General features: G+C 40.3%; 1 protein-coding gene across 1 annotated transcript; it reads right to left on the reverse strand.

Annotated features, from left to right (window-relative positions):
* Positions 1-9,763: 9,763 nt before the first annotated feature.
* On the reverse strand, positions 9,764-51,690 carry ROR1 (receptor tyrosine kinase-like orphan receptor 1). The gene is made up of 6 exons (XM_008590687.1): positions 51,653-51,690; positions 51,000-51,127; positions 48,989-49,306; positions 47,131-47,376; positions 29,856-30,067; positions 9,764-12,746 (listed from the first exon to the last, which is right to left on the reverse strand). Exons 1-6 carry the CDS (start codon positions 51,688-51,690, stop codon positions 11,319-11,321), a joined length of 2,370 nt encoding a protein of 789 aa, XP_008588909.1. The 3' UTR covers positions 9,764-11,318.
* Between the last annotated feature and the right edge of the window lie 20,208 nt (positions 51,691-71,898).

Here is a 71,898-nt window from a genome sequence, read left to right on the forward strand (position 1 = left end):
TGTACATTGTGGAATGGCTAAATTGAGCTAGTTAACACATGCAATACCTCACATACTTATTATTTTTTGTGGTGAGAACACAAAATCTACTCTCAGCAATTTTCAGGAATACAATACATTGTTATTAACTCTAGTTGCCATGTTGTACAATAAGAATCCCTTGGTTTTTGTTTAGAATTTTGTCCTAGGTGAAATTATGTTAAAGTAAAAGAAATATAAAAGGAATAAAGTAAAAGAAAATTAAGATAGAGTAAAAGAAAAATGTAAATTTTTAGAAGGTAGTATTTACACGGTTCTTTAGTGCAGTGAAAATCAAGTTGGTAGAGTCTCATGAAAAAACTAGATATAAGCAGAGGAAGGGGTTTGCAGAGATGTGAAGAGGTGGGTGATCTAGAGAAGCTCAGCCAGCTCCGCAGTACGTAGGAAGTTAAAGTCTGGAGGACAGTGACAGAGTGGACAAGGGAGCAAAAGGACAGTTGAGAGCAAGAGCCACAAGAATGGAAGGTCTGCAGAGCTATAGTCTGGGCCCAGATTATAAGCAAAATCCCCACGAAACCAAAAAGGAAGGTAAAAGTACTTAGAAAGGTTCTGCAACTAGTGGGACTGAGGGGACAATCAGGTTAGGACTCCTGGAAATATTTGGGGGATGAAATTGTTGGAGAAGTCAAAGCTTCCTGCTATTCAGCCCGTGGGGGTTGGTACTGTTGTGTTTGGAGGTGCTAACTAGACGAGATCACAGTTGTACTCACTGGCTGGCCAACATCCTGTGTTTTATAATTAGCTTGGCTTAGCCTGTGTGTGTGCATGTGTGTGTGTATCTAGCGTCTAGCACATATGCAGCAACTGGCTAGGTTTGCCTCCTACAATTAATAGCAGCAGGAACTGGAGACTAAAAGCATCAACTGTTCAGATATCTGAGTCACTTGAAATTGGAAATTTATGAGTAGAGGCCTATCTGAAAATATTTTTCTCTTCATGGAATTACCTTCCACTTATTACAGCTAATGTCACTTTTAATAAACTTTTCACATACATGATATCATTGATGTCATGATCTTGCCCCTTCTCACTGCTAAGCCATGTCCTTCTCTGCCTTACCAGTTTTGTTGTGGTGGTTGGTTGTTTTTTTGATAAACCAACTCAATCGGGAAAATAAATCTCCATCTGTAGCCCTTCCGCTACCTAAATGTACTAGTAAGTCTAGCGGTAAGTAGCATGTGCTCTAAGACAGACCTGGATTGTATCCCAGCATACCTGTATAGCCTTGAAGAAGTTAGTTTCCCTATACCTACGTTTTCTAATCTGTAATATGCAGCCAATAACAATACAGGATAATTGTGAGGATTAAAAGAAATAACCTCCTCCATGGACTCAGTCACTGCCTGGCGTGGAGTAAGTGATAGCTAACACCCTCACTTTCCATGTGCTGGGCACACTGTTTTAAGTGCTTCATGGGAATTAATTTCAAAAACAACTCTGAGGTAGGTACTCTTATGATTCTAATTTTCAGATGAAGGAAATGGAGGCACAGAGACAGGTAATTTGCCCAAGGTTACACAGCTCAAATGCAGCAGAGCCAGGGTGTAAACCCGGGATATTTAGCTCCAGAGTCCATACTTTTAACCGCTATGCACCCTGCCTGGCAAATGTCTCACGTTCCACCAAGTGAACTCTCTGGCCTGCTTTAAGAAGTTATTGCTACTTTCAATAGTTGATGGGAATACCTTCGTGCATCTGTTATTTTTGTTTCTGTTTTTGTTAGCTGTCTTGGTTGCATTTCTACCTGTTAGCTGAGTCTTCCTCCACTAAAATATAAATCCAAGAAAGCTAGACCACTTCTGTATAAAATAGTGCCCATATATGTATCTGTTAACTAAATGTGTGTCCTGTCTTCTTTTAGATTGTAAATTCATGAAGAACTGAATCTGACTTCTGCAACATATCAAAATATTTGTAGTACTCTGTATGTAGCTCAAAAATAACAGCCAACTATTGAATAATTATTTTTATATTGACTTTTAGTACTTTCATAACTTCAAGTGGAGAGTACATTTAATTGAGTCCTACTATGTGCTTTTTTGGTTTTTTTCTCACAGCCCTTTCCCCTAAAAATAGGCCTACTGGTTTGAAAAGAGAAATGTTAAGTTGTACTTTTATGGTAGGCAGAATTCTAAAGCCACCTCCAGGATTCCTACTCCCTGCATAACCTTCAGGACTGTGAATATGATGAATTTTACTCCTGTGATTCAGTCATATGGCACATTTGACTTCAAGAAAGGGAGGTTATCCTTGATGAGCCTGACCTAATCAGGGGACCCCTCGTGTGGAACTGGGCTCTTCCTGAAGTCAGTGATTCAAAGCATGGGGGCGATTCTGTGTGAGGTTCTCTGTTGCTAGCATTGAAGATGGTAAGATCCACCTAGCAAGGAACGTGGGCAGCATCTAGGAGCCAAGTGTCGTCACTGACTGATAGCCAGCAAGAGAATCAGGGCCTCTGTCCTATAATTACAAGGAACTGAATTCTGCCACAACCATGTGAGCTTGGAAGAGGACTTGGATTTCAAATGAGAGCAGAACCTGGCCAACACCTTGTGAGATCCGAAGCAGACAATCCAGTCAAGCCATGCCCAAATCAGATTAATGGAACTGTGGGCTAATAAATGAATATTGTTTTAAGATACTGAGTTTGTGGCACTTTGTTAGGCAGCAATAAATAATTGATATACCTTCTTGTCCAGAGTGTGTAGCTACTGACCAAGACAAGTTATGTAGCAAAAGTTCGGTTGCTTACTGAGCTAGGTTTACCCTGATTTAATGTAAAAAGAACTTGAATACGATTAATAGATATTAACATACGATTTTAGGCAGGGTAAGGGGATAAGCGTGGATATAGAATCCTGAAAAATGAAGCCCAAACTAAAGCTTATGTACAAATGTTCATTATTCTAGGTAGCAAGGCAACTGGTGGGGTAATTATTAAACATTTACAATGTTACTGAGGCAGTCTCCGGCTTTAACAACCAGGCATCCCCTCCCCCTCTTTTTAAAAATAATTCTTTCCCCAGGATTTGAACAGATGTTTTCATTTTACTTAACCTAAAGACTGTTTTCCTCATCCACCAGGAATATGTACCAGTACAAAGTGTTAACCTCTTTTGGATTTGAACCCCCATCCTCAAGAGCAAAGGAAGGATGAGGACCCCCAAATGTCAACTCAGCTGTGAGAAGTGTTTTAAATCATATTTTGACGTATGTTATGCTGTTAACTAGAAAATGAAGTGCAGCACACATGCTTCTACTAACTCTGGTTTCAAATCATATGATCTCTTCTTTGTCTTGAAGACCTTTTGATGTACGTTCCCAATACTGAGTTTCTCTGCTTTTAATAATCTTATATTCTTTCTTCAATATAAATGTCATGAAAAATACTGAATGCTAATCTTCAAAGATCAAACAGGAAGAAAGAGGTGGGCAGCATAGTTCAGTGACTTAAATTCCTGAAATTTCTCATTTAAAATTTTTGTTTTTGCTTATGAAAGCTTCAGCTCAATCCCTCTTTTTAAAGATAAAGTTATATGCTCCACCAAATTTTAGGATTGTGTTAATTAGAAAATAATTAGGTCTTTCCCCGTAAGGCATCTGAGATGCAGGGGTCACTTAATCACAATTTATGTCTATATTTGCATCTACCTAACAGAGAGGAACTTAGAATTAATACATACTGGCTTTTATTCCACCATCCGTGCTTTAGCTAGGATGACAACATTCCAGTTTGACTGGAACAAAGGACTTTTCAGTGCTAAAATTGGGACAGTCTCTGGCAAACTGGCACTGTTTGTCACCCTAGCTTGGGCATCACAGACCATTTTAGGGTGAGAATTGTGTAAACAATGTGGTAAAAGTTGTTTACTTGTTTTTGGAGGTTGGTGTTTAAATGCACCCAATTTGTTTTCTGAGGTCGGCTGGTGTCTCCACCCCCATAATTTAAGTTACAAAAGTCATGCTCAGAATTATGTTAGAAGAGGATTCTAGAGTGTCTCAATGAAGGAATGCATGCCCACCTGGGTGCTTTACATGCAATGAAGTTTTAGGAGAACCAGATCTCTTTTCATGTCCCCACATGAGAACAATTGTTGAGAGATACTGCATTTAATAATACCTAAATACAGTTGTGACTGTTGAGTGTGTGTGTATGACTGTTTAAAAGATGTAATTATTCTAGGCTTCCTTCACATATATCAGTTTAATATACCTTTTCATAGTGCTCTCAGTTGCTCTCAGGGGTAGTTCCAGAATTTCCACGTGGGAGAGGCTTTGAGGTGGCAATCGGCTTGGAAGGAATGTAAGGGATAACATATGGTTTAGGGATGTGCCTTGAAGCTGTTTTTACTTAGCGTCTGTTTGTTAGGGGTGGTTTGAGGGGAGATGATGGAAATTATTGAGGGCTAAGCCCGCCTCCCATGCCCTTGGCACCAGTACTGGGAATTCTACATTATGGCATACTCACGAATAATTAAATAGAATATTTTGTGCTCCATTTTACCACATTAGAAAATAATGCATCCTTTATAAAAATAGTTTAAAACAATTGACTAATAGCAATGTTAACACCTTTTGACAAATACTATGTGCCAGATACCTATTTATGAGGGAACTTCAAAAAGTTCATGGAAAGATTCATCTTTTAATTCTACTTTTCCACAAACCTTTTGAAGTACCCATGTATATATTCTTCTTAAATGCTCATACCAATTCTGAAAGATACGTATTATAGAAAACTTAAATTGTACAGATTGCATTTTTTGAGAACTGTGTCAGGTGTTCTCCACAGCTTACATGAATTAGCTCATTTAAATCTGATAACATTTCTATAAAATCGATGTGTTCAGGTGAAGAATCAACAGTTCAGTAATTTGTCTAATTTCACATCATTGCCAAGGGGTGAAGGGAGATTTAAGGCCCAACAATCTGACATAAGAACCCTTACTTTTAATGGCTATTCTATGTTTACGCCATTTGATGCATAAGGAAATAGAGATTGCCTTACTCAAAGTCTGCCAGCTCATGTGCTGGTGCAGTCAGAAAATACATGGTTGTATGCTCCCATTCTCTTCATGCAGAACTCAGGAAGGAAGGGGACCTAACAATACAGGGTTGTACACTATGTCTGAGGCATTCATATTCAGGTACCTTTTCTGGTACACTCGAGGGTGGTCCTTAGAAATTAAAAATTTTTAGAATCTTCCCCAGACAGTTATGATAATAACCTGGTTTGACTATTGCTATAGCACAGGTTTCATTTCTAGAGCTATTTCTTTTTTAAAAAAGAGAAAACATTCCCCTTATTTATTAGTAAGTCAATTTCCACTGTTTACAAGTACCCAGTCCACAAAGCTCATAATTATTCCCATTCTAGAATTATACCAGTTCTAGAGCTATTTCTGACTGTGAGTAGTAGGTTGTCCCGACAAGTATGTTGAAAATGTTAAGGCTACATCTGAGCTCAGCTGGAAAGAGCATCAATTAGCGACGCCTGCCACGAATTCAAGAGGAGAGAAGAACACAGGGACCATGAGTTTGCTATATGGACTCTATCCACTCAGGGCTTCAGCTGGGTAGGGGATTGCCTTATTTTCCCTATTGACCACCCCCTTCCCAGCAAGAGGACTGCGTTTCAGTTTTGCCTCTTGCTCTCTTCCCTCTGCCATGAGAACATCTTGTTTTTCCGAGACCCTGGGAGCAGGGCCACGACAGCAGACCCATCTCTGCTGAAAGACATGAGTGAGAAATAAACATTTGCTTTTACAAGGCAAGCCACCAAGATTTTATTATTGCAGCCAAGCTGGCCAATATGATCAATATTGGTCAATTTGGAATCCATTAATTTGGAATCAATCAGTTGGAATCAGTGAACTCTGGAAAAAAGAAAAAAAAGTCCCAAACTGTCATTTTGCCTGAATATTAGTTTTAATCTTACTAAATTGACTGTTAGTAAACTACCTAGATTATGCCACTGGGGAGTTTTAGTGCCTTTCAGGTGATTTTAATGAGCTTTAATGTGTATAGACTCAGAAGCAGCTTTTCAGGGTGTTCTATTAGAGCAGGTCCAAATGTAACTGGAGTCATTATTCCAATGCCCAAGGACTGCAGTATGTAAGGAGCACTCGCCCTAGGATGTGGCTTGACCTGGACCTGTTTCTGATGCAAGGTCCATGTGCCTTTAAGGCTGGGGACAGCCTGTACATTAGTCTATGGCTGTATGTAGCCAGTTCTGTTGTTTTGTGTGTGTTTGAATTTACAGTCAAGGGCACAAGTTCATGAAGATTGACATTTAGAACTTTCCTTCAAATTGAATATTCCCTGAATTATCTTTATTTCAGCTGGTGAAGATTTTGTCCTTTTTCAAAGTATGAGTAATGTCCTATGTAATTTTTAAAAAGGTGCTTTTCTCTTAACTTAAATCATTCTTGTATAAAAATATTTACTAACATAGTCCCTTCAGTAAGGATACCCATCTTGCCAGGTCTGGTGAACAAATGTTATGGTACGCGTTTGCGAATAAGCAATTCGTGGGTGCTTAGGATTCAGCTAGTCATAAACATGTCAGTAGACCTTCTCCCTGTATGTCTCTATGTTTTTAAGCCTTTCCAGCCTTTCCAACCTTGAGTGCTTTGAAGGTTTGAAAGGCTCTCCCTCCCCTGAGTTAACAGTGTCCTAATACTCTTGGCATTTATGGTAACAAACTTCAGGTGCAGTCCTATTTTTGCTGCAAAAAAACTTTATGTCTGTGCTCCCTTGCTCCTTATGCTCCTCTAATCTAGCACTTCCTCTTTAGCATTTGAGCTATTGGCTGAAAAAAAATGCCCTATAAATTAAGGAGTATGAGCTTCACCTCTAGCACCTCCCTTAGATCCCTTTTGTTGTCCTCCCTGAGAGCTTTCAGTCCTCTAAAGGCAGCAGGGAGCAAAGCCAGCAGAGGAGTGCTCGCAGCCAGCCAATGACTAATGACTGCAGCTGGCAAAGGAAAACAGCAGAACAAGGCACAGGTGACTTCGGCCAGCCAGCTGGGTTAGGGCAGCACAGGAAGCGCAGGGGAGGGAGGGAGCCTCTGCAGCAGCTTCCTGCTTGATGCTTACTAGGGGCTGGGCCTTTCCCTCCTCTGAGAAAGACCAGCTTATCCTTGACCTTAACTTTGTTAAGAAACAACGCAGAGGGGAGTTCTTTTAGTTTTGTTAATCAACAGTCCGAGTCAGAAAAGGTGTATTAAGAGACCACATTTTTTGAGCTTGTCCATATGAAGGAAAAAGCTTTTGGTCACTATCCAAAAATGTGGGTCTCGGGTGAACTAGATGAGGACGTTGACAAAGGCTAGGTGCTGTCAGTTTTCTATTCAAGCGAACAACTACAAAAAATATGACTGATTGATAAATGGGTAACAAAAAGTTTTTAGTGTCGAATTTTTGATAAAGTAAAACAAATTTCTTTAAGGGGAAGGAAGTGGCTAAAATGTTTTTAAACGCTTATCTATACATTGCTAAGAATGTAGTGACCATTCCCATGCCTTCCCCCATCCCATGCCTTTAAATTATGTTGGTTTTGTGGTTCTCGATCTTTGTAGTATATCAGAATCTCATGGAAGGCTTGTTAAAACATACATTGCTGGGTCTCACTGCCAAATTTCTTATTTCGTACTTTGAACTGCAGCCTGATAATTTGCATTTCCAACAATTTTCTGGGTGCTGCTGGTGCTTTGCTCTGGGAACCACACTTTGAGAACTACTGGAATAGATAGTCCTCTTTGAAAGTGTGTAGCTCCTCTCCGTTCAGTTTTTAGTGGGTCACAGTAGGCATTATGGGAGGGTGATGCTGGGAGCTTGCAGATGTTGGTGATTAGGGAATTAAGGGAATCTCAGAGCTGAAGGGATTTGGGGTGGCAGGAGGGGCAAGAGCGTGGAGAGACGTAAGAAGGAAACAGAAGTGAAGGGGAGATTGAGGAATTCAAGTGAGAGGGAGAAACCCAACCTGACACAGATCTCACTGCCATTTGAAGTGATTGCTTTGTTGAGTTTCATCACTGAGGTGGTGACAGGAGCTGTACCTAAAACAGATGGATAAGGCCCTGAAGGTTTTATTGTATTCTCTTCTGTATTAAATAGCAGAAATGGACAAGTTCTTTGAACTTTCATAATGATACTCATTTTTCTTGACAGTGTATATTAATTGCCAGATGGGGAACTCTTTCTTTTGGGCAAATAAGGTCATAAAGATAAGCTGTGACAATTGAATGGCCACATTTCTTTTATCAATATGGTTGGAATCTAAGTTGGACATGATAAAGGTGTACACAGCTTTCTCATTTTCTTCTTTAGAGTCCTATGCTGTGATTTTTGATGTCTAAGTTCATATGGAAATATCAAGGCAGAAAAATATGCAGCTCTGTTCTTCGAACCAATTTTTTACATTCTATTGATTGTAAAGTAATTATTATACTTTTTAATTAAAAAATTAAAATCTTGCCATTTATAGGTGAATAGTATTCAGTTATGAAATCACTGGGATTCTCCCCTCCACCTATGGTTGCTAACAAAAGAATGCTCAAGTCTATTTTAAAAGTCTACTTTAAAAAATCATTTTAGTGATAACAGTAATAGGAACTGTGATTCCTCTTTCTATGAAATGTCAATCATTAGGAGACATACTAAAATTCCCAAATACCTCTATGATAGCAATATTAAGGAAATAATATTTTATAGTAAACATTTTTAATAAACAGCAGCATAAAATAATCAGTGTTTAATATCATCTCTGGTGTGTGAAATACAAATGCATATATCCTCAATATAAAATCACCTTTTTGTCATTACAATTCCATGCTTGTCTATTTGAAATGCCCATAATAACAAATCAAACATTAAGTAATACAGTGATTAAATGCATGCAGTGAAAATAAGGAAAGATATGGTAGGGTCAGATATCCCAATATTGCCACTATATATTTGAACAAAATCTATATCGAGTTAAAAACAAACAAAGGAAACAAGGAAACAGACCAGATATAAAAATGCAGAGATATATTTTCACTTCTGTGATACAAACCATAAACATAGTTTTGTGCAAAAAAAAAAAAAAAATCTGAAAATAAAATCTTACAAAAACATTGTCAATAAAGAGAAAGGTATTTTTCAGTTTGTGAAAAAAATACTATTTTCATACAAAAGGGACTGTGTTATGTAGTATCACAGTGAGATTATAAAATACATTATTACAAGTGGTTTTCAAATTTAGTTTGTTCACCTTAATGATTTCAGTTATTATAAAATGTTTAAAATAAATGTTATAGTTCTTCATAAAAAACTAACTTGAATTTATTTTTTAACTGTAACAATGTTTTTCCAGAGTAGGTATTTTACTGGCTCATGGAATGCTAATTTCCCTTTAAGGGACTTCTAGAAAAACTAAGATTCACTGAAATTGTGTTTACTTAAAATAATAAATATTCTTGGAAAACAATTGATTGTCATATGATATACAAAATTGTGGTTTGAAGCTTCATCATTAAACCGTTGCATAGCAACAAAAGGATACAAATATTCTCCTCTACCTAAAGTTAAGAAATGTAACCTCTGAATCAGCTTATTCATGCCACAAAAATATGTCTTAATTTACCTCCCAGTAAATCTGGATGTAGCCAATTCTTTGAGTTCACAGTACCTATAAGTTCATGTTTGTTGTTTGAAGACTCAGGTTTGGGAAAATTGCAACACATTTTGGTAAACATTTCCTTTATTCCTCATTGCTAATTGTATTTTAAAAAATGGAAACATCAATGTGTTTCTAATTCTCATACATTCTCCTCATCAACTATCATTTCCAGGCATTACTTTACATCCTTAAGTCTCTTTGTAAGTCTCTTAAAGTTTTAAAATAAAAATGAGACTTTGAGACATTAGAATAAAGGAGCTTTTTATTTAAACAAGAGAAAAACCAGATATAAAATTCCTTTTTATAGAACTTAAACCTATAAGAATTCTAAACTTGCCAAAAAGTGGTTGGCAGGTAAATGTCATCAGATGCATATTTGATACCTCTGTCTAAGGCAAGAATGATCATGCTGCTTCTATATACCAGCTTACAAAATTCAGTTCTTTGAAGTGAGAGCTCAGTACTTATTTTTTAAAGAAATACTGTAAAATTTCGCAAAATAGAATTCATTGTCTTTGGATTCCAACTATATGAATAAATTGGTATAATTCTTAGGGCTGGACTGAAATCTGTGAACGTTTCCAGCACAGAAAAAAAAAAGTGGAAGAAACTTTAAGTTTACTAGATGACATCATCATAGGGTTTTCTGCTTTTCTAGAGTACACTGATGGTAAGCATCCCTACACCTTGGACAACTTGTAACAGGAGGTTGCAAAGCTGGGTGTGCCTGTCTGCAGCCACGCTTCTGTTTCTGTCTCTATGGAAACCCTCACTCCTCTTCCATGGATGCTGACTAGGCTGAGGGGCCATTTTCCTGCCTATGCTTTGTTTGGTACCTCATTCCTAAAGCAGTGAAGTGAGCTATCAACCAACAATCAACTCCAGCATCCACATCTAGCCTTCTTATGGTATGATGCCCTGTGTTATTTCAAGGGCTGTGTAAACACACTGTGAAAAAGAGAAATGTGGAAAAGGCCTTCATGATCAGAAGAGGAGGTTCACAAAGAGAAACACTCTGCACCTTCCCAATGAAGCTCCTCTATGTAGAAAGCTTCAGGAAATACTATACTTGTCTTATGGCTCATTTCTGTTCGGGATTTCAAATTTGGCCTAAAGTTTCCTCATTGATTCATTCTGAATATCACTTCCATACAAACATTACAGAGTCTAAACTTAATCAATACAATTCCTGAACATCTGTCCTGAAGAAAAGACAGCAGGTAGACAAATGCTATGGTATATACATTTTGGGGAGAGACCAGTCATGGCGACCAAAGGCAAATACACAAAGCACCGTTTGACTTTACTTTTTGGTATGATATTTAATCATAAGGTTCTTTTCCTCTTCACTGGTTTACAGTTCTCAGTACTTGGAATTATATATTCCAATCCCAATGCCATGTCATGCACTCCAATGGAGTGTAAATCCCACAATGTTTTTTTTTTCTAGCTAGGGTCTGTCCTGGTTGGTAAGACACAGTTAAACTTCACAGAAGATACTTGTTGCAATGTCTGCTAAGTGAGAACCTTACTTCAATAAAAAAACATTTGGATATAAATCTTTTCTACGGATTTCTAGTTTGTCCTGTATACCACATTTACAAAAGTCAGGCATTCTACAGTTCTGCAGAAATCATAGATTCGGTGTGTCCATGAATATTGGAGTCTCCTAGCAAAGATGGTTGCTTTGAGTCTATTTTGTAGGGTTTTTGAGATTTGTTACCAAAGACGGTGATACCCATTCCACTGGGATGATTTGGAATCGACATGTGTGGTAGTAAAGGAATATTTGCTTCCTGATTGGATCCTGATGAGGGCAAACTGGTCACATGACCAGTACTAGTCGACCCACTGGCACTGCTTGGGGACCGGCTCTTGGGAGGTGGGCAGTGCTGAATCACTCTGGGAGGACCTGTTGGCTGGTAGTGGGCAGCTGGAAATGCTGCATATCCAGGAGGTATTGGGTATCCATTGATGGGGATGAAACGCTGGTTTTGAGGTATTGGTGGGCCAATGAAACCAGCAATCTGGCCCTGTGGTGTAATACCCTGGCTTGGGAACATGTAATTAGGATATCTGGGATTACTGAGATTACTCACTGGGCTGGCACTGAGGGAGGTTGTCTGCGTGGTGGCATTTCCTCCTGAAGGAGTAGTGGAGCTAGTGTGACTTGAGAGTCCCTCCCAGGACCGAAGCCGGATGTGAATATCTTTAAATCTTGGTCTCCTAGAAGGAATCTCATTCCAGCACTCTGTCATGAGGCTGTACATTCTGGGCGGGCAGTCTTCAGAGCATGGTAAGAGCTGTCGTTTTCTCACCATCTCGATCACTTCCTGGTTACTAAATCCATAATATGGCTGGAGTCCAAAACTAAAAATCTCCCACAAGACAACCCCAAAGGACCAGATATCTGAATCAGAAGAGAATTTGCCATACATGATGGCTTCAGGGGGCATCCAGCGAATGGGCAGCAAAGACTTACTCTGCACCCTGTAGTAATCAGCTGAGTAGATTTCTCTGGAAAGCCCAAGGTCTGAAATCTTTATATGAAGTTGCTCTCCGATTAAAATGTTGCGAGCTGCAAGGTCCTTGTGGACAAAGAAGTGACTAGACAGGTATTCCATGCCAGCTGCAACCTGAATTGCAATGTGCAGGAAATCTCCATGATCCAGGCTGGATTTTACAGTCCCATCTTCATCACTGCTACAGCCAACATCGGAATGCGGCGATCTCATTATGAGGAACTCATGGAGATCCCCCTGATTCATATACTCAAAAAGCATACACACCGGTTGTTCCTGAGTGACAGCACCTAAAAGGCAGACAATATTGGGGTGGTGCAGTTCGGCCATCAGGGAGGCTTCTTGTTGAAATTCTGTCCATTGCTGTGGGTTGTTATAGTCTTTCAAGGTCTTGATAGCAACCAGCTGAGCATGATCCATGCCTGGGAGATAGAGATGGCCCTTATAGATTTTTCCAAAGGCACATTCACCCAATTCTTCCATAAAACGCACAGCAGAAAGAGGCAGTTCTTTAGCCTTGCTCTGTATAAAAGAAAGGAAAAGTGTGGGTTAAAACATTTCTTAACCCAGGACATCTTGGCATCTGAAAGGAGGGGTGGGGCATACAGAAAAAAGTTTTGTAAATAGATTGAATAAAATATTGTAGGTCTATATGTCTTTAAAATTGTGGGATGCAATTTAGGGGAGGTGCCTTAGGCAATATTCTATCATTCCCCTATCCCTTACCCCCAACTCCAATCCCACAGTGGTTTCCTGCTGTTGCCAGTAGTCTCTCTACTCAAAGTGTGGTCTGGGACCGGCAACATCAGCATCACCCAAAGCTTACTACAAATGCAGACTTTTGGGCCCACCTCCGACCTCCTGAATTGGTATGTGCATTTAACAAGACTCCAGGTGATTTCTGTGAATGTTAGGGTATGAGAAACACTACTGCAGAGGACACAGCCTGAATTCTTAGGCTGGTACTTAGCACAGTTCTGATTTGGTTCTAACCTGTCCTCCCCGACATGATCCCTGGCTACTCCTCTATGGGATAGCGTCACTTTAGTTAAATAGGTCTCCTCAGTGTCCACCCCCAAACCAGGCACATTCTTGCCCAATACTTTTGTTCCTCCAAGGCTCTCCCATTCTTAGGATATTTACTGTGCTAAAAGAGAAAGCAAAATGAAATATTGTCCTTCTAAGGTGCTCACAGGAAAGGTGGGAAGGTTTGGAATGTGCTCCTCTCTCTCTACTTATCAAATCCTTTCTTTCCTAAAAAGCCTGTTTTAGGCACCACTTCCCCTGAAACTTTTCCCCACTCTGGAGTCCTTTGGCTTTCCCGTTTGAATGCCACCACATACAAGAAGCAGTGTATGGCCTCTAGAGCCAGACAATCTGAGTTGGAATCCTGCCTTCTCCACTTACCAGCTTGTGACTGACGCTGGGTGCAATATTTAACCTGTGTCTCAATACCCCAATCTATGAAATGGGATGATAATAATTGTATTTATAGCATTATTGTGAACTTTGAATACATTAACATTTGTAAAGTACTCAGAACCAAGTCTGGCACATGGTAAGTACTATTTAACTTTTAGCTTGATGTTGCTGTTCTTTTCCTCTCAATCAGATTTCAGCTTCTTGAAGAGAAACATCGCCTTTCATATCAGTTTATATCTCTAGGGCCTAGCAAGCAGGTCATTTATTGATTGACCTTAAAATAGACAAGAGAAGGCATCTAGCTCACAATGAAAATAAGTACTAAATTGTGATATTTGATCTTGGCAGTAAATGTCTATAATGTCATGTGTTTTACTCTTTTTAAAATTCACCTCAGATCTAGCCTGATGTTTAGTCTAGTTTGTTAGAAAAAAGTCATAATAGCAATGCATTTGTACATAAAACTCTTGATTTCTAAAATAATCTCTGCACTCCAAATCCTTTATCTTTTTAGAAAAGAATACTACTTTGAGTATCCCGATTGAAAATGACAATGTTACAAATACATATAAAAATTGGTCTCATTTGTTCATCAAAGCAGATTTTATGAGATTTATATTTGGGAACACCTTACAGGAAAGTTACTTATGCTGAAAGTAGTGGTAATGCATTGCTTTAAACCTTCAGTAAATTAACACTTATTGATCTAGTCCTATTCATTATATAGTATTATTTGTAATAGCAAGATTAGAAATAACCTAAATGTCCCTCTAGAGAAGACTTGATTAAATAAATTATGGTGGAGCTACTAAATAGACTATATTATAGTTGTGAAAAAGAATGAGGAAGCTTTGTATGTACCAATATGGAAAGTTCTCCAAAATCCTATCACTCAGTTAAAAATAAAAAGCAAAAGAACAATTAACATTGTATGCCGATTTTGAGTAAAAGAAGAGAAAAAAATGAATATATTCATATTTCTTTGCATATGCATAAAGAAAATATGAAAGGATACCTGGGAAACAGATAGCAGTGGTTACTGGGGGGTGGGGGAAATGGAAGAGGGAATGAGAAGCAGGGGGTAGAGGTGAGAGATTTTTCACTTTATGCTTTTTTGTACTTAAAAATTTTTGAACCAGGTGCATATATTACCAATTCAAAAAAAAAGTAAATTATTGAAAACATAAGTCCAATCTTTTCAACAGATTGAATCAGGAAATTTCTTCTGCAATTACACGTCCATCCACCATTCTTCCTTTTGCTTGTACGGTCTGGATTTTTGTGGGAGCTAAATGGAGTTCCTTTGGGAGAGCAAGGTGTGGGTGCTGAGAAAGATAATCAGTTAAACCAACCCTCCTTTTTTTCTCTTTCAGCCCTCAGATGATTTTATTTTTGCTGGCAAGAGTAACTCGAGGTGATTTTTTTTTAATTGCTGTAGAATTTATTTTTACTTAAATGAAAACAAATAGGTTATTTACCTAATTAACTACTTGAAAAACTGACAATTGGAAGAACTGTTTTTTGGTGCATTATTTTCAGCAAATTTTAATTTCCATGAAATTGACCTGGAGCACTGCCCAAGGTGAATTTTTCCTGCTTGATGTTAAGATTGGGGATTTCCATCAGAACTTTTCCTAATGATGTAAATGAATCAAATTTACATGAAGGTCCCTTGAACCTTGGTGATAGAAAAGGATAAGGGATTGTGTACTAAAACTTCTTTTGGGAAAATGGGAATTAGGAAATAAACCCATGAAATATTAGACTGATATGATGAAGAGTTATAAACCCAACACCCCTTCCTTCCCTACAGCTTGAAACTTACCCATACGCAGTATAGTGTAATTCAAACCAAGTGAGCTTTGGACTCATACAAATCTGGGTTTGCATCTTTGGACCTGCTGCTATTAATAATAGTTAAGACTTACATAGTACTTACTAAGTGCCAGATAACATTCTAAACATTTAACAAATATTAAATCATTTAATACAACAACCCTGTGGGGTAGGTCCTATATATTAGCTGCTGACCTTGGCTGAGTTTCTTAACTTTTCTGAACCTCTGTTTCCATATCTATGAAATAATGTAAATCTAGCTTGCACAGTTGCAGTAGGGATTAAATACAATGATATATGAAAGTAATTTCCATCTAATAAGTGCTCTTTAAATCATTCTTATTATCCTTATTAGGGAAGTTATCCAGGAAGTGGAGTAAATGCAAATAATTTAGATCCATTTACAGCCTTAAGTAGTTCTAGAAAGTCTTCTATAATTCCCTCTATGTTTTTAAAAAACGTGTTTAAGTTCTCCTGCTAATCTTTCTCTGTTCTCCTGCAGTTGTTAGTTTTTAAAAAACTTCTTTAAAAAATGACAGAGAATTTGTTTTGGAGCCTAAGGGTGGGTGAGAAGTTGAGTCGCCTGAGGCCTGATCCTCTGAGAATACAGTTGGAGGTGGAGGCAGCAAGAGCCCATGTGGAAAAGTGGATGGTAGCCGAAGGGAAAAGGAAGCAAGCAGGCCAAACTTGTGGGGACCAGAAGAGAAGAAGGGGTAGACAGGACCTTGGCATGAGCCTGATACATGGCCCTGGGGCTTTGCAGCTAAGGCCAGCTGCACTCCCCTGCACTGAGGTAAGCAAATTAGTTCTCTTGTGTTCCCCTTTGGAAGAATTCTTACTCTTGCATTTTTACAGATGGAGAAAGAGGCTTAAAGAAAGTACTGGGGCTTAGAGAAAGTACTGAGACTTTTCCGGACAGCCAAAAGAGCTGCACTTGGATCTACAAGGCCTTCTGCTTTGAGCACATGCTTTTTGAAACCAGAGAAACCTGCTAGCCAGCAATCACAGTTTGACACAGAATGTCACTGGAGCCTCAGCCTAGGGCCTGACACCTTGCAGGGATATGAGGTTGGCCTCCAGTGTGTGGTCACTCTGTGGAATTATAATTATAATTATTCTTTCTCCCTATTCAGACACATGAAAGAGAGTACATTTTACCCAAAGTGTGCCGTACCATATCTCACCAATACCCAGGGGGCCATATAACATATAGTCCCAATTCTTCTCCAATCTATAGAAGGAAGGAGTAGTTTAATAGAGCCACTCAAAGCCAAATTTGGGCGTTTGCTTTGGAAAGAAGCACAGAAAACATCTACAATGGTAAATTTCACAAAACCTTTCCTTCGAACACCTGTGCAGCAGCCGGCACAGAAGTGCCCAGAAAAAACGGCTCAGAGCTTGGTTTCAGGGGAACAATTTATACAGTGATTTGCATTTTTAAAATGCTCAAGTTACTTGGTACAAATGAGTCTTAACTATAGACTCATTTTCGAATTTTACATAAATCCTGAACTAGTTAAAAAATCATAAACGCCCTTAAAGAAGCAGTCAGTAGACTGTACGGTGATGGCAGGAAATTAGCTGTATTGTTGAGGAACAGATGGTTTACATTATACAAACCCTTTAGGCTAAACTTGTTTAGGTCTGGCATATTGTAAATTATATTTTAGTAATGAAAGTGAAATGACCTCCGCTTGACCTCAAGTGGGGTTTGTCTGCTTGAACCAATGTAGTGGAAAACTATGAAAGAAAATGAAGTCATAAAGTTTTGGCAGTTCAATTTTGGCTCATTTCAAGTTAAGGGGTTATAAATCTGTTTAGTTTTTGTTTGACAAGTATTTGTCATACAGGGATGTACAAAATGTAAAGAAGTGTAAAATACACATGAGGCACAGTGCCAAAGTAAACCAAGTACAAAGGAAAACTGGAATGAATAGGGTCCCGGCTCCTATCTCTTTATCACTCCCTCCATTAGCTGGATGACAAGATGGGCTTGGTTTATTATATGCTGTAAGGCAATTAAGTACCTTAAAACCGAAACAGGCTTTCCCTTTTAAACGTTAACATTTTTACTTCTCAAAGTAAACACACATTTGCCTCAGTGTGGTTTTAAAAATTACATAATTTTTGATGGGGGGAGAAATAAAAGTTGATGTAGAAGTTGATACGTTGTTCGAAGATCTGATTGTGCTTCTTTCCCAGGACATTTCTGAAGAGTGACCGGATGAGAAGTAGAGTTTAGATGAGCTCTTCACAGAAGCAAAATGAAGGAAGAACATTCTAGATGAATCAGATGCGAGTCCTGTAGTCCTTTCTAACCTGCCACAGAGACCAGGCTGATGTTGGTGGCTTCTTTCACCTGAGGGATGAGGACTAAGTGGGGATGGGGGACCCTTTTAAACTTTAGATATGAAAGCAATGATCCATGGGAAGAGTTTTTAAATTTGCAATTATGTAGGTGGCTATAGATGGCTTAAGGAAGGCAGCCAAGGTAAATTTATCTCTTTCCATCTTAGGGAAGTTACACCTTAGATGATAATACGATTAAAATGACTCGTGGAGAAGCAGCTTACTACTAACCTGCTATTTCCTGCTCACTTTGCATAAGTGATTACCACGGGAAATGAGGCCAGGATCTTGACGGCCACCACCATCTGTGTGCAGCATGAAGCCTGCTCTGTGACTTTTTGCCTCTAACCTGAATGGGGTATGATTGCTCTACTTTTGAAACCAGCTGGAAGGAGACACACAGATAAAAAGCAGAGCTACATTAGAGTGAAGGGAATTGAGCACAGGATGGACAGGAAGGGGGCTCTAACAGCAGGTGCTAGAAAAAAACAACTGAAGATCATATTCATAGTCAGCCCCAAACCTCCCCCTGCAGTACCTGTACCCCTGACACTTGAGGCTGGTTCATTTCCTATGTTCTAATGCCCCCAAACTGGCTGCTGCCCTTTAAGAAATCTCCTATGCTGTTTTTTGAAGCACATTGTAGCTGGATACATGTGTCTACAAGAGAAGACAAGGTTCCACATTGTGGCATCTATCCTCGCCCCATCAGAGGAACGATGAGACAGACCCTGGCCAAACTGAAACTAGAGGGGTGTTTTTGGTAACAGGAGGGCATCATCAGTTCCTTTTTTTCTTTGGAAGTGGTTTTTGCTGAGGTCTGTATTCCCTGGAGACTGACTTGTTCTCTGAATCTCAAGTACTGACGATTAACAACAGACCATGCTCGGCTTGTCCTCTAGCACTAAACAAATGACTTGAAAGTCCAAAAGTTGGTGGAAGGATTGGAAGGTTTATTCAGATTACCAGTACTCAACTAAATGTCTAACCAAGCAAAGAAAAAGAAAAGAGGAGCAGTAGGGTCCAGTTTATCTTAGTCCCAATCAACGGGGCCAACTTATTCCACTGACACAGTAATTAATAAAAGCAGTTCTCCCCACTGTTGTCAATACAAAGAAGAAAAGTACCAACTAGATTTAAATCAGAGAAACAAAGCATGGCCAGGAGCCCTCCAGGGTGCACCTATACAAAACAGCAGAAGAGGGCTTGGAAAATCAGGAACAAAGCATAGCTGGGAGCTGGCCAGGGTGCACCTACATAGTCCAACCAAAGAGCAGAAGAGGGCTTATGTTGGGAAAATAGAATAGTTTGGTCAGGGCCCTCGCCTCCGCCTCCGGTATGGTTGGGTGTGGTTTGTGTACAGCCTTTGTAAGCAAATTGTGTGTGTGTGTGTGTGTGTGTGTGTGTAGTTAGTGCACATGTACGCTAATGTATCTTTTTAGTTTTGTTGCTATTCTTGTGTGTGTGTGTGTGTGTGTGTGTGTGTGTGTGTGAGAGAGAGAGAGAGAGAGAGGAGTTTTAGTGAAGCAGGTGGGCGGGCATCAGCCTCTGGTGTCTGCCTGGCACAGCCATGCTTTCCAACCTGTGGCTTCCAAGGACCTTTTGGCTGGTTACCTAGCTCATAGACCTGCGTGTAAGGGGTCTGGTGACCCAGGCTGGTGTGCGAGGGGTCTGGGGACCCAGCCTGGCATGTGAAGGGTTTGTGACCCAGTCTGTGAACAGACTTGAGGGGTCTGTGGGCTCCAGACCCAGCCCTAGCTCGGCAATTGGTCCAGTCGGGGTAGGATTACCGGCAGGTAAAAGAGCCCAACAACTGGCGTGGTCACCTAGCTTTACAATTGGCGTCATGAACAGAATTAAGAGTGCTACAATTGGTGATTTCGACAGGATTCCAACATTAGCCTTGCAGTAGCATGGCAGCTTAGAAAATCAGAGAAAGGTAAAGAGAATTTTAGTGGCTTCTGGACTTCCAGTCACTGCGCAGTGTGGGAATGAATCCCCTGTCAGGAAGCCTGATCAAGCAAGATCTGCACGGAGTAGGATTGGCCTTCCCACCTCTGCTAGTTACCCACCAGGGCAAGCTGTCACCAGCCAGAGGGAGCATGCTTCTCACAGGTTGAGAGGAGTTTAAGCTGGAGTTGTCTGGAAGTCACTTTAAAGAAGAAGAAAAGGGGGAAAACAGGAGAGTAAAAGAGAATAAAGCAATGCCTTGTCAGAATTTAGGCTAGGGACTCCAGGAGAGACTTACCAGCAGCAGAGATATGGGAGCAAAATAGTCCCTGTGGCCACTTGCCTCTTGCCCCTAGAGTCTTCTCTAGTGCCCAAAGCTTTCCAATTTTCACCAGTGACTGAATTAGGCTCTTGGGTTCCAAAGTCATAGAAATGAACAATGTACCCAGCAGTAAAGCAAGCAACGCTTTATTAAAAGAGGAGATAGACTTACGCATAAGGGAGGTAGCTACTGTAAAGCTAGCCTCCCAAAGGGAGCTCTTCAGGGTCTTTTATAGGGAAAGGAGTTAAGGGGTACAGGCCAGCATCAGTGGAGGTCTTCCATTCTGTTCTTCCTGGTTGCGTCATGGGTGCATGCTCAGTTAGGGCTTTGGTCCTTGAGCCTGCTCAGTATGTCCAAGATGGCGGTGGTGTCCATTATCATCACCCCAAGAGGGTCATTGTAGTGGTTACCTTGAAGCTTTGTGCACATGTGGGAATTCCTGAAGGGGTCTTAAGGTTAATCTGTAACTTAATTTTTACAATTACGGTAAACAAGCCCTGTGGAGGGGTTTTGCCACTTAGTGAAAATCTGTTTCCTCTCTTATCTCAGTCTATTTACCAGGGCAGGTCATGGGGTAATCATTTGCCCTGCAGATCTCATGACTGAGGAGTGGAAAAGTAACAAAATGTCCTCTGCAGGGAAAATGGAGTCAGTTTTGTTCACAGGCCTAGCCTTACTCTGTTTCACTGACCAGCATGGTCTACATCAGAGCAGGCATCAGAACCACCTGGAGGACTAGTTACAGCACAGATTGCTAGACCCCACCCCTAGAGTTTCGGATTTTTAGGTCTGAGATTCTCCATTTCTGATAGTTCCCGTGTGATGAGGATGTTTTGGCCTGGAGGCCTCACTTTGACAGCCACTGGAATAAATGGATATGGCTTTCTGGATTAGACAATTACTTAGTGTTGGGAAAATAGACTAGTTTGGTCAGGGCCCTCCCCTCGGGTACAGTTGGGTGTGGTTCAGCATCCTTTGTAAGCAAATTGTGTGTGTGTGTGTGTGTGTGTGTGTAGTTAGTGCGCATGTGTGCCAATGTATCTTTTTAGTTTTGTTGCTATTCTTGTGTTCCTTAGAGAGACAGAGAGAGAGTTTGGAAAGCAGGCAGGTGGGCGTTGGCCTTGGGCATCCACCTGGTACAGCCATGCTTTCCAACCTACAGCTCCGGGGACCTTTCGGCCAGTTACCTAGGTCATAGACCTGCGTGTAAAGGGTCTGGTGACCCAGCCTGGCATGTGCGGGGTCTGGTGACCCAGCCTGGTGTGTGGAGGGTTTGTGACCCAGTCTGTGAATGGGCTTGAGGGGTCTAGAGCTCCAGACCCAGCCCTAGCTCAACAATCGGCCCAGTCCATGCAGGATTACCAGCAGGTAAAAGAGCCCAACAACTAGCATGGTCACCTAGCTTTACAATTGGCGTCACGAAAAGGACAAGTAGCTCTGCAATTGGCTATGTCTTCAGGATTCCAGACATTAGCCTTAGCCAGACACTTAGTGATCTGGGTCCCTGCTCCCTGTGTGACGAATGACCACAGTGTGACTGAAGAAGCTGGTCAAACAATTCTGACTTACCACAGGCAGAGAAAATAACACTCTGCTTGAAAAGATGCTTCAGAAATGCCAGATACAGAAAGATGCAAGAGCCATTGACTGACATTTATTAGGTTTGATGGAATTTGGATGTGTTGTCTCCTCCAAAAGTCATGTGGAAATTTGATCCCCAATGTGGCAGTGTTGGAAACTGATTGAGTCATGCGGGTGGATCCCTCATGAATGGATTAATGCTCTCCCTGGGGGAGGGGGGATTAATGAGTGAGTTCTCGCTCTATTAGTTCCTGCGAGAGCTCGTTGCTTAAAAAGACCCTGGCACTTTCTCCCTCTCTCTTGCTTCCTCTCCCTAGCATCCTCTCACCATGTGATCTGCTTGTACCCGCTGGCTCCCTGCCACTTTCCGCCAGGAGTAGAAGCAGCCTGAGGCCTGTGCCAGATGCCGCTGTCCCAGAATCGTAAGCCAAATAAACCTCTTTTCCTTATACATTACCCAGTCTTAGGTATTTCTGTTATAGCAACACAAAACGGACTAAAACAAGGTTTATATTCTGTGTGGCTATTATTTCAGTGAGATTCAAGGTTTTGAAATATAAATGTCTCTATAACTTGGGCCATGTCATCAGTTTGCTCTGTTTTCATGTAGAGCATATCATTAAGGATATATTTTAATAGCTGGTTGCACCTCAGTCAACTGAGACTGTACATGCTATATACCAGAGTATATGTACAGACTAGGATAAGAGGAACCATGAAAGAGCCATAAAGAGAGAAGACAAAACTCCTATCCTAGATGTCTGTAATCTGAGCTTAATAGCTGCCATGTACTGAATTCTTACCATGTGTCAGACACTGAGATCATAGTAATGCCTACAATATTTTTTTTAGGTGCTTACATGTTAGACTTTAAATACTTTATGTATATTAACTCTTTCCATCCTCACAATACCCCGAGATTGGTTAACTATGACTAATCCCCATTTTACAGACGGAGAACCTGAGGAAAAGAACAGGTAAGTGGCCCCACGGCTGGTGGGTGGTCAATCCAGACACCAGAGCCTGCCTTGCTAATGACTATGCTGCACTCCCTGGTCTGCTGTCTGAGTTAAGTGCTTAATGCATCAGCTCACTTAATCCTCAGCACAATCCTGTGAGATTCATACTGTGAGTTTTCCATTTTATGAGTCAAGACACTAAGGCATTCAATAGTGAAGCTATCTGCCCTAAGTGAATCACTGTACAATTTATACATATATTGAAACAACATACTGTACCCCACAAATATGAGCAGTTAAAAATAAATTCAAATATAAAAATAGCTTGCCTATAAAAGCACAACTGTTAAGTGCTGATGCTAAGATTCAAATCTAAGAATGTCTAACACCAAAGTTGGAGCGCTTTTCTGGGAAGAGGTGACTCTGGGGAGAGTTCTCATTTGATCCTCAAAAGGCTTTAAAACGCATGAAGACCACTGGTATAAAAGTGGAATGCTCTGGGTCAGAGCTCTCTGGTTTCCGAGCTATACCTTACTCTATTGATACCGTTGTCTCTGTTGGGTGACCGGCATAAGTGAACAAACCCATTAGTGGCAACCTTTGCCTGAAGTGGGCACAAGAGCCCTGGCGAGTATATGAACGTGAGATTTCTTAGTATCTGGATTTGGCTGTTAACTTGAATCTTCTTGACTCCAAAGCCTATTCTCCTTTCTTGTGCATTTTACCGGTTTTTAGGAAAACAGTGTTAGAATTGTGAAACAATTGACCTCACTCGTAAACGGAAAAGATTATACTTTAAAAGCTTAGAGGCCACAGCCATTTTATTTTGGGAGGTTATGGACATTTTCAAAGACTACACTGAACTAAGTGCCTTCTGGCTTATGCAATTGAATTCTAGAGGGAGTTTCAACCAATGTTTTGCCACATTTGCTCAGAGTTCAGCTGTACTTCTCTGGAAGTGATTTAACTGCAGAAACATTTCTTTTCTCTATAATGTAACTTTCTGATGGTTAGTTTGAATGTTTGGTGGTGACCAGGGTTGATTCTGTGGTGGAGTCACTTATAATGTCAATGCAAGAGGTTCTAGTCTGCCTGGAAACAGAACAGATGCCAATAATTTTAATGTTAGCTTGAGCCACCATGTGCTCATAACTTGGGCTCATATGTTTTGGCCAGAATGAAAACTAAGGCAGTAGAGTGAAATAGGGAAGCACCTGTCCAGACGTGGGTTCGAGGCTTAGCTCTATCACTTACTAGCTGTGTGACTTTAGGCAAACTCTTAATCTCAAGCCTCAGTTTTCTTACCCCCAGATCAGGCTCAAATTAGTACTACTTCATCAGGTTATTATAAAGATTCTATTGAGATAATACAGCATTATCTCAACAATGAAATACTTCAGCCCATTTATAATGCCCATTTATAATACTTGTTTTCCCCAGAGGTAAAGTTTCTATAGATACAGGTTTAAGATGAGGTTATGAACTAGATGGCCTCCCAGCCCTAACTATTAGACCCTCCCTACCTTGATGGATTTATCCAGGGTGTGAACTGGGTTTGGGACAGGGACATTTATGCTAATAGGATGGGCACAAGGAATACCAGAGCTACATGAAGAGCTACCTCTATAATCTTTGCTGCGATTCTGTCCTCACCTCAGTAATGCTGTGGGCTGCTGGATCCTACAGCTTTCTCCTCAACTCACATTATGCTATGCACAGGATGTGGCTTCAATAAAAGATTTGTAGTGATCACTGTGATAAAAAAATAATAGTAATTTCTAGCTACTAAGTACCTGGTGAAGTGCCAGACACACTATCTTGAAGTGTCAAAAATATTCCCTTGAAGTATTATTTTAATTCTTGCTTTACAGGTGAGAAAATAAAAATTCATTACAGGTGCGAAAACAAAATTTCAGAGAAATGAATTATTTGCTTAAGATCTCATGGCCAATAGATAATGGAGCCTAGATTTGTAATCATCTCTCTCTGCCTCTAAACCTTTGCTCCTTAATGTATATCAAACTACCTCCCAGAAATATACTAAGAGAAAAATGTTGCTAAAAAGGTAAGTTAGGACCCGATAATATAGACGTTTGGGTGCTGGGATGAAGAATTTTATAACTTGAGATTGGCTCTTCCAGTGTGGGGAGTCATTGTATTCAAGTGGGAACTAAAGCAATGCCAGGAGATGAAATTAGCAAGAGAGAAAGAGAAAAAAGAACTGACAAATGTTAGAAGATGCTCCCATTTAGGGAATTAAAAGAAGAACTAATAAAGGAAACGTAAGGACACAGGAGGAAAGCCAAGGAAAAAAGTATTTCAAGATGGTGGTTAAGAATATCAAATGCTCCAGAGAAATTAAAGAGGATGAAACTTGGAAAAGCTCACTGGGCTAAACTACATCACTGGTGATTCCCAAGAGGCCCATGTCAGTAGAATGGTGAGCTCAGAAGCCTTGGGAGACAATGGCTTTAAGTAATGAGTGGAAGAGTTACTGAGGACTTTTTGGCACGAAGTGTGGTGACATTTGGTAATGATAGGGGTTTAAAAAGGGTAACCAGATCATAGGAGGACTTTTTAGATAGAAGCATGTTGTTGGCAAAAGTGACAGGCCCAGAGAATATAGTCAAGTTACAGCATTCAGCAACTACTTTGGCTGGAAAGGAAAACAGAGAGATGAATTGCCTGGAAAGGACGAAGCAGAGAAGCTGGCAAGAGGTGAGGGTAAACTGAGAAATAAAATACAGCCATCAGTTTCAGAAAGCTAGGCAAATCCTGCTTTCCCCTTAAGTGTTTCTCACATCAGCCAGGAGCTACAGGAGTTTGACCCATGGGGGCTATTCAGGCTTTGGCAGCCTCTCCTGCTCCTGGCCTGCCTTCACTCTTCCCTGTGCCATTCTCAAACTCTGCCACCCCTCAGCCTCTCTGCATGCCTACCCCCCCAGGCAGGAGAGGAGCCAGGAGGCTCTGGCTGAATGGGACCCATCCTGTCCTTGAAGGGGAGACTCTGCCAGCTCCCTAGTCTCTGAGGAGCATGCTCCGCAACATCTCTCCCTTACCCAAGCATGCTTAAAGAATGCTGGTTTTTTAGGGCTGGCCCGTGGCTCGCTTGGGAGAGTGTGGTGCTGACAACACCAAGCCAAGGGTTATGATCCCCTTACCGGTCATCTTTAAAAAAAAAATGCTGTTTTTTTAATGATCATGATGGTTTAAGGAGGTGGTGGCAAGGGAAGGAGAAGCAAAGGAAAAGAATCAGAGAGAAGGGAAGTCAGGGTTTCCAGGCTCCTCTGAGAAAATTCATTTACCTTAGTGCTTAAAAACAAAACGAAACAAAACAAAAACTCCGCTCAGACTTTGAAATGTGTAATGCAATATAGAAAAATCCTGCTTAGTTCAGGCATCACTGGAGTACTCATCAGCAGATTGAACAGCTTGAAATCTTTTGCTGTTCAAATAAAAGGAAAATAAACAAACAGACCTTTACTTGAACACAGTCTACTTCTTTCTCTGAACAGCTGAGAAAATTGAACTGCAGAAGCCTAAGTGGCTTCGCAGAGTCACGGAGCAGTTAGATGGGGAGCCAGGAAAAGCATCCCCATCTCCTGACTGTCCATGGCTCAGCACTAAGATGCCTCTCTGGTCCACTGGCTTCCTTTCCCCACAGATCAGAAGGAAACCTGCGCCTCATCAAAAGCTTTTACTTCCAAACACACCATCCCATTCCTCACTTGGGGGACCCACGCCCGTCTGTCTGTGGGGGTCTATTGTGCTCTCTGAAGGGTATCAGTTCCTAATCTGCTGGGGGAGCTTCTTCTTTGTAATCCAAACACTCAGGGGAATTTCAGCAGCTCAGCAAGTGAAGAGAGATGGTAACAGATAGTTTAAAACCTGACAGACACCTATATTTGGATAAATAAGAACCCTGGAGTCTCTGACTTTTGAATTGGCCGAGGGGAAATAATAAGTCTAGGGCAGACAAGCTTCCAACCTTCATTCCTTTTTCATACTTGCCTCCAAATATCCTTTGATTTTGCCCTACAGGCATGTTTGTTTTCAGGACTTTTTTTTTCTTTCTTTCTTGTGTGTGTCCCTTCCTTTTAGATTTATAGGTACATGTAATATTTATGTGTCAATGACCTTTCAAAGCAGTTTTAAAGATTCTGTTTACATTTAGGAATTTTCTTTTAGGTCTACAAAGTCCTTTGTGCTTTTTCCAGGAAAGGCACTCAGTAAGAACCAAAACAAACAATCAAATAACTCAGATTTGATCAGAGCCAAATCTCTTAGGAGAGAAAGAAAAAAAAAAAAAAAAATTAGCATTTGTTTTTGTTGTTTCCTTCCCCCTCCCCAAACCTGTCAAATATTTGAGCCATCCCTATTTCCAGTCTGGTTCAGAAGTGCTTGTTAGCTGTGTAAGTCTAAATTCTAAGCTGCATATTGGAGAAATCTTGACACTGGGAGATTTTGCAAGGCACGGTTCACAAATGGATCCAGAAGCTATGAAAACAATGTTTACTTCACCAAATCTCTGGGAAAACTCATGCCAGTATTCCACATTTGTCTCTTTGACCATGGAGGATGGAGAACTATTATTGCTCTGGCCAAATTTTACATGTCCCTTGCAGGGCTGGGGCCATATCTTTCAGGCTTGTGACTGCTATACCCTCTTAAAGATTTTTCAGAAGGCAGGGGATGCCTGTGGTGACTGTTCAGCACAAACCGACCAAATGGAGTCATATTTAACTGTTTGCCTGACCCCTCTCCTGTCCCTACCCTCCCACATGATTTGTTCTGTGAAAAAGTTATCACGGGTCAGCAAGAGCAAGGGCTTTATTTAGAGTTGAAAAATTCTGCATCGACATTTTATCTCTTCTAATTACTAGCTCTTAGATCTTGGGTAAGTTATCTAATCTGTTATTTGAGTTTCAATTATCCTGGTTGTATAATGGTGATAAGAGTACCTACCTTATATAACAGCTGTGAGGATTAGATGAGATAATGAATGTAAAAGCTCCTGGTAAAGTTCTTGACAATTGGTATTAATTGATATATATTAGCCACAGGCTAATATATGCCACAATTTATGCCACAGGCTCTCTGAGGTCTTTGTTAGACATCATGTGTTGCAAAATAAACCTCCACTAAAGATGGAATTAAATTGCAAATAAAGGCTAATCTATAAAATTGATAATTTTTGCTGAGTGGAAATGACTCTTCATTGGTTCCTGCCACAGAAATGAGGAGCCCATCTCTCCAGGACGGTGATTGCCGTAACCAAACTCATCTGGGTGGGGTCTCTTTCCCACCCAGAGTTCTGGCATTTCTAAGGCTTCTCAACCTTTAATAATAGAAATGACAGGGAAAGAATCTCATGGAACAATGACTATTACACTAGAAGCTTTGAAGTTATAGTATAAAAGTATCTGCAAGGTCAACTAGATGTGACTTCATGAATGTGCAACCATATTAACCCCTCTATTTTCTTCTACTACCTTTGGAGTAGGATTAAATAGTAAGGATTAAGTGTGACACTACATAAAATAATAGTAATAATAATAATAATAATAAATGAAATCAGGTGGCTAGAAGCTAGGATATCAAAAGAGTTGAGCCCTTACTTCCACCCATTCCCCCAAGACATTGTGCTAACTCTATGGTCTTCAGGGTTTCTGGGTTTTTTTATGGCAAAAACTCAACTTAGCAAGAGAACAGAATATTTGAAAATTTTTTGTATCAAATTTTGCTTGATACAGAATATTTGAAAATGAATTTCTAGCATTTAAGGAGATCCAAATCCTTGTCAACAAATATGACTTTACAATAGCAAAATATTTTTAAGACTTTTAAAATTAAAAACAAAAATCTAAACAGCAAAGCAAAATAAAATAAAATGAGGGCTATATGTCAGTCCTGATTATATTATTCCACTTATTAGGTAAGAGGATTAGTTCATTTAAGCATGAAGACATTTTTTTCCTAAAATTTTATTAGAAGTGATGTATCTCCTATTTATGAGGATCAAAAGAATAATATGGCCACTTACCCGCAGAGAAGAAAAATATTTGTTGAATGAATGAATGAATACTCCTATGGAATGGGAACAAGAAGAAAAGACAGGCTTTTGGATGCAAGAATCCTAAATTATTTAAATAAAATCTCTTTTTTGAGAGGCCTGAGATTGAGGTGATGACTTTCCTGAGAGAAAGCCTCTGTTGTTTTTCAGCTCCAATATCTAGGACATACAGGGACTCCATTTAAGTAAGGGCCAGTGACCCTGGGTTCCTTGCCAGGTCCTCAAGCAATCTCAGTGTTGAAAGATGTAAAGAAAAAGCAAAAAGGAAGTGTGTTGATTTAGCACAGAGAAGGGAAGGCTAACGTGGGCTATCATAAAACAGCAAAGATTGTAGAAAGGACAATACATCTCTTAAAATATGCTTAAACCATAGAGAAAGAAACTTAAGTTAGGCATAAAAAGGATTTTTTTCATCATGGTAAAAAAAATAAGCACACAACATAAAGTTTACCATCTTAATCATTTTTAAGTATACAATATAGTAGTTTTAACTATATGCACGCTGTTGTGTAATATAAAGGGTTTCTTGACAGTAAAGTTTGCAAACAATGTTGGATCTTTCTCTTGTGATTTGGTCAGAAGAGTATGGAATTCCCTTTGAAATTTTTTTTAAAATAAAACTTTAATAAAGCAGTCCATTGTTGATTATTTAAGTAATACTGTTTTATAGTTAATGTTTTTTTTTTCATTTTTCATTTTAATTTATCAATATACAATGTAGTTGATTTTTGTGTCCTTTTACCAATTCTTCCTTTCCCCCCTAGCTCCCATTCGAATTACTCATGGGCTGGTCAAGATAATCTCCTAAGGATTCTTCTAGTCAACAGCTCTGTTTAAGGCAGTAATACGGCTGGCCTGACACTGAGGAAAGTATAAGGGTTCTTCAAAAAGTTCATGGAAAAATAGAACTAAAAGATAATATGAATCTTTCCATGAACTTTTTGAGGTACTCTTGTATATTCAAGCTGCCTTGGGCAAAGTTAGAGATATGTATTTAGTCTTTGCATTTGCTGAAAATGAACTCCAGAGCATGTAAATCTGATTCTGTACTATTTGATTTCTAAGGTGGGGAGGGTTATAGCATTTTGCTTTTACCTGTAACCTGTGAAATAAATGCAGCTCCTTGCTGCTAATTTTACCTTGGGTTTATATGCGTTCAGCATTGACATCTCCACATTTTGACCTCTGACATGTTTTGGTTGCCTCTGGACTGGTGGTGATGATGACTTCTGGTTGTTGCGGCAGACACAGATGAAGAAGAAAAGTAAAGCAATGGCGAGGGGAATGGCAACGCTTGGCACCAGGATGTACAGGATTTCCATTTTATTCTTCTCCTTGGAATCCTTTGAATCTGGGTGCAGAAACGAAAATGAGCAAAAGTTACACTCGTTAAAATAATGTATTATATTACATTGCAACGTTTAAAATAACCTATTCTTCTATACACACAAATTCACTGTGAGGAAAAAAAAAGTCCATTGCTCATTACAATTTGTTTCTATCAAACTTTCAACATAATTTATTGAAGTTTAAAAGTTTAAAGTTCAAACGCTTAAAAATTGCAGAGGGACGTTATGAGGACGTTGTGTGTATGTGGGTCCCCTTCTGAAGTTGCTTCTCTTTAACGGCCAGCCTACATTTCTCTAACACCTTAAAAGTTAAACGCCACGTGAATGGACTGTATACATCCAGGGCTCTTCTTCCACTGGCTGCCAGCCCAGATCAACCATCGCAACATGGTGTTCCAGAACTCATGCCCTTGCCTAGGCTGGTCTGGACTTACAGGGCCAGTCTTGTATCTTCCAGAATCAATACTGCTAAAAAATCCTGGTCCTGGTGGCCAAAAAGCCACTGGCCTCAGAATATGGGGGCCTGAAGTCAGGGTCAGTCAGTCTCTGATGAGCTCTGTGACCTTAAACAACGCATGCACGTCTCTGGGCCTCACTTTTTCTCATCCACAAGTGAAGTGTCTAGTTTGGATGGTGTCTACAATTCCCTCCAGCACAGCAGCACTGTATAACTTGACACTTTTTTGAAACCCCAGAATTCTCCTTAAATGGTTTCATCTGAATCCAATAATTAGAGTACTAACACTTTGAAGTATGTTTGTGAAATCTTATACATCCACTTTACCATTGCTTGGAAAAGAATGTAATATATATTGAAGGACGACGCATACTTTTCTTTTTATTGGTTTGAATCTGCCCATTAAAATCATATACTTAGGGCAAATATTAATAAATTATTTGACTGGTAAAACAAACACAAGAATTATGGGAGAGTAATTAGAGGAGTTACATAATGACATGGTGTAATTACCAAGATCAGCTACCTTTCGTTAAGAAAACCGAAAGTGTGAAAATTCAGATTGACACACAATTCAGAGATGATTATTTACATTACAAAAGAATTAACCATGTATCCATTCAATTATCCTTCCACTCATTCAGTAAGTCAATAAACAAAAGCTACTATGTGCCAAACACTATTCTAGGTACTAGGAATATAAAATTAAATATGACATGTCCTCTGCCCTTAAGGAGCTCATGGTCTAGTAACGAAAATAGAGAAAAGATCATTACAATGTGTTGTTGTAAATGCCACAACAGAAGCATGACTAGAGTGATGAAAAGACCCCAAAAGTTCCTTTAAATAGTGAGTTTCCCTATTACATGTAAATGAGAATATACTATAAGTTTTATTTGTACACACCTTTTTTGGAAACCTTTTTGTTCATGTGAAATATAGCAGTAATCACATATTTTCCTTCTCACATGAACACTCAGCATTAGACATTAGAAAGGAGTACCAAACCTGGGTGTTGGGTCTGTGCTCTGTGGATTCACCCTTAGAAGGGTTTGGGGAGGGGTTAAATCTGGTTATTGAGCATAATAAAAATAATAACAATTTTAATACTTATTGAGTGTTTTCTACTGGCACAAAATCATGTTCGCTATTATTATTACTATAGACCATGAACTTATTTTATCCTCACAACTTACTCTATGAAGTAAGTGACATCCTTATCCCATTTAAGTGAGGAAGATGAGGGACAGAGTGGTTAAGTGACTTGCCCAAGGACATGCAGCTACTAAGTCAAAAGCTGGGATTCCTCCTGCTGGTCTTGCTTCACGACTCCCATTCTAGCTATTACTCTGCACTGCCAGCAATTTGAGAATGGCTGTTGTTCTCTCATGGTAGGGTTCCTCCTGTGTCATGGAGGTAGGAAGCATAAGGGGGATCTGAAAGGCACGGAGTAACACTGAAGCTTTGCCAGACTGGCTGCTTTTGAACTCCACACTTTATACACTGTGACATGTAAATACAGTTGACCCTTGAACAACATGGGGGTTAGCTGACCCCCAGACCCCCACACAGTTGAAAATCCATGTGTACCTTTTGACTCCCCCCCAAACTTAACTGCTAATAGCCTACTGTTGACCAGAAGCCTTACTGATAACCTAGTTGATTAACACATATTCTGTTATATGTATTATATAATGTATTCTTAGGTAAATGAATCCAGCATAAGGACCATTGTTAAAAAAAAAAAAAAGAAATTCGCTATGCTATGGCTTCATGAATTTCCTGTTCTCTTTTACAATGGTCCCTACACTGGATTCATTTATCTTGAGAAGGTGGGCGACTGCAGCTGCAGACCTCAATCCACAGTACATATCAAGCAATCCAGCTCTTTCTTGTAATGTTGTGACTTTTCTTTTTCCTTTTTCTTGGGAGCACTTCTAGCATTTCTAGTGGTACTTTGTATGGGTGCCAGGGTGTTATTCAAGGTTTACGGTATTGCACTGAACACAATGAAAAACACGTGATACACAGTAAAACACAATTTATTGGAGAGACGAACTGCTCACGTGATGATTAGCATCCCATGGCGTTGTAAGCGAATACTAGTAACACTTGAGCAGACTGCAGTTAGCAACAGTCGTGCAATATTCACTACAGGTAATTTCATGCAGTTATGATTTAACACTGCGTCTTTATATTTGTCTACATCTCTCTCGACTGTAAATGATGCCATGTGTGGTCTGTTGTGTGCTTAAGTTTAAATAAATTTTAATTAATAATAGATTTATGTATATTCTATGGTAGTAAGTGATCAAATACACTAGTATCTACATATATTTTATGCATTCATTACATATCTAACTCAAAATTTTTTTTCAATATTTCTAGGCTACATAGTTCGTCTGTGAGTTTTTTCAAATTGTCACAAATCTCCAAAATTTTTTCTAATATATTTATTGAAAAAAATCCAGGTATAAATGTACCTGCACAGATCAAACCTGTGTTGTTCAAAGGTTAACGGTATGTATAACCCAGGCATGGTTGGAAGCCAGTCTGATCATTGCTAGGTGCTTTAGTAATGATTGGGCCTGCATGTCTGTGAATAGATTTTTAAAAAATCATGAGTGAAAGAGTGTCTCCCATAGGGCCTAGTGTATGTATGTTTATGTATATATACACAAACATGTATACACTTTAGAGACAATATAGCAGAATAAGGAAAATGTACGTTTTAGAGTCAGAAATCTCTGAATACTGCTTTGGTCATTATCTAGGGGACCTTCAGTATGTGCTTAGCCACTCTGAGCAAACTCATCCGTAAAATGAGAATGATAACACCTACTTCTTAAAATTGTTGTAAACAGTAAATGAGTACCACAGAAAGTATCTATTCAAGTACCATACCTGTTACAACTCAGTCACTTGATGTTTACCCTTTCCCCTTAGAGTAGGAGGGAATTCAGGGATAAAAGTTTTGGCCTGTAAACTCTCAATAACCTTAAGCAAGGAACAACCTCACTAAACTCCTTTTCCTTATTTATTCAAAGGGAACGATAGTACCTGTTCTACAAATCTTGTTTGGTTCATGTGAGAATCAAATGAGAAACTGTTCATGAAAGAACCTTGGATAATTGAAAATTGCCATCCAGTGGTTGGATGCTATCATTATTATTAACATTATAAAACATTTTCAATTTTTTAGTACCCTGGGGGGGAAAATCTCTGTTGTTATTCTTGGATTTTCAGTGAAATCATTATAAGAGTAAAATGACTACAAAAGGAATGAGGCTAATTTGGTACTAATGTAACACTAGTCATTTTTCCAGTCCAGAATTTTAGCAACAAGAGAAAGTAGGGTCGCACCTGTCCGGCAAACAAAGGAGTCTATTCTGTATTCATTCTCTATCAGATTATTCAGGGAAGGCCTTTTATTGTAAATGGCAGTCTGGGACAAATTCCCCTTGTAGGTCTGCAGAAGAACAAACTTCAGGAAGCTAAATCCTTTAAACACAGTCAAACTTGGCTCCTTCTGATTGCACTGAGGATATGCAAACAAGCACAACGGGCCCAGTGTCTTCTTGCCAAGTGAAATAATGAAGTAGAACAATGTGTGGACATGTTGGAAGTGACAGAAAACAAATTCAGGCCTATTGTAACTGTACCATACAATGTACTTCCTGCCCCACACAGCATTTGGCCAGAAGGGGATTCAGTTCTACAATCAACCTTATTAATGAAAAATTAGAAAACTAACATCTGCCCAGTGCCTTTTTAATGTCCTAGCATTTTTATTCCTCATTTTAACTTGGTACCTTGGTGTTGTCTTGGTGTTACACATAGAGAAATTGAGGCTGAGAAAGGTTAAATAATTTGCCATAGTTAGACAGGCGTATAGTCTGGGTTGGAATGCAAGTCTGTCTGCCTTCAATGCTCCTATGCTTTTAAAATTGTATTACTAATAAAAATTATACTAAATATTATATGGAATTGTTTTCCATCATTTTTCTTATGATTCCAAGGTTCCTTTCCAATAAGGACTAATACCTGATGGGGATCATACTATTTTTAAAAAATCACATTGTTACAATAGACACTATTCTTACTATTCCCTTTAAAGAGTAATGAACACCTCCAATGCATTGCAGAGAAAACTGGCTGAAAATTAGAATGGTGAAGATTTTTAATACTTTGGAATAACTATTTAAAAGTTAAATGTACATATTAGTTACATCAAGTTAAATACCTGGGATTTTTGAAACCTACAAGTTAGTCTGGATCACTTGATTAATTTCCTTTTAAAAAATTAATAATTCAGTATCACAGTTTACATCTGACATTCCTATTTTATTTTTACAATGATATTCAATATTTTGGTTAGTAATTAAATATAATGGAGAAAATACTCCTTTCTTATCCTGGGGCTTAAAGCAAGGTAAACCTGATTTCTTATTCAAGAGGTACTTTTATAAAGTAAAACATCATCTGGGATATTGTTTTGAGTTAAAACAAGAAAATGCTTTGATTTTAAATGTGGCAAAGGCAGGAAGAAATCTTACGGAACCTTAGAATTCAAAGGAAATTAAACAAGTTTAAATTATGATCTTGGCTAAAAAAATTTGACAAACCATAGAAAACAAACAGAAATCACTACCATTTATTATTGAAAACTATAAAATAAGCAGGTCTGTAGCAGATAGGGGCCTGCACCAGTGATACTTAAGCATATTCCTGGAAACAAAAGGAGAAAGGGTGGTAATTAGGCCTTCAGGTGGCATGCTGGGCCCAGGCATTCCTTCTCTTGACTTGATGATGGAAGTAAGAAGTAGATGACCTATTGCCTTATGAAGTCTCAAATGAATTTTTTTTTTTTTGGTAGCTGGCTGGTACAAAAATCTGAACCCATGACGTTGGCATTATAAGGCCGCACTCTAACTCACTGAGCTAACTGGCCCAGCCCATGAATTGTTTTAAAAAATGCTGAACAGGCCATAAAAGGTGATTAAAAATTTTCTCTGCAGAAAATGTTTTAAGTACAATAAGTTAGGGGCAGTAACTCATTTGTGAGCACTTGGGAAAAATCTTAGTAACTGGAATCCACACAAGTTCATTAAAAGTCTCTATAAACTCTTACGGCCTCAGTTTTCTCCTATACAAAAGGAAAAAGTTGGGCTAATCTCCCTTTTTTAATAATTAAAAAAAAATTTAATCGTAGAAAAGAACATAACATAAAACTTACCATTTAACCATTTTTAATTGTACTGTTGAGTAATGTTAAGTACACTCACATTGTTGTGAAGCAATCTCCAGAACTTTTTCCTCTTGCAAACTGAAGCTCTATACCCATTGAACAACTTCCCATTTTCCCCTCCCCCCAGCCCTGCCCTAACAGCCACCATTCTACTTCCTGTTTCTATAAATTTGATTATTTTAGATACCTCATATAAGTGGAGTCATACAGTATGTGTCTTTTTGTGACTGGCTTATTTCACTTAACATGTCCTCAAGGTTCATCACATTGTACTGTAGCATGTGACAGGACTTCCTTTTTTAAGACTGAATAATATTCCATTGTATGTATATACCATGTTTTCTTTAGTCATTCATTCACTGATGGGTGTTCAGGTTGCTTCCACCTTGTGGCTATTGTGAATAATGCTGCAGAAAACATGGGTGTGCAAATATCTCTTTGAGATCCTGCTTTCAATTGTTTTGGATAAACACCCAGAAGTGGAATTGCTGGATCATATGGTAATTTTATTTTTAATCTTTTGAGGAAACTCCATACTATTTTCCATAGCAGCTGCACCACTTTACATTTCCACCAACAGAGCACAATGGTTCCAATTTCTCCACATCTGTGCTAACACTTGTTGTTTTCTGATATTTTGATAGCAGCCATCCTAATGGGTGTGAGGTGGTATCTCACTGGGGTTTTGATTTGCATTTCTCTAATGATTAGTGATATTGGGGAACTTTTCATATGGTTACTGGCCATTTGTATATCTTCTCTGAAGAAATGTCTATTCAAGTCCTTTGCCCACTTTTTAATCCAGCTAATCCTCAAGTGCCAAAATTCAATAGGTTGTATAAAATTAAATCTCTTTCATTTTTGATACGATAATTTTAGAGCAGTAGAACAAGCACATTTAAACTTTAGCAAAACATATGATCAAGCGACTCAAATAACTTATGATATTCTTATGAATAAGATAAAGGGCTGGATAATAATATCATTAGATGGATTTGTAATTTACCTTATGCTTTTACCTAATAGTGTTAATCAGCAAATCAACACCAAATTGTAGAGGGCTATGCTTGAGGGACCTGCCTCTTTAACATTATCATTGATGATATGTTTATCAAACTCGAAAATGGTCTGAATCTAGGAAAGATACCTAACTGTTTAACTATAGAAATAAAACCTTAGAGGATCATACACAACAGGCTAAACGAGTGAACCCAAGCCAGCAATTGAAATTTTACAACTAAATATTATAATTTGCAGTTAGGTTAAAGACCTTGCTTATAAAATCCATGATTAGACAAATCTAAATGACTGTTGATGTAAAGAAACCAAAAAAACAAACAAAAAACACTAATAAGTTTTAGTGGAGATTTGAAGGTTCAGTTGGACTCAGTAACAGCATGATAAAATTGCTCTGAACATTTCATACATGGCACTTCTAGCAACATAATAGCTTTCATTAGCAATACTGGGCAATGCTCAAGAACATTATGGTCTTCTATCTGCTCTGGTTAAAAAATACTGCAAGATATTTTCTATTCTAAGAGTGATATTTCTAAGAAGAGTTTTGGAAGAGCTAGAGGCATCCAGAGGAGGATGGGTAGGGAAAAATAGGAGCAACAATGTGCTCTTTAGACCAAAGAGAAAATGAAATGAAGGATATGGTAGATGTCTTCAAATTCGTATGAGAAATTTTACCAGAGGTTAAAAATTGGATCTAGTCCTCAGGCTCATTCCTTATTAGGGTTTAAAATTTTTTTTAAAGCAGTGGCCAACATCTAAAAAAAGAATCAGATTTCATATACAAGTGTTGGTTTCTAGCTTACAAAGACAATTTTAAGCCATCCCATGACTTCTTTAGAAAGTTTTTCCCTGTCTCTGAGATCTCTGGCAAGATTCAAGTAGAGGCTGGATGGTTTCTATGGTTCCTCCCAAGGTTCTCCGGCTTTACAAACTGAGTTGACATAATTTATTTAGGCCCCTACTAAACTTGCCACTTTTTTACAAAGAAATTTAAAGTCAGTGATGATGTTTCCCCTGAGTGTCCTCCAAATCCAGTCTCAGTCCTTATCTACCCAGCTCCATGCTGAGGCTGACATCTATTAGGGATAGGATCCACGGGCACTCTTGACCTCTGGCTTTCAGTTAGGTTCAGCCAATGGGAGTTGTTGGCAGGAGATGGAGGGAAGGAAGAGAATATGGTTGATGAATTTGTTTCTTTGGCTTCCTCCTTGCTGGGTTGGCAAGGGTTGGCAGCATCCTGCTTCCAAAGGCCACAGCATGCACTGGACAGCCCTCTCTTCAGCCGCAGCTATACTCTATGGGGTAAGGTAACTGATCTAGGATGGTGATACCTCCCACTCCTGCCAGCTCTGTATACTGCACCTTTCCCTATTGGTTTCCCCTAATTCTGCCAACACCTTTACAAACAATTTCTTTATAGTCTCTTTGCTTGTACCATTTGTTTCCCACCAGAACCTTGACTGATACAAAGCCAATAGCAACAAACATTCAAGAACATTATGGTCTTCTTCTATTTGCTCTGGTTAAATAACACTGAAAGGGCCGAGCCCATGGCGCACTCGGGAGAGTGCGGCGCTGGGAGCGCAGCAGCGCTCCTGCCGTGGGTTCGGATCCTATATAGGGATGACCGGTGTGCTCACAGCGCTCACTGGCTGAACGTGGTGTGGCCGGTCTCAAAAAGGAACAAAAAAAAAAACTGAAAGATAGACGTGGTGGTGTTCTATCGGGATTCTGTTACCAAAGGGTTAAGATGACAATGAGCATGGTGGTAGGCCGCAAGAGTTAAGAGCTTTCAAAAGCCTATTGCTAGAATAGCTCACACACTGGGTAAATGACTCAATCTATAAAAGGGGGGACAATAAAAGTAAACCTTTGAGAGAAAATTATTTTATGTTTAAAAATGTTTATGAAGCATCACAAAAATCAACTGCATTGTATATTGATAAAATTTTTAAAAATGTTTATGAAACATGTCAGCTATAAGTTTTGGGTCACTATTGTTCTTTACTTTGTGGAAAATATATAAAGACTGGAAACTATAAAGTACATCTTGAAAATCTCTGTAGCATAAAAATAACTCTTCCAGAAAGCTTCAAACTATACAAAGCAGTACTCTCTTCCCTCCTCCTTTACCCCCTCCCCACCATCCAATTCACTGTAATGTTCAATTTTGGTTGAAGAAATGGCTGAAAGACAAATTGCCTTACAACAGGTCTTCTATGAAACATGGGAGAAGGCTGCTGACAGAGTGAGTTAAAAACTGCAGTGCTCGCAATCTGGAAAACATCTGCCTTGCCCTGAACTGTAAACCACCACGTTGTAGAAAATGGTTTGTGACAAAGCAGAACCCAGGGTGGGTATTTGTAAGGTTATGGGGACAAGTCAAGGCTATTCGGGCACAGAACTGGGCAATGTGCCCTTTGGCAAATTGTAGCAAGCCAAGGACTTACAAGGAAATACAAAAGCAAAAGGCCAGGTATGAAAACTCCAAATGGAATCAAATAGTTCACTAATTTTCTTATCAGTGGGTACTCTTCAGTGAAGCTGGTTTAGGAGTAAAAACAATTACCACTGCTTGGAGGTTCTGGTTCTTTGGTAGAGGGAGAAACCTTTACTTGGAGGAGAAACAGACATGCTGGCATGGCTAGGGGAAGAAACATGGCCCCAGGACTTAACCAGAGTAAGATAAAGGGCCAAGGTTTGAATGTTAAAAAAAAGCAATATAATCAGGATTCTGCCTCCCCATACAAATCAAGAAAGAAACAAATAGAGGATCTCAATTAGTGGGAGAGGGAGAAGGAACATAAATTGTGTGGTAGAATACAACCAAAGCAAAATAGTGAGATCACTGCAAAAGATGCTTTCAGAGAAACTGACCTTTCCCACCCATCTACCCCGAGAGCTGTGAAGAAAAGCAATGATAATGGCTACAGTGAAATGGTGAACCTGGGAAGTGGGTCTAGATGCCAGTTGGAAATATCATAGGCAAAACATTTCTTTTTCAATTTAATTTTCACCCAACCCAAGGTATTTGACTCGGAAAGTGGCCACAGTGACTAGACGTGAAAGCACAGTGCCTGAAGCTTTGCAGAAAGATCTCAGAGAAGATGGCCAGCTCTGAGGACTGGAGACCAGGGGCTGCCAGGACTTAACGCAAAAAGGGCAAACACCATGAGACCTGGATGGAGCTGCTCAGGGAGCTAGTCCTATCAGGTCTGAGTCTAGGTGGAGCACCCTGGGGTCTCTCAGAGTGGATGTCTTTGTGTCTGGGGGAGCCCTATTCCTGTATCCCTGGAGCTACAAATAATTAAACCAATGGACAGCATTCCCAAGTCCCAGAAAGTTTATAATAATCAAAGGGAAAGGGAAAATGATAAAGGAATGTTTATTCCTCTGAAATAATCTAGAATTTGTTCTTTAAGCAGTTATGGCATGGTAGACAAAGGAATGGATCTGGAGTTCTATGGCTCTGGTTCAAATTTTGGCTTTGGTAAAAACAGCACTGCCTCAGCTTCTCCATCAGTAAAAATGACAAAGACACTTTTAACTTGTGGTTATTGTGAGGACTAAGTTAATTAATTCAACACATTTTATTGAGCTCCCCTAAGTCTTAGGCCAGCTGGTGGTGTAAAGAACTTAGCACAGTATTCAACGAGCAGCATCGTCATTAAAATGCAAAGAACATAATAGCAGATATAAATGCTGGGAGCTATATGACAGCACTTAATGTGATTCATATTTTTTCCATCTGATTCTTTCATGAGATTGTAAGCTACACAGAGCATGGTCTGATCTAGCTTGTTCACAGGTCTGAAACATAGAAGCTCAACATTTCAGTGAGTGACTATATAGATAATTAAACATTCTAATTGTTAGATGCTTGGGACATGAAAGAAAAGACAGGGATGATGAAAGGCCAGGTCTTTAACCAAATTATCTTTTGTTCTTTTCTCTCACTTCCTCCAAGCACTTTCTGGGGATATGCACACAGTTCTAGCTGAGCCAATTCCCAGAATTCGCAGCAGCCGTATTTGGCTATATGTACCTCATTCTATGTTCTATTCTAGAGTGAAAGTCCACAGATAGAACTATCTGCAGCAGACTGTTCTCAAGTGACTTTATTCTAGAAAGTACAACAAATATTCACGTTTTCTGTTTAATTGGGGCTATATTTCTTTTAGTCTTACTTAGTTGAGACTAAAACAAAAGTTTTCAGTAGGAAAATAAGAAACCCCATGGAGATTTTGAAATCTCCTTAATTTTTACTTAACTAAAGAATGCAGAAACGTTCCCATGATACTTCACCCTATTTGTGATGGAGGAAGGAAAGGACTCATTTCAAATGTGCCCCACTAGTTTACAACCCACTGATTGTAAGATGAAAAGTTATTCCTAATACTCATCTATCTATATCTATCATCTGTCTCCATACACACAAACACATACCAGTCACATATATGTGTAAATCACAGAATTTAAAAGGCTGACTATAGGTTTGAGTCCTGGGTCCACTTCTTATTAACCATGTGACCTTAGACAAATTACTTAACCTCTCTAAGTCTCAATTTTCTTCCTCTGATGTAATAAAACCCTTTTCATAGGGGTATAGAACTATTTATATATGAGGTAATGCATAAAAATCTCTTAACAGTGTTTGGCCCATTGTAAGCACATGATAAATTGTAATTACAGTTTAATATTATTGTTATTTTATAGTACACAATGGTAGAATGTGTTCCTCATCCCTGCCACTCTTGACATTTTGGGCTAGATAATTCTTTGTGTGGGCTGTTTTGGGCATCGCAGGGTGTTTAGCAGCAACCATGGTCTCTACCCAATAGGTGCCAGTAGCGTTTCCCAACCCCACCCACTTGTGATAGCCAAAATGTCTTCAGACATTGCCTAATGTTCCCTGAAAGGCAAGATTGCCCCTGGTTGAGAACTACTAGCGCAGGGTAGAACAAAGAGCAGTGGCCCTAGAGCTAGGAGACCTGATTTCTATTAACTAATTTGTGACTTCAGGTAAACCCTATCACTTGTCTGGGCCTTGGGTTTCTCATATGGAAAAATAGTGCTGGAATTTCCTACTTTATCTTTCATGGTTTTGTGAGGATGAACAGAAACAAAATCAAGTGCTCTGAAGAAGTTATAAATGTAGAATTCCATGATTATTCTGTTAGAGGTGGGTTGTTGAGGGGCAATTATTAGAAGCCTTGCCTCAGACAACAGCTGGTGCTGACCTGCTGTCATCTCAGATCTTACACTGGGGAGCCACTGGCCTCTCAGCAGCTTTGTATTGATCACATGTCAAGGATTCCCTCTTCCTTTAATGGATGTATTTGTGGCTTGGCTTGAAGAATTCGAGAGGAACTGTTTTCTTTCAAAATGAAATGATTATTATTATTTCTTTAATTCTAAGTGGTGAAAACTGCCTTGTCATCTCTACGTTTTACTTTTATCTAAATTTATCTTTCATATAATAAAACTTAACCAATCCTCAGTATTTTAACTGTGTCCTCTGCAGATTGATATTGTGAGGGTTTCCAGCACCACTGTACTGATGAATACTATGCTAATATACTGAGTGATACTATGATAGATTTTTTCAACAGCAAGGGAACATTTCTTGGTGTCATATCATATAATGGGAATCAGCATTGTGGAATCCAGAGTTTGGGCCTATTGTCGTTTTTCTATTTATTTCTGAAAAGCCTTTAAATGAGAGAGAGCAGAATATCTGGTAGCAGAGCTGTATGCAGACAGATGAAGATTCAAGGTCTAACCCCATCAGTGTTTGGCTGCATGATTTAGACAAGTCCTTTAGCCCTTCTTTTTTTTTTCCTTTTTGTCTTTTTTCGTGACCGGTAACAGGATTGCAACCCTCGGTGTCGCGCCCGCACCGCGCTCAACCAGTGAGCGGACCGGTCTCTATATGGGATCCGAACCCTCGGCAGGAGCACCACAGCGCTCCCATGCGCCGCACTCTACCGAGTGCGCCACCAGGCCGGCCCCCTTTAGCCCTTCTGAACGAAAGTGGTTATGAGATTTACATGGAGATAAATATGTACAGCACCAAGCATCATGCAGGCACATAGTAGGTATTCTATAGATAGATGTAAGTCATCTCTCCCTTTCTACACAGTCTAAAAGACCTTTTAAAGGTTTCCTTCATCTTTCAGAGCATGTGTTTGGTCTGAATGCTTCAGAAAGGCCACTGAAATGAAAAGCAATACTTTTCAGATATAATTTATAGTCTTTACTTAAACCATTTGTTATAGAGCTTGAGTCCTTAAATCAGATTATCAACATATCTTCCAGCTGATGGGCAAATTACCTCCTGACTTCTGATGGGCATTAGTTGGAAATTAAGGATCAAAAGTCATTTACAGGACAGTGGTGTTTACCCAGAGTAAACAATGCATTTTCTTTCTTAAAACAATTCATGTGGTCTCCTTAAAAACACATCTGTATCCTGAAACAGCACAGTAGAGTAGCAAAAAGATGACCTTGGAATCTGACAGACCTGCTGTCTACTAGCAGAGTGACCTTGGGGTTTTTTGAGCCTCAGCTTCTTTACCAGCAAAAATAGGGTTAATACTACAGTACCTGTCCCAGCGTGAGGATGAGTATAAATAAAGCATGTGAAACCCCCTAGCACTGTGCTGGTGTGTGGAAGCTGCTCAGGAAGTGCCGCTTTTTTCCTTGGCTCTCTTGAAGATGCCAAAATTTAGGAGAAGGGATGGGGACAACTAAGCAAATGATTATAAATCCACATTTTGTTTTTATTCCTTTCCTATTAATATTGAATATAGCATGTGGCAAAAAGGCATAAGTTAAGTGTAAACCATTTAAAAAATAGAGAAAAATTTGCTTTGAAGTTATCAATGGTGGCTTTGCAAGAGTTTACTTCATAATTTGTTCTTTATCCTGTGTATGAAGGTATTTTAAAGCCCAGCAGCACAAAAAGAGTGTGCTCATCTTTCTCAGACTCAGCATGTTCAACCATCCGCAAAACCATTTTGCAAGAAAAGACACTATGATAACAGGTAACATGTGAGAATGAAATTGTAAAATTACAGTTTCTCAAATTTTCATCACTAAGGGCTCTAATTACTATAATTAATAGTAATTTACTAATTTAAAAATATTAAAAATATTTTTACTACCATTTCTTATAGTCCTCTTAAGTATGCTTTAGCTGTCCCTCCTCTTCGTTACTTAACATTTGTACTAAGTTCTATTGTATCATACATACATACTACATGGTAATTGACATAGCTCGAAAGAATGAATTATATTTTATTCCTCTTTTAACCTCCCTACTTCATAGTGGGCTCTCAGACAATATTTGTTAACCTAAGAGAGCAAGCATTCTTCTACATATGTCAAGGACATAATAATTATAATAGATTTCTCTTTATATATTGATTATATAATAATAATAGTTAATATTTATTAAACATTTACTGTGTTCAGACATCATAGGGTTTTTCAGTTAACTCATTTATTCTCACGATAAACCCTAGGTGTATATCATTATTATCTCCATTTTACTGATGAAAAAAATGAGATTAGGAGGAATTAAACAACTTGGCTAAGAACACACAGCTATTTCATGGAAGAACTGAGATTCATTTCAAATCCAGGCACTTAAAAGTGAGAATCCATGCCCTTAACTACTGCGATAAACTGTTTCTCCTATGAACTATATATTTATTGTTTAACTGTTGCTGCTTTTAAACAGATTTATTTTGCTTTGTCTTAGAAGAGGCAGTTTTGCTTAGTGGAAAGGGCCAACAGGTTTGGGAATCAGGCTGGCCCAAGTTCTAAACATGATTCAGCCACTAATAGCTGGGTTTCCTTGGGAAGATTGCTTAATTCTTACTGAATCTCAATTTCCTTCTCCATAAAATGGAGATGATAGAGGCTGGATGTGAAGATTAAATGAGGTGACAGAGGCGAGGCATTTTGCATAGGATCTGGCATATAGTAGCCACTCAATCAAGTAGCGGTTACATTAGGCCTAGAAGCTACTGATACTGACCACGCACTCTAAAGTCGGTTCTAGTTGTCTTTAACTATGACTTCCTTCTCTCGCAACGAGGTATGTTCCTTTTCACTTCAGAGCTGGGTTGCGCATTTTTAAGCCTGGCTTCCTGTCAAGTCTCCTGGCCTTAAATGCCATCTATATGCTGATATTACCCAAATGTGTATCTCTTCCCAGGCTTTGACCCTGAGCTCGTCTCTCATATCCAACAGCCTCCTCAGTATCTCTCTGTGGATTTCTAAAAGGTATTTGAAACTCAGCATGAACAAAAACAAATTCCACATTCCAGCTCCTACCAGCCTTGCTCCTGCTGCAGTTGTTGCCATCTCAGTAAAAGGCAGTCCCATCCAAAAGCTCTGGAGTCATGCATGAGTCCTTGCTTCTTTTGTGTCCCACATCTGATCCATCAGTGATCCCTATTATCTCCAGTGTCAAAATATATCCAGCATTTGCCCACATGTCACTCACTACCTCTTCCACTCCTCCTTCTGTCAAGGCCACCTTATCTCTCCCCATGTTACCGCAGTAGCTTCCCAACTGGCCTCCTTGCTGATGCTCTTGCGTCCTTCCTACAGTCAAGTCTCAGCCCAGTCACTGAATTGATCCTTTAAAAATTTAAGTCCTTCTGTTCACAACACTCTACTGCTTTCCCAACCCACTCAGGGTAAAAGCTGAAGGCCTACAATGGCCTACAGGCGCTACATGATTAGGTCCTGTTACTTTTCTAACCTAACCCGCTACTCTCCCTGTTGCTTATTCTGCTGCAGTACCCATGGCTTCTTGCTCCTTGTTGGGGAAATAAAACAGTTTGGTCAGGGCCCTCGCCTCCGGTCCAGTTGGGTGTGGTTCAGCATCCTTTGTAAGCAAATTGTGTGTGTGTGTGTGTGTGTGTGTGTAGTTAGTGTGCATGGGTGCCAATGTATCTTTTTAGTTTTTGTTGCTACTCTTGTGTTCTTCAGAGAGAGGGAGAGAGAGAGAGAGAGAGAGAGAGAGAGAGTTTTAGTGAAGCAGGCGGGCAGATGTCAGCCTCGGGCATCCACCTGGCACAGCCATGCTTTCCAACCTATGGCTCCAAGGACCTGTTTGCCGGTTACCTAGCTCATAGACCTATGTGAAGGGGTCTGGGGACCCAGCCTGGCGTGTGAAGGGTTTGTGCCCCAGTCTGTGAACGGGCTTGAGGGGCCTGTGAGCTCCAGACCCAGCCCTAGTCCGACAATTGGCCCAGTAAGTGCAGGATTACTAGTAGGTAAAAGAGCACCACAGCTGGCATAGTCGTGGTTGCCTAGCTTTACAATTGGCATCACAAACAGGATTAAGAGCTAGACAATTGGCGCTGTGAAGATTACAGGCCTTAGCAGAGCCAGACACTCCTTCTTGGGTGTGTTAGGCCTCCTTCTACCTGAGGGTCCCTGCCATATCCCCACGGCTGGATGAGTGAGTACCTGGCATGTAGTAGGTACCCAGAAACTACTGTTGAGTGAAAGGCTTGGTTAAAGACCCAGCTCACCTTGACTTGTGTCATTTGAGTGTCCTATGACATTGCTTGTTTGGCCCCTACCCTGTAAGCTCTTGCAGTGTCTTTTCCAGCAGTGACATCCTGACTCTCCCACTATGCCTGGGAAACCCACTCAACATTACCTATGAGAATGAGGATCAGGAAGACCAATCTGCTCCAAACTAGTTCCAAACTCCAGGTTTCACCATCATTTCCATTCTCTTTCTCCTATCCTCTAAACATTTTCTAGAAAAAGGAACAAACTGACTCAGGAATTCCATTTTCTTTCTAGACACTATACACTTTTTCTGCAGTATTAACAGGTGAGACAAAGGACACAGTTTGTTCACAGATTGCCCTGGATGATTGAGTTATGGTTGTAGATTCATCCTGCCTTGTGGGTGTTCTCAAGGACACACAGAAAACAGTTCTCTTTCTGCTGCCAGTATACCTGTTGTGCTAAAAAGGTACATTTGGACACTGTGGGTCACTTTTTTCTCTATAGGAATGACTGTGATAAGCTGTCTCACCTGTGCCTCTGGAGAGCTGGAATCCTGTTACATCCACTAGCCAATGGCTGCAGGTATAAGAGCAGTTTACTCTTGAGTGTGTTTTGGTTACCTTACAAGGTGTTTTATGTAGAAATAGCAAGGTTTATCTACCCTAGAAATGGTTTGAGATCAAGCAAACATTATCAATCTCCTTTTCCCCCCTTATGGGATTCTCCTAAGTGAAGGAGAGTGGAGTGAGAATCTTTTAAAGGTGACTGAATACATTAGGGCAATGACTTCTATTTACCGCATGCTGGGATGTCACACAGGTCAGACTTAAAGTTTTCATCCAAGGTAAAGCACCAGGGAGCTTCCTTCTGATTCCCTGGATTGCGGCAGTAGGAGTGGCCTCCATTCAGCTCTGGGAAACGGAGGGCGGTGAAGGTGTGCGTGTGGGGGTACTGGGAATTCCATGGCTGGCACTGGCGCCCTGATTTGGTCACACTGACGGTTCCCCGGTAGTCCACACCCGTGCTGTTATAGCATTTGTGATCTAAGAAACACAAAAAGAAAGCCCAAACTGTTAGAGAGAAACAGGGGAGATGCTGGAGCTCCCAGCCAGCAATTTTTGCAGGAGAGGGCATGCAATTAACCTTGTGGTCAAGGCTTCCCTGCTGGTCAGGGGCCATGCAGGGCAGTCTCCCTGCTTATTGGGCTTGGTCCCAAGGCCTGCCTTCCAGTTATATTCCTAGGAGGATTTAAAGCTTATGCTTCAGGAATAAAAACAGTTTCCCACAACTATTCTCAATATTGAACACAGAAGAAATCAGAACTGGGGCAGGGCCTGGGGGCACAACAGTAATTTCCAAGTGAATGGTTCAAGAAAGGTTCAAGCCCAACTTTCCCTTCCATTCTGATTGGTGGCTTTAGACACCCTTCATGTGATAATCTAGTTGGTTATTCCCAGAAAATGTTTATTATTAGGGGCAGCACATTCTGGGCTGCTAATAGGAGTTAGGGCTAACAGAATTGTGCTGATGGAGTGGGCACCCTTGAGAAGCAGGCCCTGTTAAGTTAGTAGCCCTCCTAGGTGACCACAGGGTCTGTAACTTGGAAACACTGCAATTTCCAGTGAGTTGAAATAAATTTGGGTTTGGAGGAGTAATGATAATAGTAATAATGATGTTATTGAGCACTTACTATGTGCTAAGTGCCATTCTAAGCATTTTAGATGCATTAATTTGGATAACTAATAAAATACTGTTGACTACCAAAAGGAAACTAAAACTTACCAGTGAGTTTAGCTCTAGATAAAAGGGAGATGTACAGAGGAATAGTCTTTTGCTTGGTGGTGGTGAGAGGATAGAGGATGAAGCCAGACTCTGTATATATATGTACATATATTTTTAAATTGTGGTATAATACACATAACATAAAATTCACCATTCGTGCATTTTATTCATTCATAATGTTGTGCAATCTTTACTACAATTAGGTTCTAGGACATTTAAATCACGCAAAAGGAAGCCCCACCTCCATTAAGCAGTCACTCTCCACTACCCCTGACCCAGCAACCACCAATCTGCTTTCTGTCTCTATGGATTTGTCTATTCTGGATAATTCATATAAATGGAATCGTACAACAGTGTCTGGCTTCTTTCACTTAGTATAATATTTCAAAGTTCATCCAGGTAGTGGCATGTATGTGTATTTCACTTCTTTTTATGGATAAATAATATTTCATTATGTGGATATACCATGATTTGTTTATCCACTCATCCAGTGATGGACATTTCAGTCATTTCCGTCTTTTGGCTACTGGGAACAGTGCTGTTATGAACATTCTCATACGAGTTTTTGTTTGAACACCTGTTTCAATTCTTTTGATTATACACTCAGGAGTGGAATTGCTGGGTCATATGGCAATTCTATGTTTAAGTTATTGAGAAACCAGCCCCCGTATTTTAAAATTATTGTCTTCATAAAGCTTCTTGAAGGCAACTATGACTAATTCTCTACTGAATGCTCAGGCATGGTATTTAGCCCATTGGAAGGTAATTTGATTACCAATGTGAATAATTACTGTGGGTCAAAGTCCAGTTTTCACTGTGCCCTGGGGTTGCTGGCCCTCGGGGCAGCACAGAAGGTCAGGGGCTACCACTTACTTTTATTGATAGGATCTGCCATGGGAATTCCAATCCGGATACAGTTTGCAGCTTCTGGGCTCTCTGGCTGGGGGAGATCTTCACAGTTGGGCAGTTTCAGCCTCATCAGAATCATGGGATTCGATCTTGCAAAAATGTACTCTGTTTGACACAGGACATTTTCCAGGATTTCACATTCATCACGACACAAGTCGCGGGGCTTTGGAACAGATGAGGTTTCGTCACAGTATGGGAAGGCGTAGTGACATAGGGAAGGAATGGCAAACTGAGAACACTTATCGGATAAGTGGCTGGAGGTGCCGATCATGGTGAAGGCAGCTGAAAAACAAACACAATTATTAACTCCCAGAGGCCAGGGATTATCTTCTCCAGTTATCTAGACAACAGATATCAGATATAAACACATATTGGGAGGAATCTGCTGTGCTGAAACATACAAGGCCAAGAGAAGGAGATTTGTTTCAGATGTCTAACCAGCTTACTTTCACTGGCTTGAAAAAATCATTTTGACTACAAAGTTTAAAAAAGAATAGGATTAAATTACATATGTACTGTTTCCTAGTAAAAAGAATTAATTAGGCTAAAGTACAATATATTTTTCATTTTTTACTACAAAGCAATAGCACTTTGTGTTTCATCCAGAACTTTTTATTAGTTTTGTGAGGCTTCTAAAACATTTGACAGCTGCAGGACAGAGCTTTCTTTATGCCGTGGCTGAGCCTGAGCACTGGATTTAGTTTTGTGTTTTGCTGGATGGCAAGAGTTGCTGAATGACTTTGGTTAACTTGCTTAATTTCTTTGTGGCTTGAATATTTTCTACTCCATCTTCTGAAAATGAGGCAACTCATTTGAAAGTTTTCAAAAAGCACAATTCAGTTGTTCCACTGTGTATCATGGAATATTAGTGGTCCCTTAGCTTAATCTCTTACTGCATAAGATATTGATTTCCCAAAAGAGCACCAACCTACTTTTGAATATCTCTATTGACAAGGAGCTTATACCTCATAAGGCAGCTTCAGCAAGTGGCAACTACGTCTTCCTACAGTTGCTTCTCTTGGTTAAATAGCTCCTTTGGCCTCCTCTCAGTTCCCTCAAATTCCTTATAGATCATTGTTCTGGATCTTTTGCTGCTTTATATTCCTGCCTTGGGTTTGTTCTTGCATCTCTTAAATCCTAGAGTTGCCAGATACTACAAGACGCCAGTTACATTTGAAATGCAAATGTGTCCTGTATTTTTATTTGCTAAATCTGGCAACCTTATTGGAATCTCATGAAAGTGATTTTAATGGATTGCACAGAGGTATAATAATAACTACTCTAATAGAACGGGCCCAAGGCTGCTACAGCCACCAGAGTATGTGTGCAAAACCAAAGAAGGTGGCTTACACTACCCTAACTCATGTGTGCTAGAAAGTGCTTCACTATTAGATTTTCCATCAAAAGGACGCTTTCGATTAAGAAAAATGAAGGGTAAGATACTGAAGGCTAGAGCAGGAAGAGACTTATGGTCATCTTGCCTCATTGCTCATTTCATAGATGAAGAGATTTTCATGGAGGTTAAGCAATTTCTCCAAAGTCGTTGTAATGATAGTTCTGGGATTAGTGTCCCAGAATTCTAGAGTCTAAATTCATGCCCTTTCAGCCTGCATCATATTGCTTCCAAACAGTAAGCTCTGTGAGGGCAGAGACATACCTGGCTTACTTACCGTATCATTCATATCCCCAGTGCCCAGCCCAATTCCTGGTACGCTGAAAGCACTCAATAATATTTATGGAGTGTTTGAATGAATGTGAGACTTCTCAAAGCTTCCTTTTCCTCTAAGAGCAACCTTCAATAAATTATTTTAATGTAAATTCCAGAGCATAGAGATCATGTCTCATGTTTCTTTATGGTTCTGCTCCCAACCCCCATGCCTAGCCTAATCCTCTTTCAAGAGAGGAGTTCAATAAAACTTTTGGTGAGAATAATAGTTACTCAAGGGATGAATATAATTTCATCAATGTTACCTACCTGTGATCTGATTTTCTATTTCCCCTTGCATGTGCAAAGACTCCATATAGACGGTGCGGTTGCCAATAAATCTTGCACATGCAATCCCTCTGTATGGCTGACAGAACCCGTCTTCTTCATACTCATCACTAAAAGCAAAGCATAGACGTGAGCTGATGCACACCCCTTGTACATACATACAGTAGTCTTAACTGTGCGATGCCCTCAGTAGTCACTAGGGGGTGCAGTTGGGCACAGTATCCTAAAGACTGGGCTAAGGAATCGGGCTTTTGCTCCGTTCTTAAAACATCACTTAAAACATCTGTTGATCACGTTGGTCAAGTTTCCTACACCCCCAGCAAATCATCGTGAAGCACAAAATCATCCTTAAAAATGGGAGAAAATGCTTTTATTTTCGCAGCTGGTGGTGGGCTGGAAGATGATGTAGTTTTAAGAGGAAAGAGGAAATGAGTTGGAAATCTGGGCACATGTTCTAAAGATTTTTTTTGTTTTTTAAGCACAGATTATTTCTGCTTCATTTGTTACAAAGGCGTGGGCGCATTAGCCACATGATCCACTCCAACTGACATGTCAATTAGGGGGGATCCGTGGGGTACGAAGCTGGGTGCAGCCGGAAAGAAACCAGAGGGCAGGCCAGCTCTGTGGCTCCTCACTGCTTAAGACCCTTTATCTCCACCAGGCAGAGGGCCATGGCACACCATGGACTGGATAATTCAAAATGAGTCACCAAATCCGAGGAAATCTAGAGAAAATATCAATGGAAATCTTGCTTTCATGGTCCCCTAAAATTTTAAAAAATAGTCTTATTAAAATTTTGCTGCCTTAAAATCATAATAGTTTTAAAAAGGGGAAGGAAGTAGATTTTATGTTGAAGAGACGGACACCAGAAAATGACATGATTAGTGACAGTGTGGCAAGTGATAGGACTGGAGATCTAGGGCTGGAGGTTAGAACCCCAGATGGTAGGTTCAACTTGAAAGGACAGAGGCCATAACCTCCCCCAAGGGCCTACAACATGCACAAGACACCGGATTATGGAAATTCCAGCTGTTTCTCAAAGGCAGACCGTAGCTAAACCAAAGGCTGCCTGCCACGTTTCTGGGCTGACCTCTAACCTGGGTGCTCTGCCTCTGCTAACCTGGCTGCAAATCAATACATCATCTCAACAAAATATCATCTTTTCCTCTTTGGTTTTTTCTAAGTTAAAATACCTTACAGCAAAAGTCAGAACAAAATTCTCTTCCCAGGTATGCTTAGGCAAGCTGTCTGAGCCCTCTAAGCTATAGTTTACTTATCTATAAGATGGAGATAATAACTGACCTCTGTACCCTGTAAGTGAAAGTCATGATGATTCCATCAAATAAAGTAAAAGCTTTTTTAAATTGTAGGGATAACATATGATTATGATTAAAGTATTTACAATTACCAAAGAGAACACTTAAAAGAAAGTTATTTACTAAGCTCCCACTTTGTAAAGTGAACCGTGGTCAGTGCTTTGGAGCTGGACTTCCCCAATTGGGGACTCAGTGTAGGAGTCTAGGAAGCCCGGTATAGCAGCAAACCAAGTGGAAAAAAAAATATCTGGTAGGACACTAATTTTCTACTGCTTTCTATTCCCCACCCACTAAAATAGACATTTTGAAGGTGGAGATGGGAGAAGTATCTTCAGTTTAGTCCTAAAAATAGTTTGTATTGCAAAGCTCTTAAAAACTTAACCTTTAAGTACACATACAAATGAATATATCATATACCTGACATAAAGACATTGAAATTTTAATGTGCACAATCCTGCAAGCACTCCATGTGTTTACTTTCATAAATCCTAGAGTAATGCTGAAGCCTTTTTGGCTTAAATTTTACTTGGGTTGTAAAATTAACCCAACTTTTATTGGGTAACTAATACCATAAACCTATGGAGAGAAAGAAGGTTCTTGATGACCTAGCCTTGGAGCTTGGAAACCTAAGCACAGAGAATAGAATACACCCCCATATCACCCTCCTGCTATTACAGATGATTCTTTTCTATCCCTAGGCATTAGCAGAGCCCTGGATTTTTAAGGTGTCATTATGAGAACACTTCTTCCTCCCCCACGTTAAACTCTCAAGGCCTCAATTTATATCTCTTGGGAGGACAAAACCCTGGAATTACCCCCAGACATAAATCCCTGACCTACTGGGAGTTCCCATATTTTATGTGTGAGGCTTAGGCTAAACTTCTTACCACCTTTCCAGTTCAAGACTCTTAAAAAGACTCTTTGAATACTTTTTTTCAGAGAAAATGGAATGCAATTCCTTGGCTGCACATTTCTTATCAAGGGCTTAGAACTGCAGGTATATTGAATTTTCGAGTATGCCCAGAATTCCTGCTATTTTGGCCAGTCTCTTGGGGACAGATATAGAAAAACAAAAAACAAAAAAAACCCCACTACATAACGTCATCTGCTGGGGAGTAGTTCTCAGCCCTGGCTACTTATAAGAATAACCTCAGGAAGCTTTTGAAACTACCAGTGCCCAGGCCCCACCTTGGACCTATTAAATCATAATCTCTGGGGATGAGATTTAGGTATTCATGCTTTTTTTTTTTTTTTGTCTTTTTCCGTGTCCGGCAACGGATCGCAACCCTCAGTGTCGCCCCCGTACCAGACCGGGACCGGCAACGGGATCGCAACCCTTGGTGTTGCCCCTGCGCCTCGCTCAGCCAGTGAGCAGGAACCGGTCTGTATGTGGGATCCGAACCCTCGGCGGGAGCGCCTCCGTGCTTCCCAAGCGGCGCACTAGCGCAGTGCGCCACCGGGCCGGCCCTTCATGCTTTTTAAAAAACTCGCAGGTGATCTAAATGTGGTGAAGAACCACAGCACTAGAAAACAAACATGTATTAAGTGTCTGCTGCTCTGTTCTGGGTACTCTGCTAGGTATCTTTTTCCAAGCAGCTCCAGATGAGGGATTATCATCTTTATTTTACAGAGGGTTGGAACTCAAGTTCAGGGAAATTAAGTAACTTGCTCGAACTCACAAAGCCAGTAGAGCTAGGATTTAAACTGAAAATTCAAGCTCAGGACACTATACTGAATCGTTAGATCTGTAACTATGTTCTGCTTTTCAGTACTTCTCTTAATCAAACCAGCCTAATCATAAATAAGAGACTTGGTAATGAGCCTTTATTCTGTACCAGGCACCGCTAAGTTTCTTATACTTATAAAACAGATATTAAGTCATTTAATCCTGACAACAATCTTATAAAGAAAGTCAAGGTGTAATTATTCCCATTTTATAGATGAGAAAACTGAGGGTAAATGTAAGGAACTTGTTCAAAGTTACACAGCACATGGAAGAGCTAGATTTGCCAACAAGTAGTGCTTCCTTCCCCATGGTTTGGTTATAGAATTTTTTGCACTGCTTATAGGCTTTCTGCTGTGAAGAAGCTTTGGTGTGTGCTGGGTGGCAGAAAGGTTTTCTTTTAACCATATAGTCACAATCACCTTTTGTTCCTTTCCATTTTTCTTACTGGCTTTGGCTGGAGGGGAACAAATGTCCCTCCGGCATTAATCAGCTTTGTGTTTTTTTCCAGCTCACACTTCTTTTATCATTGATGTCTCCCTGCCTCACTCCAGGCTCAGCAAATTAAAACCATGAAACAGCAAGTCAGCAAAAGTGTAAGGGCACTTGCAGTGACCGTGCCCGAGACTGCACTCTCTGGAGAAGAAAAGTACATTGTGAAAGGGCGGATGGAATCTGGCCATTTATTACAGAGGCCGGCACCAGCACGTGCCAGCTACCTCACCGAGATGTCAAGGAGCAGGGGTGCTTTGTGATGGAAATTCACGTTTCTCATGAAGGTAATCTAGTTGCCATGCTGCCAGCCTCTACAACTTTCCAAATTCACTGCCATGGGATTGGGAAAGGTAAATGCAGTTTGCCCTCATCCTGCAGGGTCTCCCCCTTCCCGGGGCAGGGAGATGATGAAGGAACCGAAGCAGCGCTGTGAATGATCGGGAAACGACACGGCAGCAGTCAGAGTATCCATCCAGGAACCACTGCGGGGCGAGGGAAGAAAATGCTGTTCTGCAGAGACTTCATACGCCAGTTCCTGCCAATTTCTCCAGCTTCCTTCCCTGCCAGTTGAGCCTGTGAACCTTATGATACTAGCCATGCTGATGATCTTGCTAGTCTCAAAGCAGAGATGCTTCCATGGCTTGGCCATGCTCTTCCTGAGGCCTGGAATGCTCTCCATCCTGTTTCACCCTGTGGATGCTTCTGATCTTTAAGATTCAGATGCTCCTAACTCCCCCAGGAAAGTTACTCACTCACCGCCCCCTACTCCCAGTGCCTGGATCAAACCATTCTAGATTTCTGATCCCTTATTATATTTTTCTGTTCAGTGGCCACCTTGCCACTGCCTGATCAACAAAACTGTGACAGATATGGAGACAGTCCCAAGCTAGCCCGCTGATGTGGACCCTTGCCCACACCAGAAACTCCCTCCAAACTGGAAACCGTTTTCTTCCTCATCAGAATTTAGAGGGCATGGGCAGACCCAGTAGACTTAATCAGCTGAACTGATTCTTGGTGACACATTTCGCCCTAAAGAGTTCAGTTTTGGGGTAATAAAGAGTTAAAATGCATACCTCTTCTTAGTGGGAAAAGCATGAATGTAGGGGTACTTTGCTAACTGTAAAACCTCACTTAAACAAAAGAATTGAAAATAGGTACTCGGGCCGGCCCGGTGGCGCACTGCTACAGTGCGCCGCTTGGGAGCGTGGCAGCGCTCCCGCGCCCTAAAGAGTTCAGTTTTGGGGTAATAAAGAGTTAAAATGCATACCTCTTCTTAGTGGGAAAAGCATGAATGTAGGGGTACTTTGCTAACTGTAAAACCTCACTTAAACAAAAGAATTGAAAATAGGTACTCGGGCCGGCCCGGTGGCGCACTGCTACAGTGCGCCACTTGGGAGCGTGGCAGCGCTCCCGCCGAGGGTTCGGATCCCACATACAGACCGGTTCCCGCTCACTGGCTGAGTGAGGTGTGGGCGCAGCACCGAGGGTTGCGATCCCGTTGCCGGTCCCGGTCCGGTACGGGCGCGACACTGAGGGTTGCAATCTGTTGCCGGACACGAAAAAAGACAAAAAGGAAAAAAAAAAAAAGAAAACAGGTACTCAAACCAGTACTTGTACACAAATGTTCACAGTGGCACTATTCACAATAGCCAAAAGGTGGAAACAATTCAAATGTTCACCAACAGATGAATGGATAGACGAAAGGCGGTAGATCCATACAATGGAATATTATTCAGTGATGAAAAGGAATGAAGTACCGAAACATGCCACAAGTGGAAGAACCTCAAAAACATCATGATAAGTTAAATAAACTGGACACAAAAAGCCACATACTGTATAATTCCATTTATATGAAATATTCAGGATAAATAAATCTACAGAGAGCAGACTGGTGGTTGCCAGGGGCTGGGAGGAGAGAGGAATAGGAAGTAACTGGGTATGGAAATTTATTTGGGGATGATGAAAATGCTTTGGAACTAGATAGAGGTAGTGGTTGTACAACATTGTGAATGCACTGATTACTGAATTGTTCACTTTAAAATGGTTAATTTTATGTTAAGTGAATTTCACCTCAATTAAAAAAAAGGCCAAGGTAGACTGACCTCAGGAGAGGGCCGATGGTTGGAATTTCAAGCCTCAGAGTTGGGGAGTGATTTTGGGGGTGGCTTTGTGAGTTGCTTCTAAGCAGACGAATCTGATATAAGCAATGACAATTTACATGATATCAGCACGTTCTTTGTCCTCATGGCTCTACAAATGGAATGCCAGGGAGAGTGGCTCTGCAGGCCCACAGTGTGGCAGCCTCATAGGGACAGATTGTAGTGAATTAAATAGCCCAACATCTCTGAATTTACCCCACCCAGCACCTTTTATAGACCCTGTTTTAAGCCATGGAGATGAAATCACATCAAGATGCCTGCCCCCAAAACCTTTGAAAGAAAGCCACCACACAGCTCAAAGAGTTGCATTGTCCCTACAGGTGAGCAATTTAGCAAAGCCAGAGTTATTTTCTCTTGTGCAAGTAGCAATTTCTCTTCACCTAAGCAAAAATAACTTATCAGTGCCTTCCCAAAAGACTATCATGGCCATAAATGGATGAAAAGCAGCCTGTTTTAAAATTTGTAAGTCAGGCCACCAATTAGCCGATCTTATTAAATGCAAAGCTACATAATGACTCTAGTAATCTTGGGCTGGGTGTGAAGCTTCCCGCCTCAGAGCCAGGGTTCTCCCTTGGGAGGTGCAATCGGTTCTCTCAAAGGTAAAAATCAGCTTTGTCTTTTAATTAAAAAGGGGGATACATAATAAAATTAAGGATCCAAGTAAAGAATATAGAATTATTCCAATGTAGATAGAAGATCAGAGACACAGAATCTTTAAGAACAGATTATAACTGGATGTGGTCTGAAAAGTTACCACCTATCCAAAATATATCTTTCCTCTTCCCAGGATGACTTCAAGCTTGGAAGCATCCCTGATTAATTGCCAACCAGGAGGAGGGAACATCACTTAAATCCTATCAGCTTTAACTACACACACTTTGGAACAAAGTTCCTTGGAAAAGGACACCTGGACAGGTATAGGCAGAGACATGGAAAGAGCTGGTCAGAGGGAAGGAGAGAAAGTGAACATCCTGGATGGGGGGCTGTCCGGAGCACCAAAGGCTGACTTTGCCTCAGGCTGGCTGTGGTCAAGAGACTACAGGTTAAATATGCCATCCCATGGTTATCTCACAAACTCTGTTTTCTAAAGACCAATCTGAAAGTGGATGTCAAAGAGGGTAACATGTTAACATACTTGAACTTTAAGGTCAGTTTTCAAAGTTAGCCCATCAAGACATGTCAACCCAGAGGGGCGATGACTCATAAAGAAGACTTAAGTCTATAAGGCTGAGAATTCAGCTGACCCTAATATCCCTTTTTCTTTCATTGGAATGCCTTTGTAAGCACGAGCAATTTCGAGGCGACTGCGTCAAATATCACGTGCTAGTTCCCGCACCTGGACACTAACAGTTGTTAACATTTATTTCCTTAGCTAAAGAGTCCCTCACTCTGCCTCACACCACTTTTTTTGCTTTACAAAATTAAATCAAATTTTAAAAGTTTTTTTTTTCTTGGCCATGAACCATTAAAACAAACAGATGAATAACGTTCTGTCATAGTTTCCAGAGCAGCACATAATAGTTACTGTGTCTAACTTAGAAATGGGAAAGTATTGGCTTTGCTTCACAGCGCCGTTTGGAAACGCAAGGGTTGCATTTCATTTGGAAAAGGAGCAGAATTACCCAGGCTTGTATCTCACAAGTGTAATTTGAGGGAAAATTATGCGTGTAATACATTTTATTTCTATTTAAACACACATTTGAAATGATAGGACTGCATTAATATAGTATTTGTAAAAATACGAAAGGTTGCTAATAAAAAGAATGAGTGATTTTTACCATCGTCACCTTACTGAGGTTTTCGTGGTAGGGTAGCCTCGTACCTTTTAAGAATGCCTTGAATGTTTTCACTTTCCTCTTATAGTCTCTCTTTTGCGCATAAGGTTAGGCTGCAGCTGGGAATGCATAGGTGAGACCTGGAGCCCCTGAGCTCAGGGCCCCTGAGTTCTCATTAGAAATGCTTTGGATGTGCTTTGGTAGTTCTCCAAATATCGAGCATTAAAACTACCCCCCAAATTTTCCCATTGAGAATAATGGGACTTTAGAATAATATGAAATTCACACATACCAATCTGGGCAGATTTTCTACCACAAATGCTACTAGAATTGCTTTTTTTTTTCTTTTATGTCTTTGGCCACGGATTGAAAAAAGAGGAGGTTGTGGGAAGAATGGTAAATGGAATTTAGGAACTACTTAGGAGGGTTTTAATTTCATCCTACTACTCAGAAGTGGGGTGAGACCCAATCCGCAGTTCTTGCTTCTCTGTTGCATCTCAGCTTTGTTTCCCATTCTTCCTGCTGATGGTGGTTATGAAAGACTGGTAGCCTCCATGAAAAGCATGGTGAGTTTAGTGCCTCCCCCAATGCTCAACCCCAACCCCTCAAAAGGCAATACAGAGGTGCCCATGTCAAACGTAGAATCTTATGTTTAAATTTGTACAAGCAGAAATTCACATAAAAATAAAGATTAACTTGTGATGATGTACCGATTTGCCATGTCCCACCTCTGCTTAAACCTTTCCGAAGGCTTCCTTTCTCACACTAAGTAAAAATGGAGTCCTTGCAATGTCCTAACGTGGTCTTCTCCTGCCCCCCTGCTCCATGTCATACCCTGCCACTATCCCCCTCGCCCTTGCTTGATTATTACCCATTGCACTTAGTATCATCAGGCAGGCTCTGTACTGATATATTTAATTATTTACTGTTTATAAACATACTTGATGGGGACAGGAACTTTGGTTTGGTCACTGCTATGTCCCCAGTACCTAGAAGAGTGCCTATTAAGTATCAAGTTGTTGACACTTAATAAATAAATGTTTAATAAGTGAATTCAATCTCTCCCACTTTTTATTGTAACTTCCGTGTGGTGGTGGTGGTAGCAAAAGAGGGAGCCAGAGGTTATCTCACAATCTGAAATTTATAGTTGATTTCTCCACTTCCCCACCCCAGCCACTAAATGTAATCTTCTGTGCATTTAGTTCTGCTAAGTGGGAGAAATGGAGAAGAAGAAAGGGGCAACCTCTAAGAGTAGCAGCATTTTACCTTGAAAACTAAATTAGCTTCCAAGGCACTTTTTGAATTTGACTGCTCTCTTCCCTCCTGGCTCAGGTCCTCACCACAATACTTCTCTAACTGGGAGGCCTGTCTCCAGTCTTCTGCTCTTTCAATCTACCCTTCCCCAGGCTGCAAAAGGGCCATCTAAAGTGAAAACCTTTGTCATTCCTGAGCCTGATGCTCTCCACAAATACACCTGCCATTCTCAGGTACACAATCAGTACTTGTTCCTTGAATGCGTGTATAAGATTGGAAGGTGTGGCGCCACGGCAAGAGCTAATGTCGGAATCCTGTCAACATCGCCAATTATAGCACTCTTAATCCTGTTCGTGACGCCAATTGTAAAGCTAGGTGACCACACCAGTTGTTGGGCTCTTTTACCTGCTGGTAATCCTGCACCGACTGGGCCAATTGTTGAGCTAGGGCTGGGTCTGGACCCCCAGATCCCTCAAGCCCATTCACAGACTGGGTTGCAAGCCCTTCACACACCAGGCTGGGTCACCAGACTCCCTACATGCCAGGCTGGGTCGCCAGACCCCTTCACGCAGGTCTATGAGCTAGGTAAGTGGCCAAAAGGTCCTTGGAGCCATAGGTTGGAAAGCATGGCTATGCAGGGCAGATGCCCAAGGCAGACCGTCCCCCCCACCTGCTTCGCTAAAACTCTTCTCTCTCTGAAGAACACAAGAATAGCAACAAAACTAAAAAGATACATTGGTGTTTGTGCATGCGCACTAACTCCACACACACATACACACAATTTGCCTACAAAGAATGCTGAACCACACCCAACTGGACCCAGGCAAGGGCCCTGACCAAACTATTCTATTTTCCCAACAGAAGGTCACAAGCTTCTTAGCTAATTGGGCTTTCAGGTTAAAATGTTTTCCTCTTTTCTTTGTTTCTTCCACCTAGATTCGCGAGTTGTCAAGGTTTTATTCTGTGCTCCAACGATCTTTGATTTTTAGCTATGAATATCATTTGTAATCATACCTAGATATTATGAAAATACTAAGTTGCCCCAAACCAGAAGCAACCAAAAGAGACAGAGAAGGAGAGAGAGAGAAGAGATAGAGATGGATGTTTACTACACACCTGCCAGGAACCCCTCAAGGTAAGTAGTATTATCTATTTTATAATATAAATATAGTTGAAGAAACCAGGGTTCAAGGATAAAGTCTCATGCCCAAAACCTTAGGTCTCACTCCAAATTTCCTCCTGTTTCAACTATAAGAGATACTATAAAGCTAACAGCAATAGCTATGAAAATATGTACGCATACTTCATGAAAAAGAGACAACACCAAATAGTATTTGCACAAATAACACTGCCATGTAAAATGGTTATATGTACACAGATAAGGAAGAAGTTCAGATGGAAATAGTTTGATTTTATTGGATTGTTCATCCTCAAAATCATCCAAGTGGGTAACAATGATACAGCAGTTAGATTAACCTATTGAGAAAACGAGCTCTAGAAAAGGCGCTAGACTTTGTGGTATACTGCTTACTCTCAGCAGTAGGGAGAGAATTTTGTAAGCAGTAGCTGGAGAGGGTTTCTTGGAGGAGAAGAGGGTGGCAAAGGTGGGGGAGATATCTAAAGCCAGAGAGAAAGACAATGAACGGAAAGATCCCTCCCAGGCTGTCCGGCTCGATTCAGGGTCCCTCCATCCAGCAAGGACTGTTCTCACTTCCTAAACATTGGCAGGAAAATTGCTGGCCAAGTGAGTTTCAGGTTTCTCTAGGTCATTACCTAACTGAAGCAGGAGACTGCGACTGAACTTGGCGTTGCTGAATGGAAAAGTCACTGGGCTGAAAATCAGAAGACCGGGATCTTGGTCCCATTTTGGCTACCAATGAGGTTATTTTCATACAACCCTGGATAGGTCACTTACTCTCTTTTGTCCTCAGTTACTCCATTTGTATAATATGGCAGTTGAACTACATAATAGGTTCTTTCCGGTTCTAACCTTTTATGGTCACACTAGTTTAACCTTTTGACCTGTCCCAAGATGGCTGCAGTAGCCACCTAACTGGTCTCTCTACCTCCATTCTTGGCCCGTAAACCAATCTTTTGTGCTGCCGCAGAATGAGCTACCTAATAAGTAGATCAGATCATCTCCTCCTTAAACCCACCAGTGACTCTCTCTGCTGCATAAAGTCCACTGGTGACAATCCTGGCACATTAACAGTGGTCACAAGGCTCCTGAATGACCAACCTCATCCATGTCTTCAGCTCAGTCTCCTGCCGTCATCCCCCTTGGTCTTCAGGACCTAGTATTAAACAGCTTGTAGTTTCTGAGCATACTACACTGTCACAGACATTAGTGCCTTGGCTCTTACCCTTCCAGGAAATCCATTTTCATCTGTCTTCACCGGCTCATTCTCCTTCCTCCCTCCAGTTTCAGTTTCAGTCTCATCACCTTTAAGATGCTTTCCTGGAACCCCCAGATTAGTCCATGAGAAGCTATGTGATCTATAGCATCCTGCACTTACTTCATTATACTATGATTATTTGTTGAGAGGTCTGTTCTTCTACCAGACAGAATGTTCCTGAAAGGCAGCAGCTGTTCTTATTTTCCTTTGTAGCCATAATCCATCCCCAATCTCACTCCCAGCAGAGCCTAGTACTGTACATATAACCTGGTTCGTAGAAGGCACCTAATAAATGTTTATGGGATTGCACTCAATGCTTCTCAGCTGTGGCTGCACAGACCTCCTCCAGACTCCAGTACCATTAGCCTTCAGTAAGCCCTTGTTGGAATATAATCCCAAAGTGGCACAAGGCAGGTTCAGTCCCTATTTCTTAAGTGCACTTAGCTAGCTCTGCATGAGCTCTGCAACCTCACATCTGTTAGTTTCAGAACTGGCAGGTCAAAGGCAGACTCATTGCTCCCCATCCCCTCCCACTGATTTCTCTAACCAGAAATAAAAAGGCTTCACAATCTCTGGTGTCTGGGTTGCTCTTATAAGGGCTCACAGTACAGGATCATATCTGACTCCATGAAGGTATTATTTTAGGCATTACTAAACACCCCTAACCTATCAACTCCTGGCTTTGTAGTCATTTCCAGTTGGAATGTTTTTAGGCTGAAAAAAGACAGGTTTGTGAAAAGACATAAACATCTTTGGTGAGAGGTGACATGTGTTTTCTCCTAGTGAAAGCAAGGCACTCCTGTAGATTCTGCAGTTTTTGGACACTGCATAAAATACATCTCTTAGGCAATTAATCTCCTGGCAGGCTTTGAGTGAAACAATTACCCCATGTTTTTCTTTGTCATTGTTCGAAAGTTTAACAGTGCATCTATCTACTTTATTCGTGTCTGGAAAGCCAAAGACTGCCTTGAAACCTCTGCAGCAAACATATGTAAAAATGCTTAGTGTTCACACATTTGATTTAAATATTGACAAATTTTTTCATTAGAACATTAAACCCTTAGCTTTATTCATCTTAAATGCTTTCCAGGAGAGTGGCTTCCCCCATAAGAAAGCCTCCCAGTAACTCAATACAAACTTTGCAAGCAAGAGAAACATGGAACATGGTAGTCTATTGTGTTCGTTCTGTGGGGAGGCAGCTGTAACTGGTTATAAACCAGTGCTGGAAATAGAATTTGGAGCTTTCTTGGCAGATTTCTTACATCGTTATTCAATATGAACGGCAAATCATATGCTCGTAGTTATGAAAACGTCAGGAAACTCCTAGTGTTCATGCTTTGTTTGACAAAGCTATTTTCGAGTAGTGTTGGAAGGCAGAGGTGTCCAACACTTGGGATGCGAAAGAAAACACCCTCCCGCCCCCAGCAGTTTTTGAGTAGTTGGTAATTCAGTCCTATATGACAAGAGCTCAACTCTGAACGGATGGATGTACATTTCACACAGTCTTGATTAGTCCAGGATGTGTGTCAGGGCTACTAGAGGTCTGGAAGGACATGCAACAAACTTGTTCACTTCTTGCTCAGAGTGGATCAGCAGAGTTACAGAGCAGGGTCAGCTAACTGACTCTCCATCCCAGGGGCCACCTAAACAATGCCCCTCAGGGATGGGAGCAGAAATTAAGTCAGGGCCTCGAGAGAAAGAGGAAAGCAGACAGTGAGGAAAAGGAAAAGAGGTGGTGGAGGCAGGGAGGGAAGAAGAAAGAAGTGTTAAAGGCAAAATTTGAGATTCATGTAATAACTAAAATAATAAAATAAATTTGTATGATGCTTCCACATAGATATTATAATTTAAATTTAGATTCTCACTACATTCTTATAAGACATGTAAAGGCATTCTCATCCCACCCTTTAGAAAATAACACTTGCTGCAGAAATTTTGAAACATAGAAGCACAAAGAGAATTAAAATCACTTACATCCGGAACCCATGGATAATCACAGTTAACATGCTATGTATACTTTTTATGCATACATACAGACATACAAATGAATTATTTTTACAAATTGGAATTATACTAGGCATGATTTTTTTCTTTTTAATGTAATATGTAATTTTTACATTATTAAATACTCTTCTAAAACATTGTTTTTAGTATCTGCAATTAACATTTAGGTTATATCCAACTTTTTATTATTTGTAAAAATATTGAGATGAATACCCTTGTAAATGAATCTTTACATACATCAGTGATTTTTTTTTAGGTTAAAAAATAAGTGGAATTATTTTCTAGGTCAAAGGTATGCACATATTAAAGGTTTTTTTTCCCAACATATATTTCCAAATAGTCTTCTAAGAAAATTGTTATGATTTATATGTCTACCATCAATGTAGGAGAATATCTATTTCTTTGCACTCACTGCTAACAAGTACCTGGTGTGGATTATCACTTTCTAAGATCATATCTCATTTTTTATCCTTAGTAAAGTTAAACTTCTTTTTCATATGTTCATATGTTTGTTATACACTTGTATTGGTTATTAGGTAAACTGTACATTTTGTGCATTTTCTCTGTCCATTCTACTGTTGATATTATTTTTCATTAGATTAAGAAACTGAGCTTTTGTGATATTAAGTAACTTACCCAAGATCACACAGCTAATTAAGTGGTAAAAATGGAATTCAAATTTGGGTTTTCTAAGTCGGCTTCGTGTCATGCCAGGCACAATGTCCTCTTCTAAATTCCAAGAATAATAATGTCCTTAAATCCAACATGTCAAAAACAAATTCACTGAATACCAACATAAATAAAATCAAGATAATTTACAAGGCACGGAACCCTTCTGTGAGGTATATCAAACATCTCTTTGCTCTTTGATTATATTTACCAAACTGTGCTTAGAGTATTTGCAGAGACATAGCAGTAGTCACAGTAGTCTAATAATCACTTTTATAATGTGTTTTACTTGAATGATTTCTAGTTTCCCTTCCATATTGGCAGATTAAAAAGTAAATCTGTAGGGAGAGACCATGTGAGGAAGATGAGGTAATCATATACTGGTTAATGGTATATTCTACTTGGATCTGAGGGAATGCAGCTATCAAAAAAGCTGGCTGACATTATGGGCACTCCTTTCACTCTCTGAAATGAGGGACGCACCATTCTGCCTGCGCTTGGACTAGTCAGACTTCACCAAGCATCAGCCATCAGCAGGGCTAAACATAAATTATCATTCATCTCAAGCAAAGAGACCAGGTGGGTGAAGAGAACAAATAACATGTTACAAGAGGAATGGTTGGAGGAGATAGAGATGTGATGTGAGCCTGGACAGGGTCACAAGGAACAAGAGGACATTCCTCACATGCTGGAAGGGGAACTCTGTGTCCCTTACTAGACAGGGGGGCTCTTCAAGTTCCTTCTTTACCTCCTTATCTTCAGTATCCTGGCACATGGTGGTCAGTCAGAAAACAGGTATTTATTGATAGTCTACTATGTGCCAGGCACTGTTCCCACCCTTGGGGACACAGCAGAGGACAAGGCCCCTGCCTTTAGGAGCTTATGTTCTCAAGGTAGCCAGTAGCTGACTGTGGGGCGATGGATGGAAACGTAAGTGAATGAGTTGAAGATGAAACATCAACATGGGGAGCAGAGGAGGAACATTCAGATTGAGGCGGTAAATCAAGGGTGCACTCAAAAATGGCTGAAAAAAAACTGGGCAATGCCTGTGCCTAGAAAGCTGAAGCCAGAAGGTCGGAAGAGAAAAGGCCAATTAGTTCCTTCCTCCCCATTCTCACATCACTAATCACATCTCTAATTAAAGCTCCACCTGCTTAAACCACACTGATAGTTCTGTTGCTTTTAGGATAAAGTGCAAAATTTTAAACCTGACTCATAAGGTAGATCGCAAACAGAGCCCATCTGTCTTTCCAGCCTCATCTTCTATTCTGAAAAACAAGGATTGGATAGAGTAATTCCACCTGGAGTCAGCTAAGGGCAGGCTAGGAGCAGCCCAAGGGAGGCAGCTTCAGTCGGCTTTGTTGTTTCCTTCGTTCAACTAGTATGAACAGAGCACCTGGTCTGTGCCAGGTTGTGGCAGCTGGTGAAGGTTCTGGTGCTCAAGCAGCTCATGTTTAAAGAAGTGGCTAACCACAATGCAATGTCATAAGGGCTCCACCTGGGGAGGGCTGCCTCCTCAAGGGAAGAAGTCAGGAGGAAATGGCAGGAAAGGAGGCAGCGGCAGGTCTATGCATTGATTCTACAGATACTGAGCAGTAGCTATTGCTATTCTAGGTGCCAGGGCTCAGTGGGGTACCACAGTCTGGGCAGTGGAGCAGTCTGCTCTAGGGCAGCCAGTATGAGGTGCAGGGTCTGTGGAGAATTTAAAAATAGTAATGAGACCACTTATAAGTTAGTCCATGTATTAGTCTGTTTCTATTGCTTATAACAAAATACATGGAACTGGGTAAGAAAACAAAATGTATTGCTTACAGTTTCTGAGGCTGGGAAGAACAAAGTCCATCTGGTGGTGGCAACAGTGACCCAGGGGTCTCACATTGAAAGATGATGGAAGCAGAGAGAGAGAGACAGATTCTTCATGCTCCCCTTTTAAAGGCCGCAGAACCACGCCCCTGACCACCATTTTTAATCCATTCACTACTGCATGGTCCTACAATCCAATCACCTCTTCAAGGCTCCACCTTTCAATCTAAGGTGGTACAGTCTAAGCTGGTGTAATAGTTAATTCTAGGAGATAGACTATAAACAAATAAAGGAAATATATAGTTTGTCAGGTGATAAATGTATGCAGAAATATAAAGCAGGGTTGGAGGAGAGAAAGTGTTGATGGTTTGGGAGGCTGCAATGTCACTGTTGCTTATAGACCTGGGTGATCTGATACTATAGCCACCAGCCACAGGTGCTTTTGAACATTTGAATGTGGCTAGCCTGAACTGAGATGTGTGGGAAGTGTGAAATACACTCTGACTTCAAAGACAGTACTAAAAAAAAAAAAGTAAAATGTCTCATTAATATTTTTATGTTGATTATATGCTGAAATAAAAATATTTTGGATCTTTAGGGTTAAATAAAATATATTATTAAAATGTGTTTTTGCTTTTTTAAATGTGGCTCTTTTTAAAAAGTACATAGGTGGCTCACATTTGTGGCCCAACTGGCATTTCTACTGGACAGTGCTGCTTTAGCTCCAGCTAGCAACTCCTCACAGCGCCCCCACCTGGCCTTCCCTGAGCCTGCTGTCTCCGTTGCGTCCTTGAGTCAGTCCCCAGGCCTCCCCAGTTCCAGTCTTTCTGTGGTCTGGTTCATGGGAGAGGAATCCTATTCTCTGGATATTAGGGTTTATTAATAATAATAATGATTACCCAGTAGACTCCTTTAAAGACCCAGAAAAGGGAGGCCCCTGCCTGTAGGCAGAGTACATGGCTGCCTCTTTGGAGAACAGTTGAGAGGCACCGAAAGCTTTTGCCTCTCAAAAGGACACACCATTTTCCAACTGAATTGCCACAATACACAAACTTCTATTTGCCTTTTCTTAAGAGGTTTTGTTTCTAGAGGGCCCTTGTTTAAGAAAGTACCTTTCGGGAAACACTAAGCCACAATGTTCAACAGCAAGGGCTTTGGAATCAGATTCACCTGGGTTCAAATTCGAGCTCTGCCCTTTTTCAGCCGTGCGGCCTTAAATAATTACTTAACCACTGTAGGCACTATTTCTCCATTTCCAAAGTCGGAATATTATTACCCACATCTTAAGCAGCTGTTCTGACCTTCCATGGCTAAACCTTTAACATGTGTGCCATGGATATAGGTCAATGCTCGAATTACAGACCCCAGGTCCCCAGCCATCACTCTTAAGAAGCTGTCCAGAATCAGCAAGAAGGATAAAAAAATACAATTACAGGGGTATGAGTCACCCTTGCTTCCACTGCCTCACAAAAAAATTCTGCCTACAGGGAGTGGGCTGGGAAGGGTACTAAAAGGGAACCACATTCCCTTAGAGAAACAATAAATGTCAAAATTCCTATCCTGTACATACAGCATTCTACCTGGAGGCTAAGGGGTGTGTGTGAAAAAAATTAATTAAAATGGCTCTTTAAGAAGGAGGAAAACCAAGTCAACCCCACTGTGCCCTTTGTGAAACATCCTTTTCTCATTGGCCTTAGGGTTATGCCAGCCAGAGATGGCCTGTCCCGGTGATGCTAGCTGATGCACGAGGTGTCTTGGGAGTGCTGTCACGCCATGACAATGTTTACATATCCAATGTTGGACCTTCACCTGCCACCCAGACATAACTCTTGCTTTCATTCACATAGCCAGGAATGGTTGAAATACCAACCAGACTCCTGAAGTCCCATCCAGGAGTCACACAGGGGAGAAGGTTACATGTATTATTTTATTTAGCTCTCACCACAACACTGGGAGCTAGGTGTTAACCCTGACTTACCAAGGCTCAAAAAGGCTTCTCAAATTTCCCCTGATCTGGTGAGCATCAGAATGAGGACCAGAGTCGGGTCCATCTAATTTTTAACTGGTCTGCTATGCCGCTAAAAAATATAGAAAGGCCAGGCTTACCATGTTGACATTTATTACAAAATAGGAAAGACTTATTGGATGGAATTTTAGCATGAATGTTTTATTTCTATGAAGACATTTTGTGAACTGATCTCCTCGACTGGGAAGCAGACTGTGAACTTGTTTGTGACTGAGAACACCCTGGGTGAAACTGCCCAATCTATGTGTACAGGAAAGTCAAGGTGGTGTTGTGGAAAGGGGACAAGAATGGAGGAAGACAGGCACTGTGAGCCTGCTAGGGTGACACGGCAGCATTTTTAAACCTCTCTGAGTCTCGATTTACTCATCAATGAAACAGGAACACTTACCTCTGCACTGTCTGGTATCACAGGATTTTTGTATGACTGCATGTGAAAAGGCTCCTGTGAGCTGCAAAACCCTGTATGAATGTGTCAGACTCATCAGGTGTGTGACACGCAGTGGGTGGCTTGGTTTGAGAAAAGGGAGATGTAATTGCTTACATAAGCCCAAGTAATTTTGGAAAATGTGATATTTTTCATTTCTTCCCTCCCTCGTGGGTTTGAGAAAAAGAAAACAATTCTTTTTTTCTTTAACCCAAACCAAATTGAAAGTTGAAATGATGAATAATACTGCAAAATAGTTCCTGTATACACAGCATTGTCCATATATTATCTCCTTGGGTCCTCAAAATCACACCATGAGGCAGATATATTAAAGATGAGGAAAATGAGATTGAAGAGATCAAGTAGGCTTTATTTGGTAACCCGGCTGTTAATTGGTAAGGTGGGGACTCAATACCAGGTCTGTTGATATCTTTTCTTCTACACTCAGTTTTTCTGCGTTGAACCTCTATTCCCTGCTCCAAAAAATGCTTAGCAGGAGATAACATCACTGATCATCACTGGCCTTCCTAGTCAATCAGGTCTTGTTTGAGGACACTTTTACTTTCCAGCACTGTCCTATATCTTGGAGGGTTTGAAGGGCAGATTAGACTTAGCCTCTACCCTCAGGGAGCATGTAATCTTTCTGGAGAGACAAGATATACAGTGCTGAAATAACTAGAGAGGAAATGTGTTAAATCATACAGCATGGAGTCCAAGTGTAATTCAAGCATACTTCAAAAACTTCATGGAAAGATTTGTATTATATTTTCACTCTATTTTTCCACAAACTTTTTGAAGTACCGTCATAGATTCAGTGCAGGAAAACTCCACTGGAGGATAGGATGGTCCAGAAGAACTTCTTGGAGGAGATGGAACTTTAGCTTCCTTTCAAAGTCATGGCAGAATGGAGGCCAAATCCAGATCCTGAGTCCCAGCCAGGTGTTTTTCTCACTACACGGATTAGTGCCAAAGGGAAGAGTAGATTATATGTTTAAAATGCCCTTTACTATAAATACACACACATACACACATACACACACACACTCATGTTCTCCTTGCTTGCTGGATACAATTTCCGGTAAGCAGAGGTCATCTGTGAATGTTTGTTATCTAAGAGGTTGGTACATATGTTAGTTGAAATGACTATTACAATATCAGTAAATTCATTGAGGATGATGCTTCAGGATGACATACTGCTTTTGTAAAAGAGCTGTATTTTCTGAGGTAATACTCATTTTTAAAAAAGGCGTTCTTTTATGTGGCTTTCCCAAAAATGCGGCCTGGTAATTTAAAAGCCCAAGTATTAAAGCTGTACCTTTTGAAACCTCTTTTATATCTACCATGTGCAGATTCACCAGGCATAACATTTAAAAAATTGTGCCACAAAATCACTACACCATCCTTTCAAGTTGGATACAGCCAGTTTAACATTCAGTACCGCTGTTCACAGACATACTTTTTGATCTGAGGAGATATGAAACACAGCCATCCCACAGCTGGAATGCATGGAGTCTACAGAAGAGCACGGACTGGCTTGAAAGTACAGTGGAGTGGGGTGGTCTCATTTCCTAAGTGACAGAGTTCATTGGAAACCCTCTATTTGTTTCAACACATTGTAAATCTGTGTCCCCAGTGCTAAACTCTGTGTCTGGCATAGGGTAAGTACTCAATAAATAAATGTTGAATAAATGAGGAGCTACTGTCTTTGATGATCCCGCACTTCATAGTGCTTTGAGAAACCTTATCATAAATATAATAATGTTGACCATTTATTGGCACATGTGTGTTAAGCACTTTATAAATATGATCTTATCTGCACCATACAAGAATCACAAGAGGGAGATATTACTAATCCCATTTAATCAATGAGGAAATTGAGATTTAGAGAAATGTATATCTGAATTTTTTGTGTGTGTGTGCAGCTGGCCAGTAATGGGGATCTGAACCCTTGACCTTGGTGTTACAAGGTTACACTTTAACCAACTGAGTTAACCTACCAGGTTTTTTTTTTTTTTTTTTTTTTTTTTTTGGCCTTAGAGAAATGAAGCAATTTTCCCAAGTTCACAGCCAGGTACACACAATGCCTATGCCCATGCCTATGCCATGTCATCCTCTGTTTCCAAAGCCCCTCAACCTTAATGTGCATCAGGCAGGACAGAGATAGAGCAAAAGAAGATAATAAAAGGAACACAGGCTGAGCAACCCTTATCCAAAATGCTTGGGACGAGAAGTGTTTTGGATTTCAGATTTTTTTCAGGTTTTGGAAATTTGCAGAATACGTACTGGTTGAGCATCCTTAATCCAAAAATCTGAAATCTGAAATGCTCCAACGAGCATTTCCTTTGAGCATCTCAAAAGTTTCAGATAAAGGATGCTCAACCTGTATTAATAAAAATAACTAATATTTATTAAATACTTATTCTTTTTAAGTGACGTATATACTTTATCTCATTTAATTATAATTACAACCCTAAGTGGTAAGTTCTACTTATCCCCTTATATGGATGAGTAAACTGAGACATACACAAGAATTTAAGAAACTTGTCCAAGGACACCTAGTTAGTAAGTTGTGGAGCAATGTACCAGACAAGAAATTGTACATAGTACTTAAAGCTACTTAAAAAAAACTATGTACAGTACTTGTAAAAAAAACCCAACCATCTTATTTTTACCCAATTTACCCCTACTTAACAAAAATTGAACTATACCAATGTAAAAAGGTAAACAACTCTGGTTAACTGATAGCAGAGTTAATGGAGACTTTGTCACCATTAACTGATGTCCTAAGCCTTGACTTTCTTACCTGTGAAGAGGGGGTGGGAAAGATCAAAATGATT

Source organism: Galeopterus variegatus, unplaced genomic scaffold (genome assembly GCF_000696425.1).
Source record: "Galeopterus variegatus unplaced genomic scaffold, G_variegatus-3.0.2 Scaffold6282, whole genome shotgun sequence".
Taxonomy (NCBI): Eukaryota; Metazoa; Chordata; class Mammalia; order Dermoptera; family Cynocephalidae; genus Galeopterus; species Galeopterus variegatus.

Coding starts and splice junctions, on each gene's coding strand:
- ROR1 (XM_008590687.1), bottom strand. CDS start 51,690: ATGGCCCTCTGCCTGGTGGAGATAAAGGGTCTTAAGCA. Junction 49,307..50,999: donor AATAGAAAATCAGATCACAG/GTAGGTAACATT, acceptor TTTGTTTTTCAG/CTGCCTTCACCATGATCGGC. Junction 47,377..48,988: donor GGCAGATCCTATCAATAAAA/GTAAGTGGTAGC, acceptor TGTGTTTCTTAG/ATCACAAATGCTATAACAGC.